Here is a 59,675-nt window from a genome sequence, read left to right as displayed (position 1 = left end):
GCGTAGTGGCCGTGAGATATCCTCCCGTCGTCGTGTCTGGGAGATGAGGCGTTGAGCTCCCCGTTTATGATTTGGGGTCACGGGGCGGAGTACTCCGGCGTCCGTTTACTGTCGTTGCTCGGGGCATTGATTTGAGTATGGGGTTGTATATCATTTATTGCATTTTATTTGCTTGTGATTCTGCACTTATATCTGCATTTGTTTGGATGCATTGATTGACATGCATACGGATTATAACTCTTCGATCTGACGACTGTTACCTTTATACTTTGATCCGGTCGATACAGTTATCTTTTGATTTCAGTTGCATTTATCCTCCTCGTATTCAGGAGACTGTCTCTTTAGTGTTATACATTATTTGTTTTATTATGCATATCGGTTGTACTGCTGAGTGTTGGACTCACCCGCCTCCATTATTGATATATTTTCAGGTTGAAATCAGTTCCAGTCGCTGGCCCCCCATCTGCATGTAGAGCTAGTTCTCTACTAGGTTGTTATTTGCTTTATTTTGGTTTTTCTTCCATCAGACTATGTTTTAGTTTTGTTTTGGATTTTATCTATGGATATTGTACGGATTGTTACCGTTTGATGGACTTTTGGATGGTTTGGTTTTTATTCTACTATATGCCTGCCTGGACGGCAGAAGAGGTGAGTTCGTTGGATTTGAGCTTTACGAGTGTAGTGGAGTAGGGTGGATTTCGAGTCAGAGTCCTATTGTTGTTGTTTACTATTATTAACTGCGTGGTTGTGACAGCCAGAGGCTGGATATCTTTATTAACTGCGTGGTGTTTGTCTTTATTTTTTTTGTTATCATTCCAGCCGCCTGTGGCTGATGTATATGTGATATGTAGAAAGTTTCATATTGTCCGCCGTACAGGGGAGATGCTGCCGAAATTTCTTCGGACAGAGACTCCTCTGGGGCGTGACAATCCGGCAATATCAACTACCCAGCATCGGAAAGGAAAAGAGCTAGAAGAAGAGGAACATGCATATTTTTCTCCAGCTGCTGTTTCTCCGACGAGACGTCCACGAGCCTTCTTTCGCACTCCTATGGAGCAGAGGGGTAGAAGGCATGTGTTCCAAGAATCCTCTGGTGAAGCACCCGATAAAGAAAAGCGTAAGATCAAAATGATAACTAGTGATAGCTCACCTGAGAAAGTTATCTCCCCATTCTCTCAAAGTGTACTAGAGGATCCACTTCCTAAGCGGTATCAAAATCTTCAGATCGGGGAATATACTGGAACAACAGATCCAGAAGATCATCTATTGAAATTCGAGAACATGGCATTATTACAACAATTTTCTGACGGGGTGAAGTGTCGGATGTTTCTCACTACCCTCGGAGGAGCAGCACAGCGCTGGTTCAAAAGATTGCCGGAGAAGTCTATTCGAAAATTTAAGGACTTCAAGAAAGTCTTTCTACACCATTTCTCTAGCAACAAGAGGTATCATAAGACCCCTTGGAGTTTGTTTTCAATCAAGCAGGTGTCTAAAGAGTCTATCCGAGCATACATCAAAGGTTGATCGGTAGCTATTGATGTACCTAATGCTACTTCTGAAATATTAGTAAGCGCTTTCTCTCGAGGTTTGAATGATAATGATTTCTTTAAAGATTTGGTAAGAAATCCCCATTAATTGATTCCTGGACTAGAATACTCAGTTTATTAATGTAGAAGAAGCTCATGCTCGTAGGAAGGAAGGTGCTACCTCTTCCCCTACCAGGTCAGGAGAAAGCTCGGCCCGTGCCTCCACCAAGAGGGCCTAGAGTAACTCATCCACCTCATCGACAACCGAGTATCGTCCACAATTTGTACAACACGTAGAAATACAACCAGAGGCATCGAGGAGATGGTGCACTTATCATAAAACTAGCAGTCATTATATTAAAATTTTGTTTTAGAAATAAGCGAGCTAATCGGGAGGCGTTATCGGGCGGAACTATTATCGACGGTACGAGGCTAAGCCCCTCGAACTTGAATATCGCGGTCGAGCCTCGGCGGGGGCAATACAGTCCGGTCGGTACCGGCCAAATGTCGGAAAGCACCTTACAGGCTGTGACTCGGCGGAAGAAAGCGAAGCAATCTTGCTCGGGGCAATATCGATATGATTACAGGCGGACCCGATGGGGACTCTAATAGAGCGAGAAAGGGACATGCAGGGAAATTCATCTGTGGGATGTAGTAGGGAGCAGTAGGTCCGAAATAAGTTCGGGCATAGAGATCTCGGGGGTAGAAATACCCGTGATGATGCATCATCAAACTGTGATAGCCAACTACGCCATTGCTCGTACCTTCATAGATACGGGCAGTTCTGTCAATATTATATTCAAGAAGGCTTTTGATCAACTGCAAATTGATCCGAGTGAACTTCAACAGGTCGTTACTCCTCTCTATGGATTCACAGGCAATGAAGTACAACCATTAGGCCAAATAAAGTTGGTCATATCTCTGGAAGAAGAGCCTCTGATGGGAACCAGGAGATCTTATTTTATGGTGGTAGACGCTCCATCCTCTTATAATGTGATACTGGGTCGGCCTGCCTTAAACGAATTTAGGGCGGTCGTTTCTACTTTTTGTCAAAAGATCAAATTTCCTGTGGATGACCAAGTCGGGGAGGTGCGAGGTGATCAGAAGATAGCCCGAAAATGTTATGTGGAAATAATTCCGAAAGATTCAAAGAATGGAAGTTAATGTCATTCGGGAGAAGCAGCCCGTCCTGGTTTATGAAGAAAAGGAAGAAGTTCAGATCCAGGCCGGTCGACCTGAAGCTACTACATATATTGCGGCTGATCTTGAGCCTGCTCTGAAAGCCGAATTAGTGCAATTCCTGAAGAAGAATAATGATGTATTTGCTTGGACTCCCAAAGAAGTCTCGGGCGTTTCTCCTACAGTCATGGAGCATTCTTTGCATGTCTTCCCAGATGCCCGCCCGGTCATGCAAAGAAAAAGGAGTTTTAGTGCGGAACAAAACCAGATTATTAAAGAAGAAATAACTAAACTCATGGAAGCCGGTTACATCAGGGAAGTACAATTTCCAAGCTTTCTAGCTAATGTGGTGTTAGTCTCCAAGTCTGGAAACAAATGGCGAGTATGCATTGATTTCCGAGATCTCAACAAAGCTTGCCCAAAAGACTATTATCCACTACCCAGGATTGATCAATTGGTAGACTCCACTGCGGGATGCGAATACATCTCTATGCTAGATGCTTACCAGGGTTATCATCATGTTCCCTTAGCTAAAGAAGATCAAGAAAAGGTTAGTTTTATAACATCTGAAGGTACTTATTGTTATAATATTATGCCTTTCGGACTAAAAAATGCAGGAGCAACCTATCAAAGGCTTATGAATAAGGTCTTCCAGAAGCAGATTGGTAGAAATATGGAAGTATATGTTGATGACATCTTAATTAAGTCTCTTCAAACTGCTGATCTATGCAGGGATGTAGAAGAGACCTGCAAGACATTAAGGCAGTATGGGCTCAAATTAAATCCGAGCAAATGCTTATTCGGAGCGAAAGGGGGGAAGTTCCTGGGATATATGGTGTCCGAACAAGGGATAGAAGCCAACCCGAGCAAGGTCAAAGAACTGCAGAACATGGAGCCACCACGCAACATGAGAGAAGCTCAGAGACTGACAGGCCGGATTACAGCCTTATCTAGATTCATTTCTAGATCGGTCGATCGTAGTTTCCATTTCTTTAAAATACTTAGAAAAGCCAATAAATTTCAGTGGAATGAAGAATGTGATAAGGCCTTCCAAGAATTGAAAGATTATTTGTCTACTCTCCCTGTATTGGCTAAACCCATAGTAGGAGAAACTCTTTGGGTATATTTGTCTGCTAATGAAAACGCCGTGGGCTCTGTATTAGTCAGACAAGAAGGAAAGGAACAACAACCTGTATATTTTTCCAGCCATTTATTAAAAGGAGCTGAGTGTAGATACACTACACTAGAAAAATTAGCTTATGCCCTAGTATTGACTGCTCGAAGGTTGCGCCCATATTTCTTAGCACATGAGATTATTGTATTAACCAACAGTACTCTTGGACGTGTGTTACTCAACCCAGAGGCATCAGGTCGACTGATCAAATGGATAACCGAACTTGGGGAATATGACATTCAATATCAACCTCGCTCGGCTATCAAAGCACAAGCTCTAGCGGACTTCATCATAGAAGTTCAAAGCCTTGAGGAAGAAGACATTTGGAAAGTTTATGTAGATAGTTCTTCAACTAGACAAGGCAGCGGAATTGGTGTTCTTCTTATATCTCCAAGGGAAGACAGACTTCAACTCTCCATCAGATTGAATTACAGAGCCACCAACAATGAAGCAGAATATGAAGCCCTGATAGTAGGATTGCAGGCCGCACGGCATATAGGGGCGGCTCGAGTCCTTATTTATTCTGATTCTCAATTAGCAGCTCAACAACTGTCAAGTAATTTTGAAATTAATAATGACAGGCTTAAGTTATATGCTGAAGCATTTGATAGGTTGAAGTCCCAGTTTCAAGAAGTAAATATACAAAAGGTTCCTAGATCTGAAAATCAAGTGGCAGATGAACTGGCTAAGTTGGCCTCTGCTATAGTGCCATGGAGTCTAGATCGGCCCGTAGAACAAACCCTGTTAATATCTTGTATTGAAAGACAGGCCGAAGCAGAAATTCGAGGTGATTGGAGAGCTCAAATCATATTGTATTTGCAGCAAGGTATTCTCCCCAGTGATATAGAACAGGCAAGGGTATTCAAGAAAATAGTTGCTCAATACACTATGGTAGGGGAGCAGTTATATAAAAGAGTTTTTTCTAGACCTTTGCTCAAGTGTATCATCGCAGAAGATATACAGTTTATTTTATGAGAAGTCCATCAAGGTTCATGTGGTAGTCATATAGGAGGGAGATCTTTGGCTCGCAAAATTCTGCTAGCAGGATATTTCTGGCCTACTCTACATGAAGATGCTAACAAGTTGGTAAGAACTTGTATTTCTTGCCAAAAACATCAAAATATCTCACATCATCCTACACAGTTATTGAGAACCTCTATAGTTGCATGTCCCTTTGATCAGTGGGGCATGGACATAGTAGGTCTGTTTCCTATGGCAGCTGCACAGAGAAGGTTCTTATTGGTGGCGGTGGATTATTTTTCTAAATAGGTGGAGGTAGAACCACTTGCTCGAATTACTGAAGATGCAGTTATTAAATTTTTATGGAAAAATATAATCTGCAGATTTGGCATTCCTCATAAATTGGTCTCTGATAATGGAAGGCAATTCCAAGGGGATAGGATTTTAGACTGGTGCAACAGTTACGACATTACTCAGGCCTTCACCTCTGTGGCTTATCCGCAAAGTAATGGTCAAGCAGAAGTAACCAATAGGGAAATCATAAGAGGTTTAAAGACCAAACTGGATCATGTCGGAGGTAGCTGGGTAGATGAATTACCCAGCGTCCTTTGGGCATATCATACTACGCCTCGAGAGGCTACGGGAATCACTCCCTTTCAATTAGTTTATGGAGGAGAAGCAATAATTCCCATCGAGGTGGGAGTAGAATCTGACAGAAGACAATTATATGACGGGGACAATGAAGGTCGGTGACTCATGGAGCTAGATTTAATAGAGGAGGTTGGAGATAAAGCTGCTACCCGTCTGGCATCATATCGACAACGGATGAGACAAAACTATAACAAAAGAGTAATCCCCAGATTTTTCCAAATAGGAGATTTGGTATGGAAGCGAATTAAACCTGTCGGAGATGTCAATAAGTTAGCACCACAATGGGGAGGACTTTACAAAGTAATAGAAAAACTCACATCAGGTTCATATTATCTCCAAGATACTGAAGGAAGGATTCTAGAGCGTCCCTGGAGTGCAAATCACTTACAGCCTTATCGAACCTAATTGCATCATACTACTCAAGAATGTGTGTGGAGAAACAACTCACAATTATTTGAGGTCCTCGGTGACTGAGGACAAACATACCTACAGCTTATGTACTCTATTTCTTTTAATAAAAGTCAAGCAAGACAAATACCGCCACGGAAATGAGTGTGATTCATACAGATTGATAAATATCAAGGGAACTTTCATTATTTATTTCAAGCAATCTACAGGGGGGAACCCTAAGGGCCTACGCAACTCCCTTCAAGAACCTAGAAGCTTTGAAAATTGTCACAAGGTTTGTAACGCCCCGCCTCCTACTGACTAGGCTGTGAGGCCGAGCGTCACATTATGCTGTGCTAAGCTATATCCATGACCATCACTAGTCTAGGTGCAGAAAGCTGTACCAATTTAAAACTTTACTAAGCTAACACAAGTTCTTGGTCCTACATGTGCTATGGGATGCAATCTAAGGTATACATGGCATATCCTACATCCCCTATGGTCAAGGAGCTGAATTACAAGGTCACTTGGTCAAAACCCAGCTTCCCAATCGATCCAGGTTGAACTCAATCGATTGCAAGCTGTTGGATCGATCCATGGATCAATTCAGACTGCTACTGAGCTCGGGGTAATATTCTGGATCGATCGGCTGATCAATCCAGACTGGCCAATCGATCCAGTGATCGATTCCAGAGCTCTCTGTTCGTGGGAGCGATTTCCCGATCGATCGAAGGATAGATCCCCGAACTCACTGTTTGCGACAGAATACGACTGGATCGATCGGCTAATCGATCCAGAAGCTTATTGTTCACGGAACCAGGCTCCCAATCGATCCGCTGATCGATTGAGGGCCCCCAATCGATCCGTTGATCGATTGGGGTTTCTGATTTCGCAGCAAAACTCTGATTTCAGCACTGCTTCGTGCTAAACTCACCTACAAGAGTTCTATAATAGCTGGAAAACAGACTAATAACACATAACTAGGATTATGAGCATGAGTACTAACAATCTAAGCAAGTCGCTCACGGTTCAAGGCATTAAAATAACTAGAAATGCGGAAAATAACACTATATAAAACTGAAGTCCTAGTTTGCTAATTTTGCCAAGATCTTTATTCCAGGTTCCTTCCACACACATCCTCCTTGCATTGACCTCCAGCCTCCGCTAGTCCAACTTTCCTTTACCTTTATCTGCAGTATAAGGAAAAGAGTATCTGTAAGTTTGAGAGCTTAGTAAGAAACCATCTACCTCATAAAAACATGCATACGATGAAATCATGCTTTTAAAACATGCTATTTGAAATATATGTATACTGAACATGTAAGAGCATAGCATGGCATACAAACAAACTAGTCATGGCAACAAGTGCTAACATAAGCTATCATATTGTATCAATAGAAAACTAAACTGATACAAAAAGCTGAGCTAAGCTAATGCTAGACTAATGCTGAAGCTATACTGAATTCACATAACTATCTTGTGAGAGTTTGAAAACTATATATATATAATAGATGAAAATACTAATCATGCTGCTGATGGGCTCGGCAACTGTACTTGCTGTGTGCGCATCCCTAACTAAACCCGGGGTTGCAAATTCCGAATCTAGTAGGGTTTACTAGGTTAGCTGAACCTAGGGACGACTATGGGAGCCCAACCCAATGGATATCTAATCCAGTACAGTGCCACTGATAAAATAAAATACTGGTTATAGCTGAATTTTGATATTCTTGCTATTTCTAGGTTATCTGAACCCAGAGCTAGGTTATCTGAACCTAGAGGCGACTATGGGAGCCCACCCATTGGACCATAGTCCCATATAAGCTGTACTAAAGCTAAACATACTGAATGAATGCTTCTATTGCATTTAGCTAAGCTAGTAAAATGCTTAAGTTGCATTTTAACCGTGCTAATAATTTAATCGAACACTTAGTATGCGCTAATTCGCATCCTTTGTGCCGAAAATCTATATACTACTAAACTGAAGCATAAAATTCATACGGAAGCTACTTATACTGCAGGTGAGGGGTTTCTTACCTCTTGCGCTAGTTTTCTTACGAATCTAGTCGCTAGTTTTCCGGTGGAGACGATCTTCTCGACGATTCTCTTGCGTCCACGCGTTCTTCTCGCGGAGAGAAACGTCTTCGTGTCGGAGTCGTCACCGGAAGGTGCCCTTGGGGCGGAACCCTAGCCCTTGGGGGCTTGGTGCGCCGAGAGGAGAAGGGAAAGGAGAAGAGGCGGCGTGTGAGGGTTTTGGGAGAGGAAAAGTTACGAATAAAAATTTAATAACTCCTCTCTTAATTTCCCTATTTATATTAAATGGTTAATTTGCCTAACTTAAGTATAAATATCATTGATTCCCTTTCCTTTCATCACGGCCCTGCTGGGTTCACTTGGTTAATAGAGCTATCTATAAGTCGTAGGACCCAATAGGTCTCGGGTTCAATTCCCGCGTAGGCTATTTTACGATTCCATTTATTTTTGCTGCTTCCGCTACTCTAAAAATTCTGGAAAAATATCCTATAATTCCAGAAAAATACTAGGATATTTCTAATAATTATTTTGAGAATTTTTCGGGCGTTACAAGGTTAGTACAAACCTCATATTTTTACATAGAATGCAGTCAATCGGGAAATCCCATGAAGTAACTCGGACGGGTCTTCATGGGAGGAACCGGAGACTCTAAACCATCACAGAACATAAGTCGATCAGGAAATCCCATGAAGTAACTCGGACGGGTCTTCATGGGAGGAACCGGAGACTCTAAACCATCACAGAACATAAGTCGATCGGGAAATCCCATGAAGTAACTCGGACGAGTCTTCATGGGAGGAACCGGAGACTCTAAACCATCACAGAACATAAGTCGATCGAGAAATCCCATGAAGTAACTTGGACGGGTCTTCATGGGAGGAACCGGAGACTTTAAACCATCACAGAACATAAGTCGATCAGGAAATCCCATGAAGTAACTCGGACGGGTCTTCATGGGAGGAACCGGAGACTCTAAACCATCACAGAACATAAGTTGATCGGGAAATCCCATGATTAACTCGGACGGGTCTTCATGGGAGGAACCGGAGACTCTAAACCATCACAGAACATAAGTCGATCGGGAAATCCCATGAAGTAACTCGGACGGGTCTTCATGGGAGGAACCGAAGACTCTAAACCATCACAGAACATCAGTCGATAGGGAAATCCCATGAAGTAACTCGGACGGGTCTTCATGGGAGGAACCGGAGACTCTAAACCATCACAGAACATAAGTCGATCGGGAAATCCCATGAAGTAACTCGGACGGGTCTTCATGGGAGGAACCGGAGACTCTAAACCATCACAGAACATAAGTCGATCGGGAAATCCCATGAAGTAACTCGGACGGGTCTTCATGGGAGGAACCGGAGACTCTAAACCATCACCGAGATATATTGGCATGATAAATCCAAAGTTAATGGATGTATTCACAAAATCGGATGACATTCTACACTGGATCAGAAGCCAGGTTCAAGGGGGACTCTATGCATATGACACATTTCGATCGGAGCCATTCACATGGAAATCTAAAAATCGCCCGGAGGATTAAACTCATCTCGAAACACAAGTCGATGGAAATCCCATGAAGTAACTCGGACGGGTCTTCGTGGGAGGAGGAGACTCTAAACTATCATGAGCACATGATCGGGAAATCCCATGAAGTAACTCGGACGGGTCTTCATGGGAGGAACCGGAGACTCTAAACCATCACAGAACATAAGTCGATCTGGAAATCCCATGAAATAACTCGGACGGGTCTTCATGGGAGCAACTGGAGACTCTAAACCATCACAAAACATCAGTCGATCAGGAAATCCCATGAAGTAACTCGGACGGGTCTTCATGGGAGGAACCGGAGACTCTAAACTATCACAAAACATCAGTCGATCGGGAAATCCCATGAAGTAACTCGGACGGGTCTTCATGGGAGGAACCGGAGACTCTAAACCATCACAGAACATCAGTCGATCGGGAAATCCCATGAAGTAACTCGGACGGGTCTTCATGGAAGGAACCGGAGACTCTAAACCATCATAGAAACATAAGTCGATCAGGAAAACCCATGAAGTAACTCGGACGGGTGTTCATGGGAAGGACCGGAGACTCTAAACAATCACAGAACATAATTAAGGGAGAAATCTTATAATTTCAAAGCCTAATCGACTGAGGTTATACGGACATAAAGCCAGGATTCAAAAAGGAATGCTATGCATATGATACATTATTCATTTGGAAGCCTATCCATCTGGAAGTCTTTATTTAAAAATCGCCTGGAGTAATATATTCAGCTCGGAACTCAGGAATTTTATACAATTCTTTATCTAGAAATCAATTGAAATTATGCATTCTTTTGGAATTATGAAGTACACCAGATGTTGTCTACAGAAGGATTCATCAGAACAAGGCTTAACTTCACGAAATGAGCAAGGAATTCTCAAATAAAATTCATACTTAATACTCAAAAGCATTTCAGAAGAGGTATTCTCAAACCAGCATAATAAAGAAGCAAGTAAGTATCAAAAATTTCTTATATACTGCAAGTTCTTAATTACCAAGCTTTAATTGCACTTCTTTTCATTATCAGTTCTTATATTACAAGTCTTTTATGAATAATCTCCTTAAACATTTGGAAAAGGACCTTTCAAATCTGCGGGCAGTTCTTCTTTAAGCCTGCGACGATTTATGAAAGAAAGGGGAGGTTCCTTGGGTAGATAACCACCTTCTCTTAATTGTTGAAGAACTCCCGATACGGAATGATTCAGAGCACCCACTATCCTACAGACAAACTCTTGGGCAAAGGCTGAAGACTTTAAATAAGCCAGTCGCCATTCCTCCCATCGACTCTTCTCTTGCTCCTTATAACTTTGGAAGTCAGCCTGCAGTTTTGTGTTTTGATCTTTCAAAGTATTCTTTTCTGATTTCAATTGTTCCAATTCTTTCTGGAGCATTGACAATTCAATATCTTGAGCTTTCCTTTGTTCTTGTTCATGTAGAATAGCGAAATCATGAGAAGCTAGGTCTTGAGCTTGGTCAGAAAGACAGGCGTTATGAAGTTTCTCTACTTTCTCTAAAATAAGGCTTTTCTGAGAAACGTCTAAAAGAGCTTTCTCTTTTAAAGCAATCTCTAGTCGAAGACCAGAATGTAGTCGGTCCACCTGTAATTCTAAAGTTCTTTTGGCCAGCTCTTTATCTTTCAATAATTGTTGGCACTCCTCCAATTCTTGTTTCAAGGTCCCTAATTGTTGATCTTGTAGGGCCATTTTCTCTTGCAACTGAGTCAAGTCGCTATTAGAAGAAGGAGAAGTAGCCCTCAACGTTTCCAGTTGAGCTTTTAATTTTTGGTTCTCCTGATCCTTAGCCGTAAGTAGCTGGTCGATGTGTAAACTTGAGGCAAGGAACTAAACAAAAGGATAATATAGTTAGAAATAAGGATACGAAGTTGATAGCATATAACTAGAGACACTTACAGCTACTACCTGACGACTATGGCAATCAGCTCGATGTGGAAGACTAAGGCCTCTTAGTTGTTCTTGACCTTGTAGCCAAGACTCGGCTAATAGGCCTTGCAGTTGTAGAGAACCATAATTAGATGGATTAGAGGCTTGTCCCACTTGAGAGGGTAGACCCACAGCCTGTTTAAATAAAGTTCGGGGAATGGAGGAAGCAGGAGGTAGAGAAGAAGAAGAAGACGCAATGGGAGGAAAAGAGATATTAGAAACAAGAGGGGCAAAAGAAGAAGTAGATGGAATAGAGGGCAAGACAAGGGAAGTTGATTCAGTCATGGGAACATTAATGGTTGAAGGAATAGCACTCGGAGAAGTTCTCCTGCAAGGCGTGCGCTATGCTCGACGCCCAGAAGCCAAAGGAGGCAGAGCTAAAGCAAAAGATGCAGAAGACACAGAAGGGATAACAGCCGTCTCAGAAGCAGAAGCAGAGGAAGCTGAAATAATAGAAGAAGAAGGGATAAGCATACCGGGTCTCATCATCCTAAGAGCAGGATTAGAGATAATATGGGTCGGAGTTATCGGCGCCTTACCTCTCTCGAGAGAAATGGGCGCCGGGACAAGAGGAGCTTGCACAAAAGTACCAAAGAAGTCAATAAAGGGAGAAGCCTCAGTAAGATTTGGCTTTTTAACTAAGGTAACAAAGGGTTCTTCTTCTTCCTCTTCCTCTTCCATGGCCGCGACAGTCTCTACCCGTCGTTCTTCTTCAGATAGTAAACCCAAGGTGGAAAAATTAGGACCCGATCGGCGGTCACGTAACCATTCTTCTCCAAGATTATTCACAAAAGACTTAGTCATGGTAGGATTCTTGTACATAAAAGCTGGAAGAAGAACATCAGCTAAAACACAGGGATTAAACATCGTTATAAAAGAAATGTATTAATTAGTAAATATGGATTGAGATGTTTTTACATACCAAAGGATCCATCCAAAGGGGTGTCAATCTTGCCTATTCAGAAAGGAAACATTAAACCCTCCACAATTAGATGCGGCAAGCTGAATTTTGCTCCCCTCAGTTTAGGTAGAGCAGAAGCAACAGAGGGATCGTCAAGAAGATCATGGGTGCTAGGAAGTGGAGGTAAGTCATGTATCCATTGAATAGGAAACTGAGGGGGAGAAGGGAGACGCATATAGAAAAATTTATGATACCATTCCCCCTGAGGAGGAATGCGGTTGAACAAAATAGCCTTGGGACGGGATTGGAATTTAAAAATACCAACATCCACGCGACGAGGAATGAAGAAGTGACGAAAAAGACGTGGAGACAAGGGGAAATCTAACAGTTTAGATACCCCAATAAAACCCATAAGAATGGAAAAGGATTGAGGGACAAACTGGTTGAGTGGGATATTAAAATAACGGCTGACATTACAGAAAAAAGGGTGAAGAGGAAAGCGAAAACCCTGTAGGACTTGGTCTCGGAAGATAGATATACACCCTAAAGGAGGAAGATGCGGACCTTCATGAGGAGCGGGACGGATTATATAAGAAGGAAAACCATAGGTTGCCTGTAAGTCCACTTCTTTTGTATCTATGAGGTCGGAAGAGCATGAGAGAAACCACGCAGGAGGAGAAGCCGCCATATGGAGAAACGATCAAAGAAAGAGGAATCAAGGAAGAGGACGAGAGATGGAGGAAAGCGGAAGAAAACTTCGTAAACCCTTGTTTCTCTTCTGGCCCTGTGCTAAAACCCCCAAACAGAAATAGCAGAAGGAAAAAGGAGAGTAAAAGGTACTTAGAATGCCTATCGTCATAAATGAGTAATAATATTAAAAAATAAAATCAAGGGGAAGAAGTAAAGTTAAGTAATCTACCTCGGAAAATGTGCGAAGTTTCCCTAGAAGTAATTCTTAAGAGAGCCTGACAAGTACAGAGAAAAATTAGTCCAGTAATTATAAGTCTAGGGTATGGGTGTAATAAAATAAAAGTTGAGCACCAGATATTAGTTAAAAGACGAGACTTGGTTCAAGGATACTGGATACGGTCTGTAAATATGAAACGGGCGGTCCTGATGGATCGACCGAGACAAAGAGCAAGCTAGTATGTCGACCAAAAGTTTATCATAATGAATCAAATAATATACACTATAATAAAACCCCATGAGACTCGATTAATACGTGAAAAGGACATATGAAAACATAGGGGTAAACCGGTCGAGTAAAATAAATAGACCAATATTAAGGACATCATGATAGAGCTGTGTCAAATCGGGCGAGACATAACTACGCTATGGAATATCGGGCGATATTTATCAATCTTGATATATATCGTCCAGTCATAAGGAAATGATCTAAGACGTCACAACCTATTGGGAAAGGTTGTATGGTGATCGACCGAGCAACATTGGACACATTTATATAAAACAGATAACTATCATAAGAAAGAGTAAAATTAACAACTAAAAAGAAAAAAATAATCAGCGTTACGTGAGATCGTCATTACAGAGTTTCTGCCCTCCTCTTTACAAGAATTTGAATTTAAGTCAAAGTCAGCTTAGGATACAGATCAGGGGGTTTGTTCTCAATAAGTCTGCGATGGTTTAGGAAATTAGGAGGAGGGACATGAGCTAAGTAGCTCTCCTCTTGTAACTGGCGGACCGCCTCTTTCGATCCTACAGTAAAGGCTGACAAGATGGACTTCACGATCGGCCTGTTGAATTCAGGAGACTCGATCATGGCAGTGGCCCGCTCCCTGTAACGAACATCTTCGTCACCCTTGTAAACCACCAAAGCCATTTGAGAAGTCTTCAATTCAGCTTCTTTTGCAGAAACCTCGGTCTTGACTGAGTTAAGGGAGGTGTTCGAGGAAGCTATTTCATCTTCCTTCAGCTGCAGGGCTTTGAGTTTTTCAGTTAATTCTGCTTCATAATTATCCTTTAGTTCGCCAAGTTTGGAAGTCAATTCTTGATTAAGGTCCGTAACCAATTTAAATTTTGTCTGAAGACTTTCAATTTATGCTTCGAGTTATTTCTTGGCGGTAGCAGAAAATGCAACAGAAGATAGCTCAGCAACCTCTTGTTTTAGCTTGTCATTTTCAGACATCAACCTCTTATTCTCAGTGTATAAGTTGTGCAGCAGTCGAGAAAAACCCATATTTTCTATCCATCGCTGGAAGTATAATAAAAAAACCATAAGATAATAGTTGAGAAATAGAAAATAGGCGTTAATAAGCACACCTGATTCTCCTTATGAGAGAAGTGATCAATTGCCTCAGGAATAGAGAGCTCTTCAAAAATGGACGAAGTTCATCCCAAGCGCCAGCAAAGGAACCTCCTAGAAGTATGGGGAGAACAGGAATAGTAGAAGAACCAGGAGAAAAGGAGGAAGTAGGAATAGATGGAGGAGCAAAGACTAAAAGAAGAAGGTGAGGAAGGTAGAGACCCAGAAGTCGGGATAGATAGGGGAAAAGTGAAAGATACATTGCCAGAAGCACTGACATTAACAAAAGGTGAGGCAGGAAAACTCAAGGAAGGATAGAGTTCCGCCAGCGTCGGTTCATCAGAAGGAAGGTCAGCTGAAGCAAAACCTTCGGAAACTAGCTCGTCGGCAGGAAGGAGGAGCCTCCTTTTTGATGGAGGAACTCTGGTAAGTTTGCGCCCTGGGTGTTTACTCTTAGAAAGTTTAGTTATCGATTTACCAGAGCTATCAGGAGACGTGAGCTCAATGAGGGGAAGAGGGGCAGATGAGGAGATAGCACCAGCCGCTGGTGAAGTAACAACGGGTAAAGGATTAGCAAGGATCTCTGCAGAAGGATCTCCAGGAGCTTCAAAAACTTCAAGAGCGCCCAAAGAACTGGGTACTTCAGCTACAGGAACTGGTTCTTCAATTGGAGGGGGAAGAACCATAGCAGCCAGAAGTTCGGCTTCTTTGGCGCGAATAACATCCTCTTCCAAACGTAATTCTTCGTCAATCAAAGCATCATAGAAGCTATCCACTACATAGAGAAGAAAAATAGTTTAGTTAGTTAAAAATAAAAAGAAAGAAATAAGGTGTTACCTAAAGGAACTCGAGTATCAGGTCTGACAGGGCTTAAGCCAAACAAGTATAGGAGATCAACCCGTAGCCACTTAAGAATAGAGAGTCGATGATTTAACAATTTCTCACAATAGATAGGGAAAGAAGGATGAAGATGAAACTCCTTGATGTCGGGCAAGGGGGGCAAGAAAGATTTCCAAGCATGAGACCAAGGAATGGGTCCTGGAAACTTTAAGAAGAAAAAGCGGGATTTCCAGGCTTTGAGAGACGAGGGCATACCCTCAAAAAGAACCATTTTAGTCCGTGAATGAAACAAGAAAACACCCGGTTCTGAACATATGGGATAAGAAAACATGAAAAATTTTGAGGAGTAGGAGGAATATCCCGCATACGAAAAAGCATGTAAGTACCACACAGATAACGGAAGGCGTTGGGGGCAAATTGTTGTAAAGGAATATCAAAATACTGGCTTGTTTCAATCAAGAAAGGAGGGATAGGAAACCTTAAGCCCCCTATCAACTGGTCCCTGAAAAAGGTTATGCAATTAACAGGAGGACGATGAGGACGATCATCCAGTGTGGGGATTATGATGTCATACTCTCAGGGAATTTCATACTGACGACGTATAGCTAGCCTCGCATTTTTATCAAAGGAAGAAGACATATGGACATACCACGGGGCAATTGCTTCCTCAGCCATGGGCAAAAGTATAGGCTAATGAAACAATAGACTACTTACTGAAGACAAGAAAGAAGATCGCCGAGAAATGGTGAGCCCGAGGTTTGGTTGAAGACTGCAACAAGAAAAGAACTCTAGAGAAGAGAACAGAAGGGACAAAGTTTAAAAGGAGACGAAGGGTTTAGGGTTTGGAAAGCACACAACCGTCGTCAGATCAAAATATTTTTTGCAACAGACGCGGAGGATCACAATAGAAAGGCAAAAGACCCACGTGACGTGGCAGTCAGAAAAAGTATGTGGCATACCATCATAAAAACATTTATATCGGATGTGATGGGTCGGATCGCGCTGGGGTTGGTAGCATCTCGAAGCACGCTTCTAACATTCTCTCACCCTAAGAAGAGCCAATCACCAGCTAAGAAGCTTCAAAAGAGGACGTGATTAACTGGACATGATAAAGTGAAAAGGACTGATTTTCTTGACTAAAGTCCAAGCTAAGGACAAAAACATTTAAGGATGGAGATTTAGGCGAATAACAGATTTTGAATTAACGTTCTTATGAAATACAAATTAATATTGATCAAAATAATTTTATATTAGCCGATATGACTTTGCTTATGCTAGGTAGGTATAATATTGATGTCAATCAGCGAAACAATGTTGGCTGGCATAATATTAGCCATGATATAGAAGTATGCCAACAGTTAGGATAGCCTCAGTCATGATAAATGACACGCAAAGAGGTAATGAATACAACATCACATTTATTTTGGTAAATTACAGAAGGACTCCATAGAATCATTTAATTCAATACAAGAGTTTGTTGTTACACTTAGAATCTGATCAAGTACATAACATTACATTTTCCCTCAGAACAGTAAGCCTCAGATAGATAACAAGGTTTACAAACACCAGTTCTTGAAACGCTTAGAAAATTTTAATCCCACTGAATTCAAACTTACCATGGAGCAAAGATAGAAACATTTTACCTCGCCCAGGCTTGTCAAGGCACATAAGTGACAATATTCTGCCTGGCACGAAGAAAGCAACAAGGTAGAAAAACTCAAGGGCCGGGGGAAGGAGAAAGGTCCATACAGACCATGATGGAAAAGTAAATGTAAAAACCACTTCCCCTCTCAAGCCCTAGAGCTCTGCAAGTGGAGCAACCAAGCATATCCCAAGGGTAGCATGTGCTGTGCCCTTCACACAACACCCATGGGTCATTTGGCTGCTCCTCTATGAGTAGCAAAAATCTCTCTGAAGTTTCTTGAGTCCTTCAGAGCATCGGCACCTTTGGATGAAAAGTATGAATTGTGAGGCTTCATCTCTTAAGACAATCCCTTGAACCTTAGAGGTAGCCGGAGCAAAAATCCCAATAAACTCATATATAGATTTCACCTTATCCAACAAAAATCGCCCCCAAAGAGGAGGATCCGAGACCATAACCTTGGTAGTGGAAGGAGACAAGGAAGGAAAAGAACTGAGATGGATGGTGAATGAAGAGAAAGTGGTAGCCCTATTTAAAGGCTCAAAAGGCTTACAAGATCACTATACTTGACTTAATGAGACAGTTGTACACAAAATCTGTGAGGTCATTTCAATATCTGGAGCAGAGTCATGGGTAGGAAAAGACAAAACCAGACTTATGTCTAGTCAGTCGTCTACACCTCCTTCGACTAGACTTGAAGGGAAGGCTAGTGATATGGGTTAGGTTTGGTGGGTCCCCGATAAGGAAAAAAAAAGGAAGTAATAAACCTAAGGAGATAGAATAATATCGGTAGGGACATACCTTAATAGGAGATAAGTATATATCGACCGAAAATATGCTTCCCAGGAGGAAGATCTATATACCTCAAAGGAGGTATGCTAATAACGGCCGGGACATACCTCAATAAGAGGTAAGTCTACATATCGACCGAAAATATGCTTCCCAGGAGGAAGATCTATATACCTCAAAGGAGGTATGCTAATATCGGCCGGGATATGCCTTCAATAGGAAGTAAGCTAATATCGGCCGGGACATACCTCAATAAGAGGTAAGTCTATATATCGACCGAAATATGCTTCCCAGGAGGAAGATCTATATACCTCAAAGGAGGTAGGCTAATATCGGTCGGGTCATACCTCAATAAGAGGTAAGTCTATATATCGACTGAAATATACTTCCCAGGAGGAAGATCTATATACCTCAAAGGAAGTAGGCTAATACGGCCGGGACATACCTCAATAAGAGGTAAGTCTATATATCGACCGAAATATACTTCCCAGGAGGAAGATCTATATACTTCAAAGGAGGTAGGCTAATATCGGTCGGGATATGCCTTCAATAGGAAGTAAGCTAATATCGGCCGGGACATACCTCAATAAGAGGTAAGTCTATATATCGACCGAAATATGCTTCCCAGGAGGAAGATCTATATACCTCAAATGAGGTAGGCTAATAACGGCCGGGACATACCTCAATAAGAGGTAAATCTACATATCGACCCAAAATATACTTCCCAGAAGGAAGGTTCATATTAATTGGCATATACCTCAAAGGGGAAATAACAGAAATACTTTAAAGAAACTCGTGAAGTAGGATAGGGGTAAATATTTCAAACAAGAGAATTAATAGATGTCTGCAATACATAACTCTATGATGGGTGCTATATATTTTTTGGCGGGAAATGTGTTGTTAGATTATCTTGCAGGTGCTAAACAACAAGGAAGGTACATCTGGGGTACAGAAAAGATTCCTTAAAAATCATCCGCCACAAGTACACAGCTGATGTCATCTCATAACAAACTCTAACAAACCGGGGTCCACTTCATGACTACGGAGGTTATATGAAGTGGTATAAAAAGAGGAATCCTCTCCGTTGGCAAGGTAAGTTCACATCATCACGCATCTTGAGAACCCTAATTTTCGACTACTGTTCATCTCCTTCTTCTTTCTTCCACACTAAGAGAGATCACTAACTTGAGCGTCGGAGGGCCTAGCCAAGGATTCCCACCCCGGTCTTAGGTCACTGACGAAAGTGTTGGCTGGTCTCTTGTGCGCAGGAAGTCTTGGAAGCTTCGGATATGGGTTTCTTCTCTTCAGAGTTGGTGTTCTTCTTCGTCATCAGGTCTTCGTACGAGGAAAACCTCCGGTGACTCTATTTTTTCCCGATCCGCTTTGGATTTCTCGAATCGGTATTCTGTGGACATCATTCTTCATCAGCACGGTGGGTTTCCTTCTTCCAGATCTCCGTCGTGTCCAGCTTCTCAGACAGGATCAGATGCAGCTGCAAATAAGCTATAAACTAGTTATTATTTCATTAAAATGATGTTTAAGTATTTGATTCTACTACAACAAAAACCCTCATAGACATCAGTGGAACAACAACGGTTTTAAACAAAAATCGATGTCTTTGAGTATTTTACACCGATTTTTCCAAAAACCGGTGTCTATGAGCGCAGATTTTAGCTCATAGACATCGGTTTTTTAGGCGATGTCTATGAGCGCCTTTTTTTTTGTTAATAGACACCGGTTTTAACAGCGGTTTTTAAAACCCGATGTTAATGAACCAAAATAAAATATTTTAATTTTTCCACCAATACTTAACCAAAATTTGCAACATTTCATTCTTCCCTTCAAACCTAAACCTATATCGCGCCGTCCGTATACCGTCACAACTCCACCACCACTTTCCTCCTCGCCGCTGGGCATCCAGCCATCTCTCTCAGCCTCATCTCCCTCTTCCCCTTCCTCATCTCTCTCAACCATCTCTTAGCCTCATTTCAACACACGGCTTTCTGCCTTTTCTAGCTTGCCCACAAATCCGGCCAAACCCTCACACGAATAACCCCCGAGTCCTCAGCTGCTGGAGCATTCACAGACGTAGGGAATGGAGATTGTTCGATCACAGGGAATCGACTCATGCTGTCGCCTCGACAACGTCGGCTAAACTCTCTTTCTACCGCTCCGCGCCTACGCTCGAGGTTCGGCTGGAAGATTTTGAACTCTACGGCATAGATCGCCTCCGAGGTACCTTGCAAAACCTCATCTTTTCCCATTTCTAAGGTTTGTGGTTCGTTGTATACTCCCTCGAGGTCTGGCTGGAAGATTTTGAACTCTACGCCATAGATTGCCTCCGAGGTACCTTGCAAAACCTCATCTTTTCCCATTTCTAGGGTTTGTAGTTCGTTGTCTACTCCCTCGAGGTCCGGATGGAAGATTTTGAACTCTATGCCATAGATCGCCTCCGAGGTACCTTGCAAAACCTCATCTTTTCCCATTTCTAGGGTTTGTGGTTCGTTGTATACCTCCCCTTCCTTGATCAACTTCCCTATCCTGCGTCTGTTTGGCTTTGCTGAGTAATCGGAGAAGAGCTCAAGAAGCTTTGAGTAGTTGAAGGATAACTTAGGGAACTTCTGCACATTTGGAGGGGAGAGTTCAGGGAGCTCTGTGTAATACCCCACTTGTTCACCACCTGTTCAGGGAGCTCTGTGTAACTTAGGGATCACATTCCTCTAATACCACCTGTTCACCACTTGCTACAACTTATTGTCTCAGACCATGTAGATATTATCTTGTGCTTTAAAAATGTAGAATTACCTCCACCACATGTCCATGTTGTGGGATCTTCATCTCTTAAGGTTGAATAACACAATCACAGTAAAAGGAACAAAATCAATTTAATATGGTTCGAAGTAAGCTCACAACATTTGAAGCCAGATTCGTTCCAAGTGTGATTGTGTTCTTGGTTATTATCATAAACTCCTTTTAGTCTATGAAAACCATTTGTTGTCGTTGTCTCTCCACATTTGCTCATTTTCTCTCAATATTAAGTCTTAGATGTTGGAATCCTGATTTATTTATTTCATTTGGCAACATCTCACAAGTTATGATTTCATCCTCAACAACAACAACAACAACCAAACCTTATCCCACTAGGGCTATTATCATTTCATCCTCACAAATTTCAAAATCCACAATTCATTAAATTTGAAGGGAAGTAAAAGGAAGAAGATCGCCATAAACCTCAACCAATCATCAATGCAAGGTTGTTGTGCTAGTTTTGGCATTTTCATTTTCATTGTTATCATGTCTCAGTTCATTTTATCTTTTTCTTCTGTGAGATCTTGTTTAATTTACATAATAAGCTGGATATAGATACAATTTATATTATAGCTTGAGGAGGAGGACTGTGTGACATAATATAATTTTTCATTCCTCTCAATAGTTGGTTAATCCTACTTGGACAAGTTCACACTCAGGCCTTAAAGCATCTAGACCAATTGATCATGACTTAATTACATGTGGTTTTTCATTGGAATCTATTAACCACCTACTCATCAACTCTTATTGCTTCTCAAGGATTGAACACACTTAAGGATGTCAGAATGATCTATCAAATGCATCTAATTTTAGTGTAAGATTATGATTTATCATGCTACACATTTTCTTTTGAACCTTTGACTTATCATTTCTAGATTTTTAAAGGCACGAGGGTTCAATATTGAAAAAGCTACTCATATGTGGTCTGAGATGCTCCAGTGGAGGATCAACTTTGGTGATGATACTATCATTCATGTGAGATTAGCTAATGTACATTTTCCTTTCCTACTTTCTTGTAGCAAAAGTAATGAGCACAATCAAGAGCTTCCACTAATGATTTACAGGTTAATAGCTTGGCATGGTTTTGAACTTTTTTTCCCTTAAGGATCTAAAGTTCTCTAGGCTTTTGACTGGAAGTCCCACATTGGGCTTTAGATATTATCAGTGAAGTAATGTGCCAAGCTACATGGTATAAATTCTGGATTTAACCTGGAAACGTGCTATGTAGAATTTTGAGTTTTAGACTTATTACAAAGTCTTGCATACCTATATCTATGTTATGAGTACTTGTGGTTCAAATGCTAAACCACTCATGGGGAAATCTGAATGAAATAGAACAAACCTTGCCCTTAATTAAAATGTGTTCCACTTGTTATTTGATTGATAATTCTGTCTTAAAGATGACATTTGACAACCACAAAGCACATTAAAATAAATTCATAGTTGGAAATAATTCCAACAGAAACTTGGTTTGGAATATAAATCTCATAAACCTCGTATATACTTGTTTTTTTTTTTATCTTTCACTACGAGATGTCACCACACTGCATTGGATATGAGAACGACAAGGTTAAAAACTAACATATACATTGTTTGATATTTGAAGAGTGATAATTTGAGTTTAGAGTTTACCAATGTTTCAAAAGGTTATTATGCCTTCCATTTTCTAACAGATTAAGTTTACTTAGGATTTTGTATTTGATGAACTCGACGAAGTCCTCCATTATTAAGATTTTGAACTCTACGCCATAGATCGCCTCCGAGGTACCTTGCAAAACTTCATCTTTCCCCATTTCTAGGGTTTGTGGTTCGTTGTATACCTCCCCTTCCTTGATCAACTTCCCTATCCTGCATCTCTTTGGCTTTGTTGGTAACTTATATTCGATTGTTTTCATGAAGTCCTACAGGGTATTTCAGATGGTTTGCCTCGAGGAAAAAGGCCCGAAGAAATGGAGAGATTGGTATTGCGTGTGATTTTGTTTGGATCGTTCATTTTACTTTTAAATATATGTTTTATTTTGGGAAAATTAGGTAACTGAACTATGGAGGGCACATATGAGGCATCAAGATCCATCAGAGGTCATGAACAAAGATATCATTTCACACTTCGTTCTTCGTCTTGCATATTGTAGAATGTAGGTTTTGATTTTTATGGTCATGTTTTATTTTGATATCACTCTATCTTTCCTGAGTGTTATCTCCTTCACCTCCTAGGGATGAATTAAGGAAATGGTTTCTTTCCATGGAGACTTCTCTTTTCCGCTATCGATTCCGACTAGAAAGCCCTGAGTCATAGGTATATTCTGGATACCTTGTATGAGGTTTGGAGCTCTTATCTCATTTCATTTACCAAAATTATGTTCTATTGCTCGTAGAGGTCACTCATGTCTGAATTTCAGCTACCCTATAAGGCTATTAGTCATGCAGAATTCGAGGTATGACTGCAAATTTATGCACCATATTTCTGGTCATATTACAATACTACAAATTTTTAGATATCTCTTTCTATCGAGATGCATTTTTCTCATGTTCTTTGGCCATGGTTTTATCTAGGATGTCTTTTAGTACTTATAGGAAAATATTTTTTATTGCATTGCAAACTGTAAAGGAAAAATTGAACCAAGTTGCGCATTCTACTGGTCAACCGTTGAATGGTATGTCATTACCTACCAGATTTACATTTGTGATGCTACTAGTAACTAGTAATGGGCAAGATTGAACTTCAATAAGTCATCTTAAAACTCTTGTGATGCAATATATCTTTGTCAATTTATCTTATTATCAAATTACAGGGAACTGATTATAAATTGTTTTGTTCTGTTTGAAAGTAACACAGATACCAGTTGCTCAATCATTTATAGCTTTTACTGTTATGTCTAGTAATTTGACAAATTTTTATTGTTTTTTGCAACTGATACACTCTTTTTTAAGGTACCATTTATCTACTTATTTTAGTCTAAACTCTCTTTTTTACTACAACAATGTTTCCTTAGTTTCTACTGACCTGTGTCTACTTGCAGGCACCCTTTGAAGAAGTGCCAGAATTATTTGTTGGCTGCAGGGTTTTCCTAAAAAAGGTTTTGCTTATGTTGCGATGCATCAGGTCCATGTTAAATTTATCTTTATACTTTCAAACTCCACAAGATGTGATTATAACTTTTTTGATGTTGAGTCACACTTTGTTATCTTTTTCATGGTATTGTAGATGTGCAGTAACATTTGATAAATGATCTAATATCCCGCCTTGTGAGGGAGCAAGCAGTTCGTCTGATCAAGCAAATAGGTACTGATTTTATTTTAATTGAACTATTAAATCATGCTCACACTGACTTGTTAGTGTATGATTAATTCCTTGCATTTGTTCATCAGGAGACAACATTGTATCTTTGATGTTGATCAGATTTTTGTCCAAGAAGTTTCAGAGTTTTGATCCCAAATGACTCACTAACATCTATTAACCAGTTTTTTTATGTTACTCAAAATACCATGCATTCTCACAAGCAGCTAATCGGTTTATAGTTCTCACTTCAATAAATGTGTTCCTGAAATAAAAGACAATAGTACCAACACTGCAAAGAGAGGGGGGCTTCCGGCTCCATCGACAAGATGCAGAGTGGATGTCTTTTTTTCACCCTGATTGTTTCTGTTTAAATTTTGTATATGTTTCTCGCATAGATTTCATTTCTAGGTAAAGTTAGCCAGTAGCTTGACGTTACCATAATGCTCTCATTTTCATCATGATGATATGTTAATCTTATTTTTGCATTGAATTCTATTCAAGACTATTGTCACTTCTAATGCTACATAATAAAACAGAACGCCAATCAAGTGATATAATATCGATAGGCATTTGGTTAATCTTTTTTGGTTGACTAATGTACCATGATTGATTATTTTCTAGGCAGTAGATTCTAGTGGAATTGCAGCAAAGGCAGGACTTAGGGTTGGAGACCAAGTATTGTACACAAGCAGCTTCTTTGGGGATGAGTTGTGGCTTGTTGATAAGCTGGGTTTTACCAAAACAGTTATCCAAGCAAAGCCAGACTCTGTTTATTTTATAGTAAACAGGTATGATCTACCGGGGTCGTGTTGTGAAGTCTGGCAGAAATACCTAAATATGAAATGGTGAAAATATTTGTTAGGGCTTTCCATCCAGTAATATATCCATGTACTTTTCTTCTTGAAGAGAGGAACATTTAAATGTTCAGAATATTAGGGAGTTTGTAGACACAATGTTTGCACTTTTCCTAATACATTCTTTATCTTTTATCTGATTCTTATTCTCCTTGTTGCATTTCTTTACACTCTAACAGGGGAGCAGAGGTAGATGTAAAAAGACTAACTAAGAGGCCTGCTCCTCCTCGATTTGGTCGCACCTTGATTGAAGCACAAAAGGCAAGCTAATCATTTTGCCTCAATCTCGATGTTGTCCTGTGACTGATTTCTTTAATTTTTTTTGATTGATTGACATTTCTTTGAATTGTTTCTGATGTGTTCAAATCATACGTTGTCCAAGTTATCTAGTTTAACTTTATTGCTATTACTTAAATTCAAAATGCATCCTGTCATCCTGTCATTAAACATTAAATGTGTGGGAATTTACTAGAATCTACTCCTACATGAAGCAAATGAATAAAAACTACAAGTAAAGTTTACCTACCCTATTATGACTTCAGAAGAACATGCTGAATTTTCCATGTATGCTGGCCTTTAATATAGAGGGCTACAAGAGGATTATATCTTAGGTCAAGACACTCCAAATCCATCATAAACCAAAGGGAAAATAGTTTCTACTTACTAGAGGATTGAATGGATCCAAAAGGAAGCTCTAACTTGCTGTTTTGGGTGCTGAACTAAGGAGCCAGCTGCCTTCTTGCTGCATTCCTTACTGCTGTGGTTGGTAGCAGAAATCACAGAAAATAGGGGGCTTAGTGCAGGATATTCAGGATACCAAGATGACATCAAAGGTAATACAATAAATAGTATATCTCTTCATCAGAGGTAGCTTTGTTCTTCTATGCTTCCTTCACTGGATTTGTTGTGTAGTCATATTTCTTTGTTCAACCATTATCATGCCTAGTAAGTTGTTGTATGATGCTGTCGGTTCTTATCAATCTGTACACTTGAATTAGAAGGAGCAAATTATCTATGTTATATTCTAAGCAGCATATACTAAGTGTCATATATGAAAGTTTTAGATTCTATGTTATATTCGTTATCTTCCACAGTAGCTTTTAAAAACTCAGTATTCTATTTTATTTGATACATGTACACATTTGTTTTAGTTATTTGACATATGGTGGATTTATGTGTTTTTACAGTTTACAAATCTCAAGTACTTCAGAGTTGAAATTGATGAAGTGCGGTTCGAGTGGACTGAATGCATGCTAGATTACATTTGAAGTGCGGTTCTACCTTGATGTGTTAAAACAATGTTCTACCTTGATTTTGATATCTATTAGCTAGCTTTTGATGTAAAAAAAAATGTTTGGGTATTTTATGGATATTGTTGTAAGAAGATTATTTATATAATTTGTGAATATTTGTGTATTTTATGGATATTATTGAATGAAGAATATTTGTATAATTTGTGAATATTTGTGTATTTCTTTTTGTTATTATCGGTTTTTCATTGTTTTGGAAATCAAATTTGTGCTGTTAAAAAATATACATATTACATCGGTTTTCCACCGCTGCAAAACCGGTGTTATTAACTAATATTACATCGGTCATTTACCGCTGCCAAAACTGGTGTTATTAACATACAATATTACATCGGTTTTACACCGTTGATGAAACGGTGTCGTTAAGTGATACTGCACCGGTTAATAACCGATTCGAAGACCGGTGTCGTTAAGTGATACTACACCGGTTTTTACCCGATGTCTAAAATGGCAGACTTTTAACATCGGCTTCATAGACATCGGTCGAAAATGAAATAGACACCGGTGGAAAACCGATGTCTATGAAGGTTTTTGTTGTAGTGTTCGTCATTTGTTAGTAAATATATAACACTTAGTTTATTTGTGGGTAGCCTGACTAATATGTTTTTTTTACACTTCCGCAGGAAAAAGAGATTGCTAAAAGGGGAATCAAGTATGGTCTTACATACTATAAGGCCTACACCGAGTAGTAGCATTGGTGATTTACGCATTGTATGATGGTTCAATTTTTGAAAACCTTGTCCAAGACTTGGTTTGTTTGTTTATGTAGTATATTATGATCTATTATGGTTTTATATGTAAACATGTATGAGTTGTGTTTATGATTTATGTTGACTTTGTATCATGTAATAATTACTACTGTATTTGTCGACGATGTTAGGAACATGAATAATATGTGTTTGTGTTTTGATGTTTGATATGTGCTATTTTGTATACTTTGGTTCAAGTGATGGGATTATGAATGATCATGTCCAATTTCGATAGAAACTTGAGTACAAACATTGATAAATTGGGTATATGATGTGCAAGGATGAGTACAAATATTGAGAAATTAGATATATGATGATGATGACCAATTAACTGAAATATGATATTATAGGTATATTTGGTATTAACAATCACAATCCCTTGATCAACTTGAATTTGGATATATTATACCGAATCAAGTAGTATTTTTAGTGGGGTGCCACAAGAGTGTCTAACTTTCGTCCAAATATACCCAATAGTTAACAAATTGTACTGACATCATGTAAATATATACCTAAATTGGAGTCAATTATGCTAATTTTTTTTATAATGAATTTTAAATGAGCTTATTAAATATGACAAAATCTCCAAAAGTAAATGAGATGATTATATTTAGCTCCCACAAGCAAGAAAGGAACAAGAAAAAAGTTACGAGTACATTCATCCAACTTTTTTTTTATAAGAGATACATTCATCCAACTTAAACAAGTCTATTAATTAATTACTAACATACAGAGAATCCAATTTATTTATTAACTCTTCATACATGTCAGCGATTTTAGATGCATTTTGATGATATTCATCAGCTAACTCTAGCTGAATATTGATTAACTTTGATAGTTCTTCAGTTTGCTTCTTTTTTTACAAGAACTTTAAGAGGTAGTTTAAGTTGACGCCAAAGCTAAGCTCGAACCTTTTTTTGAATTAGGGGTGAAGGAAGCATGTTGTCTCTCCTTGTATGAATTAAAAGTTGTCAATGCTTCCTCTTTACTCAGATACGATTTGCGCAACGCGCTGCTATATTTGTTAACTTAAGCATGACTTTCTTCCCAATTCTCATAAACACCAGGGTTCCTTCCATAAAAAAAAGCATACATTTTTCCCTATATTAATTTGAAATAAACAAACATTTCAACCATAAATCCCTTCTAAATCAATATGTTGAAATAAAATCTTAGGGCTCACCATTTTAGCACTCAAATCTCTCTTGTCGTCGCCGCCTATCTTGTTGTCGCCACCTCTATTTGTGTCGTCGCTGATTTTAGTATACAGATCGAAGTTTGCAAGAGGGAGTTGGGAGGGACATGATCGATTTTAGGGAGTTGGGTGGGAGATGAGAGATTATTAGAGTTTGGTAGGGTTTTACCGCCTTTGCTTCGACTTTTAAGATTTTTTACCCGCACACCTAAGGATCACATGCACAACATATGTTAAGTATTTTATTTTAACAGTGTGGTAGAAACATATTTCAGATGACGGGGCTTTGTACCTGGATATTCAAATCTTGTATAATTATACTCAATTAAACTATATTTATATGCAATTAAACTATATTTATACTTTATTTAGGATAATTTGTACCTAATTAACTGTACCTAATTTGTACATATTGATGATTAATCAATCTATTGTAGATAGTTATCAATTGGATAGAAAATGTACTTGATTTTGTTTAAATTGTACTAAATTAATTAAGGTGGAATTATACTTTCTTTTAGACTTTTTATACCTAATTAAACTATATTTATATGACCAATGACATATAAATTTGGACATTTAATTATACCAAATTAACATACAATTATACTTAATTTTGAAAATTTTGTACCTAATAAAATGGAGCAATGGTATCATTGACTCTAATCCACATTATATGATCAAGTATGTATACAACGTGATATGACTAAAACAACTCACAAACATTAACCTCTTCTAGAATTTAGTTATGGGTGTATATCACATCATGGGAATATCACATACATTTTTCTTTTCAACTTATGAAGTATTGACTCTCATATTAGTTTATCCTTATTTATGTTAATACTACATTTATACATGAATTTGGATATTTTGTGGATTTATACATACCTTATACTAATAAAGTGGATTTATACATGAATTTCTACCAAAAACAAGTAGTATATAGTGCTCATTTTGATAGAAATTGGCTCTAACAAGTTATGATAATCCTATTGTAAATAGTGCTTATTTTGATAGAAATTATACTAGATTTAGTAAACATTATATTGTATTAAAGAAAAGTATACCGAAGTTTAGACTTTTTGTACCTATATTTTATCACATAGTTTTAACAAGTTTTGATAGTTCTATTGTAGAAAGTGCTCATTTTGATAAAAATTATAATAGATTTAGTAAAGATTATGCTCGATTTAGAGGGAACTATATCTAATTTTGGATTTTTTTTTTTTACCTATATTTTGTCACATGGCTCTAACAAATTTTGATAGTCCTATTATAGATAGTGCTCATTTTTATAGGAATTATACTAGATTTAGTAAACATTGTGTTGGATTTAAAGAGAAGTATATCTAATTTGGGACTTTTTGTACTTATATTTTTTCACATAACTCTAACAAGTTTTGAGTCATATTATAGATAGTGCTCATTTTGATAGGAATTATACTATATTTAGTAAACATTGTGTTGGATTTAGAGGGAAGTATACTTGATTTTGGATTTTTTTTTTCTACCTATATTTTGTCACATGACTCTAACAAGTTTTGATAGTTCTATTATAGATAGTGCTCATTTTAATATAAATTATACTAAATTTAGTAAACATTGTGTTGGATTTAGAGGAAAATATACCTAATTTTGAACTTTTTGTACCTATATTTTGTCACAAGGCTCTAACAAGTTTTGATAATCCTATTATAAATAGTGCTCATTTTGATAGGAATTCTACTAGATTTAGTAAATATTGTGCTGAATTTAGAGGAAAGTATACCTGATTTTGGACCTTTTGTACGTATATTTTGTCACATGATTCTAACAAGTTTTGATAGTCCTATTGTAGATAGTGCTCATTTTAATAGAAATTATACTAGATTTAGTTATAATTATACTAAATTTAGAAGAAAATATACCTTGGGCTTTTTTACTGATATTTCGTATCTAATTAATAGTGTCATCAGTGACCATTATGTGTCATTATGATCAATGATGTCTTTTAAAAATATTTCGAGCAATAGTGCCCAGGTTATTGATTGACCTATTGTAGATAGTGCTAAATTGGCTACAAAAAATACTAGGTTTTAGTATAAATTATCCTAAATTTTGGAGGAGGTATACCTAAATTTTGACCTTTTGTACCTACAAATTGTGTGCTCGGGTTGTCATCACTCAACATAATTTCTATAGAATAAAAATCATATGTCTGCCATCATTATAGCATAAAAACCAATAGTACGAGAAAAATTAGCCATCAGCAGATCTATTTTTCCAAAAACAACCCAGAGGACAAGAAAAATTAGCCAAATATTATTTTTCAACAATCCATTATCATCTGATAATATCGTTGATGCAACACGTGTCCGATAATTATTCCTCTTCACGTCATTGGCAAACATCTAGAAATCATCAGTGTCACGGGATAGACACTCGACCTACATGCAGGCATATATACCATAATCAAGAGTAACACCTTGATGACGACAATCTGCTTTGATCACCTCCTGATTGCCTATGGCAAAACCTAAAAGATGAGCAATGCAACCAGCTAAAAATCGTGCCTACGAAATAGGGAATGCTTTAATACTCGATCTTAAGGCTTATTAGAGTAGAATATTGTCAAATTCACATATACTCTGGCTATCCCAGCTGAAAAGAATCTTGGTTTGAATTCTATAATTTAAATTTCTTCAGATACTTCAAAAACTAACAGATACCAATGTCACCTATCATTAATCAGAAAAATTATATATCTGCATCTTGTAAATATATCTTTATTTAGATCCTACAGTCTTCCCCAGATGGTCGATGTCAACCTGGCAACAAAAGGTTCATATTCTGTGTTCTGTAACTGCCAATATTTGTCATATACCTCCAAATGTAACAACACTTCTTGCTAGATATTTAAAACAAGAGTACAAATGTTATCTTAATCCATCTTAATCTAATAAGAAGTACAATCAAATATTAATTGTGTAGTATCCATACAATATATCTCAAATTCATAAGCCGGACTTTGTTTTTTTTAATAAACCTCATGTAAACGTTTATGATTTGACTATCGATAGGCTTACCAAACAAAAAAGGATAGAATATAGGTCTAGTTAAGCTCAGAAAGTCATCTTGCCAAATGACAACACTAGATGGAGAGAAAATTATTTCCATTACAGATATTGAGAAAGAAGTGTTAAGACAAAATTTAACATATTCAAATTAAACTTACTCCAATTCATCACTAGATAGAAATTCTGTCAACACCTTTCTCTCTTCTTCTGATCCTTATTCATGGCCACAAAAATCACCTCTCTCTTTATATATCTCCATTTTATTCTTGGTAGGACTCTTGCCATCTTTTTCAACATCTATGATGGATTTTATCTATGTGGCAACATATTTAGAAATATAAGTTAAAATCCATACATGTTTAGCAACAATATATAATAACATACAAAAACTATTAAACTTCAAAATAACTATTTTAGATTATGCTCCATCTACCTATTTTATTCTCTTCCTCCTGCGCTTTGGTGTTGAGCTAGGGGGAGTCACAAACATTGACGTCTTTTTTTGCCACACGATCAACCCTATTCCTAACAGTATCCACAATAGAAGTTTGAAAAAAAAAATTGATCTTCACTGTTTTTGAAGTAGCAATGTCATTACCAAAGCATGCTCTTCACTTGAACCACTATTTTTTTCTACTTCCAATCCATCACCATCAGATCCTACCAATCAGTGTTTTCTTTATTCAATTGAGAAATAACATCTTTTACCATCAAATCAACATTATCATCCAAGTTAAGAGTTAGATCTTCATTCACTTCTACATTCAACTCAAATAACCCGGCAAGTTCAGTCTCACCACTAACTTCGACTTCAACATTCTTGCTCTCTTCAAAATTAAAATCTTCTTTCTCACTACCTATTTTTTCACTAACTGGTTCTGCCTTCATATCATCATTACTCTTTTCTTCACTACTTAGTTTAGTCATCATCTTCTTATTATCTAATCCATGATATCTCACACAATATTTTTACCATTAAAATAAGAGTAATGTAGTCAAAAAAATATCTTATCATTATTATTTAACATAAATAATTTTATTATTTCTATATTTACCAAATAACTTCTTTGTTTGCCGCTTAACATAATCTCCTCATCCAGAAATGGTACTATATCTAACACCTTTTCATAATTATAAACAAAATATCACTTCTACAATCATATTTAGAAAAAATATACTAAAAACATAGCAACTTACCCTGCTGAAATCAATGTCGGTAAATAATCTCTCAACTATATCACATTGGATGGAAATCTTACTCTATTCCCAACGAAACAACTAGGAAAAACATCATAAAGACCATGCATACCCAAATGAAGGTATTCTTTCATATAACCAGGTATGAATACACAAAGATATTATTACAATAATATGAAATATATCACAAGCACACTTCAAAAATTTAAAACTCACCATTAGACCAATAGTACAACCATCTACATACTTTTTACTTCCTTTCAGCCTATTGTCATTACCGACGGTATGTAAAATAAGTTGATGACACAAAAATATGTATGCTACATCTCTCCACAAGTAATCAAAGAACCTTGTTAGGTTATCAATGTAGGACATAATAAATCGAGGAGTGGAATAATTGTTGGATCGAAGAGTTTCGCTAGGGGGGGGGGGGGGGGGGGGGGGGAATAGCGATTAAAAAAATCGTAGAGCGCACAACGGAAAAGTAAAGACAAAGGCGTAAAGCAATGCTAACAAAGGTCATTTTTTACTTGGTTCGGAGCCTTTATCGACTCCTACTCCAAGACTCACACACAAGGGTGCTTTTGATGGTCAATCACTAATTATTCGAAAGGTAATTACAGAATTGAAGTACAAGAATTAATTAGAAACGGAAAACCAACAATAATTAAAAAGAAACAGAAAAGTAGAACTTGTCGGAGGGCCTTCGCAGCATCATAGGAGCACAAAGGAGTATATCTTTCGTTGTTATGTTGAGCTTCAGCCTTTACCCTCCTTATATAGGAGGTTTGGGGCGCCTGGAACCTTCAGGGCGCCCTAAATATGACGTAGCTGACCAACCAGGATGCTCCACGTGACGAGGCTCGTTGGGGAATAAACTTTGCATTCTGGGCGCCCGGACCACTCTTCTCTAGAAAGTCCTTCTCCTGCATGAAAGAGTTAGTCCGAGGCAAAATGCAAATAACATTATCCTGCAAAGAAAGTGTTAGCACAGTTTAAAGTTAACAAGCAGAGCATTAGCTAGATTCCGTCTCCTCGAGACTGGAATCTAGTCACAATCTCGACTTAGATATCCGAAATGCGTCAAAGTCAGATCAACGCCTAATGTTCCCTTCCCGGGAACGCGTCCTCACAGTCACTCCCCTCCAGTGACTTACCTTCACTTACCTGCCAGACGTCCGGTCATCCCTTCGACCCGTATGGACTTCGTGCCAGCTATCCGGTCAGCCCGTCGACCTAACTGGACTTCGTGCCAAACGTCCGATCAGCCCGTCGACCTGTCTGGGCTTCTCCTGCACACACTCGGTCAGAGTATTAGATAACAACAAAACTAACTTAACATATTTTGTCATTTATCAAAACTTGAGTTAGACCATTAGTGCTAACCGCGCCAACAATAGTTACCAATAAGAAAAATAACACAGTTAAATAGAAGACAAATAAACAACTTAACAAAATCATCCACTTCAGAATCCTTCTATAATCCAGGTAATACAAGTATTTTATCATGAATTGTAGTCTTATTTATGTTGTCGACTTTTTCTTCAAATAATTGAGCCATAAATTTGGACTCCATGCTGACATCCAAATCAATTGGTTGCCCCACATGGGCCACACTAAAGATGATGCAAAACTCGGTCGATGTGAATGGAACTATAATGTTGCCACCAAACAAGAAAGAATGCGAAGACTTATGGAGTCTATTTAATACTAAATCTATTCTTATACTACTAATTGGTATCTCAGGAATCTTAAGACATGGAGCAAGTGAAGTGCTTTTGATCCTCTCTTTTTGCTTATTACCCAAATTAGGTAACACTTCATCAAACACAGCTTTGAAATATGTTGGTGAACAATATGAACATAATTGTTTGTTGCTTTTGTTCTTGCTCTTCTCCACATATTTCCCCTTAACCTTCTTTAATTTTACAGCACTAGTTTTCTTTTCCATTTCTGCATAAAAATAAATTACTTAACAATTCATATCATAAACTATAATACATGGAAAATATTGACATCAAAGCGCTTCAATTGAGTATATTATTCAGTTTATTGATAATCACTACACAACAACCACATATCTCATTCAATCATTCAATTGAAGAAGATAAAATACAAACGCATTCATTAAATAGGTTACAATTAGAACAATCCAGAACCCATTTGTATTCAAACTGCCAAAATCAATCCCACTCAAATAACAAGAACAATTTATAATTCATAACATAAAGTACAAATCATGAAAAATACGAGTATCAAAGAGATTAAATTAAATATATTATTTGGTTTTTATTAATAAATACACAAAAGTAATATATATGTTTCAATTCTTTAATTGAAAAAGATAAAACACAAACGCAGTCATAAAATTACAATTAGAACATCAAAATTAATTTTATTCTAGCTAGTAGATTGAACAACAATAAAAATTTAAACTATTTTCCATTCATGCCTTAAAGTATAAACCCTAGACATTTTGGGCATGAAAGCGCATAAATGAAGTATATTATTCAGTTTATTGATAATCAATACCCAAAACTAACATATTATAAAATGCAATTCAAAAATCAAAACTAATTTTATTCAAGCTAGTAGAATGGACAACATCAATTATTATAATAATTTACTCATTCATATCCTAAAGTACAACCCTATATATTTTGAGTATCAAAGTACTTAAATTGAGTACATTACTCAGTTTATTGATAATCACTACAAAATTTACACATATCTCACATTCCTTGAATTGAAGAAGATGCAATACAAACTCATTCATAAAATTGCAATGCAGACATCTAAACCTAATTTCATTGAACCTCAACCTCACAAAATCGAAAACACCCATAAACTAAAGCTTCAATTTTTCACAAAGGAATAATAAATTAGTCAAAATCTAGGGCACATAAATTTTACTTACCGATGATTCAAGGGTTTAAGATGGTTTAGTCGGGTTCTGCCTCCTCTCTGATTTTTGCCTTCAACGTCGATGAAAATGGTTTAGGGACGAAGTCGAGGAGTTTGTCGTCGAGTTTTAGAGTCACGGAAGAGGAGTGCATTGTCAAGATTTGGAGTTGCAAGGTGATGCATCAAACATAAGAAGAGAAAGGAGCAGTTGTACATTTTAAATGCAAACAAAGGCAATATGATAATTTCGCCAAGGTTAGGTAGCTGAAATAAATAAACTGGTTTACTCAGATATCGAAAACAAATTTATATTGACATGGGGACTAAATGCAAACATTTAAGTTTGCATAGAGAAGACAATTTCCTACTAAATCAAACTCAAATATTGAATTGAATTAATTAAAAAATAAATAAAAACTTAATTATTTTGTAACAAAATTTCATATAAAAAAGTCATTGATAATTTTTTTTTAATTATGTCATTATATATATATAATCAAAAATTTATAAAATACCAAAGAAGATTAATAAAAAAAAATTTAAAATTTTTTATTATTTAATATCTGATTATAAGAAAACAATAAAAAGTAAAATAAAATTAATAAAAATAAAATACAAACTTAATAATTTTCTCAAAGAGTCCTACTATCTTAAAAAATAATTTATACCAAATTAATATTGCTTACTCCAAATAATCTCCTTAATTTATTTATATAATTTTTAAAATAATTTTTCTAAATCGATATAAATAGATGATGCTCATGAATCAATTTTTTTCGCACGGTGAGAAGGAGAATGAAAGAAATCTATTATATCAAATCTCTTGATATTCTATTTTTACAACACAAATGTGGTGATGTTTTAATAAAAAATAATACCAAGGTGAGATAATATTTTGACCAAAACAACACCAAAGCAATGATGATTGATCTTTCCTGAGAACACCGATAGTCAACTCGTCGATGATTGAACATTGAGGTTCCTTATCTGGGTAATCACCTAGCCACATGATTTCGTGAAGCTTTTCCAAGAAGCCTGAGATGAGAAATACGTCCAAAAGAGAAGGTTAAAATGATCGTCAAAGGGTTATTCAGCGTAGCCACTCCGACGCTCAAGTCTTCGAAGAAGGAGAAGTTGAAGATGCATAGGGGAATTAGGATTTGAGGTACGTGTTATGTGCACGTACATTTTCTCATGAGGACAGACTAACTTTTATAGGATTGTGTCCCTTCTTCACATTCTCCCCCTATTCCTAATTTCTCACGATTGTGCCCACGTCTCTTGGCATAAATGATTATTTATGCGCTTTTTATTTCGGGGTGAATGTCTGCGTTTTCTATTTTCTCACAATGACAACTATGTTGTCCATGTCTTTAATGAATAACAGTTCCTCGCTTTAATTTCTAACAACTGGGGTCATTTTAGGTCAGTCGAGGGTGGAAGTCGAGTCTGGATTGGATCCGAGCATCCGTGGAGGAAGTCTGGAATCAGGAGTAGTAGGAGTCGGGCCTCGAGTTGGCAATGATCATAGCACAATTGCTTGACTTTTGACCATCATTTTGACTAGACTATTGACCCCTCAGGCCAAGTGGCACCTCTTGATTCCCTCTCATATCACTAATCTCTCCTTTAAGTCTAATCAAAAGAGACGAAAGTCTGACTGACTATACCAATATCATGTGGCCAGACATCCTTCTTTATCATGATTAGTTGGACACGTAACTAAGGGTAAATCCTAGCACGACTTTTAACAAGATTGATGTGTGCCTTGATTGTTCTCATGTCTCTTAAATGTGGGGCGTGCTTTTATTAGCTTTGGTTTCTAAACCCAGAAGGCCCAATTATCTCTGAAGTTATATCATATTAATGTGAGGTCTCATAAGGAAGACTAACCGTCACCTCAATGTAATGATATTTGGAGTTGTTGTGACCCATGTGCTTAATCAAGCAGCCAATGATCCTCTCTACTTTCTAGATGGTCCAGATCCAATTGTCCTGACTAGATGCATGTAAATATAAATTAGGCTGTGAGTGTTAGTTAGAGCCCTAGAACCAATCATTTGATTATTGTATTATGGACTTGTTGTATCATATTCTTATATAAATAAAGACATTTGTTTTTGGTTATTATACTTATTTGTATTGGTGCCAAATAAACTAAGTATAATAGCGTCCTTGAGTAGAAGGTTCTTACCTATATCAATCGATTGGTTGAATCGATAGTGAGATGATATAGGGAACATTACTCTTAATCATTCCTAGTCGAGTATTAACATTCAGGGACAATGTTAATGCGACGAGACTAGCATGTAGATCAACTCGATGACTTGATCTCACAAGTCATGGATATAGAGATATCAAGTTGACACATGGGTATGCATTGGAGAATGTATACTGAATGACCCGCCATGAGAAAGTATCGGGGATCGTTATATGAGTGTCATATACTTTCTCATGTGGCTATTAGTATGACTACTAGTCCTTGGACCTGAAGTCACCATGGTTCCCTACATAAGGAGTTATGTACTTTAAATTCGTCAAACGTCACTCGTAACTGGGTGGACTATAAAGGCGATTACTGGGTATGTAACGAATTATGCAGAGGGATATGAGTGATGTAGATGGGATCTATCCCTCCCATATGACGGGAGTGACATCGATATTCTTGATAGAGTGAGACCACGAAGTGCATGACCATGCCCAAATGAGTCAATATGAGATATTGAGCTCATTTGATTTAGTGAGTCTACTTGGAGTTCAAGATTTAGATTGATTAGAGGATGACACGGTCTATGTCTCACATTGATCAATCTAGATGTCTAGAATAGAAGGACGCTTGTCATATTTTGTGAGGAGTCACAATTAGTAGTCACAAGGTGATGTTGGATCTCAACATTCTTGTAACTTGGTAGTAATGATGTGTTTCTAGATACCGCTCATTACTTATGCTCCTAAATGGGTTTAGGGGCATTGCCAACGTTACAAGAACCTATAGGGTCACACACTGAGAACAATTAGATGGAGATTAGGTTCATATGATGAACCAAGAGGATTAGATTAATGTGATGAATCAAATTGGATTAAGAGTAATCCTAATTGGGCTAATTGAGTTGGACTCAAGTTGATTCATGTGTTCAATGAGTCTAATTTAGATTATGATTCATTGAATCAATTTAATTAAATGTATTAGATTCATTATATTAAATTGGTTTGAATCAAATGGTTAGATTAGATCAACCATGAGAGAAATTTGGTCAAGTTTGACTTGACTTGAGAAGGAAGATGAAAGGTCAAGTTTGACTTGACCATTTGCCACCTCATTTGTGAGTTGGCATTAAGTGGCCAATGATGATGTGCCACATCATCATAGTTAGCACATGTGTGTGCCACCTAATGGAGGTTACAAATCCCCTCTTTAATGGTCACATTAAATATGAATGGAGGTTACAATTCCATTATATGGCCGGCCACTTTTGTGATGAATGAAAATTTGATTTTTATTCAAGGCATTCATTCCATCATCTTCTTCCTCAAGCTCTCAACCTTTCTCCCTCTCCTCTCTTGGCCGAACCTTACCAAGGTGCTAGCACACCTTTGTGTTAGGTTTCTCCACCTATCTGTTCGTGTGGATACTTCTAGAGGGTTGTACACTTGACAACCTCGAGATCCGGCATCACTTGGACGAGCGGGATACGCGAAGGGCTTCGCATTAAGGGTAAAGATCTTCTCCTAATGTAGATCTAGATGTAAGAAACTCGTACTCGTAAATTTTGTTTTATTTTACTTCGCACGGATCCGGTGGCATGGGGGTTTCGGAGTTTCCGTGACACGAAAAAGTGATTTTCGCGGCCCGAAAAAACCCAATAATGGTATCAGAGCCACGTGTGAAGTCTTGTACGAGTTTATTTTATATTTTTATGAAAAATAGCAGTTCTGTAATATTCTGTAAATTTCATATTTTTATAGTTTTTATGGGTATTTTTCTCGTAGAAGCGAAGCACAAGTGTTTCGACACTTGTAGGCTTCGACTACCGAGAAGATTTTTTCGAAACGGCAAGGTTTCACCCCAAATCTTTTTGGGACAGCGGGCTAAGGCATTGTAGGATCGTTAAGGAACACTCGCGATGGTTAGATCGCGGGTAGGGGCGCTGCCCCTGGCCCCGCAAGTGGATTCGTTCCGCGATTGCGCCCGAAAACCCGCTAAACGGAACCGCCGGGAATTTTACTCATAAAAATTGTAAAAATTACAGAAAATTATAGAAAATACATAATTTAGAATTATGTATCATTTTGTGATAGTCATGGCCCAAAAAGACCCAATTTGATTGGAAATGTGTTGTAATTCATAATACGGCCTACGTGCCGTCATGTGATGTGCATGTTGTATATTTGATTCGCGACCTGCGCGTCGTGTCTTTCTTTATTTTATATTCTTGTTGTAAATTAGTTTAGACTCGAATGTAACTCGAGTTTTAAAAATTGTAATGTACAAAATTAGAGCGGTGGAAGATCCACTCGAGACGGAGTTACGAGGAGGGCGCGAGCAACACAAGTGTTGGTTAGTCCTAAGAAAATCGTACCGGTTCCACTATACAAAAAAAATTTGTACAAGTGTCGAACCTTTCCTTAAATAACCTATTGTGTTCTTTAGAAGTTAAATTAGGAATCGCAGACGGAACTTAACATCATTGATTCCAAATTTAACTTATCTGTTCTTAATGGTTTAGATTTGAATCGCAAGCGGAACTTAACACTATTGATTCAAATCTACCTAAGTTATTAATTCCATAAATATTAATTTTCAAAATTGGCTTCCAGGACTGCATGGTGAGGCACATGGCCTTCTTGGATATGGGAGCAACCACCACCGCCTAGGCAAAGCCTTTTAAGGAAAGATAATATTTATTTCCTTAAATAACTCTAGGTTAACCAAAAAGAACAATCGAATCACAAATTCAAAAAAGAAGAAAACACAAACTCAAAACAAAAACTATTTCGAAAACTCTAGAATCATATGTCTCTTGTGTTTGGTATTTCCATAAATAACTATACAAAGAAAACTAGTATGAAGCGGAAAACAATTACTAGTTATACCTTTCTTTGTAAGCAAAATAACCTCTTAATCTTCTACCGTATTCCTCTTCTTATCTCGGACGTTGTGTAGGCAACGATCTTCCGAGACGAGAACCACCAAGCTCCTTCTTCTCCAAGCTAGATTCGACCACCAAGAATTCTCCATGAGAAGTAGAGGTCCGGCCACCACCACCAAGCTCCAAGGGATGCAAGAAACAAAACATCCTTTCTCTCCTTCTTCTCCTAGCTTGAACCGGCCACCATCAAGAGCTCCAAGAGGGGATAAAACCGGCCACTAGAGAAGAAGAGAAGAGAAGAGGGAGAACCTCTAAGGGTCGGCCACACCAAAGAGAAAAAGAGAGGAAAAAAAGAATAGAGTTGTTCACCATGAAGGCACCTCTACCCCCTCTTTTATATTTCTTGGTCTTGGCAAATAAGGAAATTTTAATAAAAACTTCCTTAATTCCTTTGCCATGAAAAAGAAAAAATTATTTAATTAAAAATAATTTTCTTTTCTTAATATCAATGGTCGGCCACTTATTTCCCCAAAACAAGGAGAGTTTTAATTAAAACAAAAATTAAAACTTCCTATTTTGTTTCTGAAAAAATAAAAATAAAAATTTCTCTAATAATTTTAATCCCTACATGATTGGTTAGTAAAAAGGAAATTTTATAAATTAAAATTTTTCTTTTAAACATGTGGATAATTTTCAAAAAAGAAAGTTATCTCTAAAAATTAAAATCTCTTTTCAATCTACAAATAAGGAAAGATATCAAATATTTTCTTAATCTTTTGTAGAAACTAATAAAAAGGAATATTTAATTTTTAAATTCTCTTTTAAATTATGAACATGGTTAAAAAAAGGAAAGTTTTCTCAAAATTAAAATCTCCTTTCAATCTACAAATAAGGAAAGATTTCAAATCTTTTCTTAATCTTTTGTAGAAAGCTATACTACAAAGATTTAAATTTTAAACTCTCTTTTAAAACCATGATATCCACATAAGAAATAATTTTAATAAAAATTCCTTTTAATTTTCTAGTGGCCGACCACCTAAGCTTGGGACCCAAGCTTTGGCCGGCCACCAACTTGGCTCATCCACTTGGTCTTTGCCGACCCTAGCTTGGGTTCCAAGCTAGCTTGGCCGACCCCATTAGGATGGGTAAGAAGGTGGGTATGTGGTGGGTATAAATCTCTATATACAAGAGGCTACGATAGGGACCGAGAGGAGGAATTGGTTTTGATCTCCCGATGAAATTAAGCATCCCGTGTTCGCCCCGAACACATAATTTAATTTCATCAATAATAATTCATTCCACTAAAGAACTATTATTGAACTACCACACCAATCTCAAATTACATTTTGGGCTCCTTATTATGAGTGTGTTAGTCTCCCTGTGCTTTAGATGTCGAATGTCCACTAATTAAATGAGTTACTGACAACTCACTTAATTAATATCTTAGTCCAAGAGTAGTACCACTCAACTTTATCGTCATGTCGGACTAAGTCCACCTGCAGGGTTTAACATGACAATCCTTATGAGCTCCTCTTGGGGGCATTATCAACCTATATCACTAGGACACAGTTTCCTTCTATAATCAACAACACACACTATAAGTGATATCATTTCCCAACTTATCGGGCTTATTGATTTATCGAACTAAATCTCACACATTGATAAATTAAAGAAATAAATATCAAATATATATGCTTGTTATTATATTATGATTAAGAGCACACACTTCCATAATAACTGAGGTCTTTGTTCCATTATAAAGTCAGTATAAAAGAAACGACCTCTAATGGTCCTACTCAATACACTCTAAGTGTACTAGTGTAATTATATAGTTAAGATAAACTAATACCTAATTACACTACGACCTTCCAATGGTTTGTTCCTTTCCATCTTGGTCGTGAGCTACTGTTTATAATTTATAAGGTACTGATAACATGATCCTCTGTGTGTGACACCACACACCATGTTATCTACAATATAAATTAATTGAACATCTAGATTTGGTATATATAAATGTAGACATTTGACCAATGTGATTCTTATAAATGTATATACAAAAGTTAGACTTTTAGTATACACTCCAACAACAAGGTGGTCAAAGGGAGGAGCTTGAGAAGCTGTTGACCTTAGGTTGACCATCCGATCTTCTCATTGGCTTGAGAAGATCGTAGTAGGGTCATGACTAATCACAAATAATTTAATTAATTGCTTGAGTGTATGTGATGCATAATTAGTAATTAATTAGTGCCTAGCGATTAGATTAGATCTAAATAGTGTACAAGATGCACCCTCTCGATTAGATTAGATCTCAATCGCGTCAACTCAAATGTCTACCGTACCATGATACCTATCGCTACGTCGATCATATGTGTTGTTGAATCTGCCAAAGCATAGCAACACATATTATCTTAGTAGGGTACGGAAGGACAATCTTGGTCCCGCTTATCAACGCATCGGTGAGTACAACTTAATTGAATCGAGTTTAACTATAGGCATTTCCCAATGGTTGGTAGATAGGTCAAAATCACATTTATATTAATTCTTGGGCGTATTAGCCAAAGCTAACTCGAGTTTTAATATAAATGCGGATCTTGATCCTATAAACAAGAGTTGCATAGAGATGTAATTGGTAAATTGTTACCTACCGATCATACTAAGTCTTGAGCGATTTAGCCAAAGCTAACTCAAGGCATAGTATGATGTGGATCTTGTCCCACATGAATTATAGAATTCAATGGGAGCATCATTTAGTTAAAGACCTAATTAAATGATTTAAAAGAATATGATATTTATTTTCTGCATTTTTCTGTTGTAGATAATCATGACGTCGAATACGAACTCTTTCTCCCTACATTCTGTCCTTGAGAAGGACAAGCTCAACGGAGCAAATTTCCTGGACTAATATAGGAACTTAAGAATAGTTCTCACCCAGGAACGTAAACTGTACGTTCTGAAGCAGCCCATTCCGGAGGCTCCTCTTGCCAATGCCACGTGAGCGGACAAAGATGCTTACAAGAAGCATCAAGATAACGCATTAGATGTGTCCTGTCTAATGCTCGCGACCATGAACTCTTAGCTTCAGAAGCAACACAAGTTGATGGGCGCTTACGATATGGTTGAACATCTTTGTCAACTGTATCAAGGACAAGCGAGGCATGAGAGATTTGAGATTTCAAGGGCACTATTTCAGTGCAAGATGTCAGATGGGGCTCCCGTAAGCCCATATGTACTCAAAATGATTTGGTACATAGAAAACCTACAGAGGTTGGGGTTCCCGCTTGGCCAAGAGCTGGCCACTGACCTGATCTTGCAATCCTTGCCGGATAGCTATAGTCAATTCGTTCTAAACTACAACATGAACGAAATTGACAAGTCACTGCCCGAGCTGCTTAGCATGTTAAGAACTGTTGAGCTCAACCTTAAGAAGGTTAAGCCCAACTCTGTTCTGATGGTTCAGAAACTTAAGGGCAAGGGAAAGTCCCAAGCCAAGGGAAAAGGCAAGGCACTGAAGCCTAAAGGAGGGGTCGCTAAGGATGCTACCTGCTTCCACTGCGGTCAGACCGAGCATTGGAAGAGGAACTGCAAGGTGTACTTGGAAGATCTTAAGAAGAAGCGAAGTGACACTTCCACTTCAGGTATATATGTTATAGAAGTCAATCTATCTATTTCTTCATTATGGGTATTAGATACCGGATGTGCTTCTCACATTTATACTAATGTGCAGGCGTTGAGAAATAGCAGGGCATTGGCAAAGGGCGAGGTGGACCTACGCGTAAGCAATGGAGCACGGGTTGCTGCTGTTGCTGTAGGAACTTATTTTCTATCTCTGCCCTCTGGGCTTGTACTAAAGTTGGATGATTGTTGTTATGTGTCTGCTTTAACTAAGAACATAATTCCAGTTTCTTGTTTAGACGAGAAAGGTTTCTCTTTTATAATAAAGGACAAATGTTGTTCTGTTTATTTAAAAGATATGTTCTATTGTAGTGCACCTCTGATGAACAGACTCTACATTCTAGACCTTGAAAGCCCTATCTATAACATAAATACCAAGAGGTTCAAGTCAAATGACATGAACCAAACCTATCTCTGACACTGTCGCTTAGGTCATATAAATGACAAGCGCTTATCCCAGCTCCATAAGGATGGTTTGCTGGACTCATTTGATTTTAAATCTTATGAGACGTGCGAGTCATGCCTACTAGGCAAGATGACCAAGACTCCCTTTAGTGGGCACAACGAAAGAGCGACTGATTTGTTAGGACTTATACATAGTGATGTATGCGGCCCTTTCAATGTCGCTGCTAGAGGCGATTATAGGTACTTCATTACATTTACTGATGACTTTAGTAGATATGATTATATGTACTTGATGACACATAAGTCAAAATCCTTTGAAAAGTTCAAAGAATTCAAGAATGAAGTACAGAACCAGTTTGGCAAGAGTATTAAGATACTTCGATCAGATCGAGGTGGAGAATACCTTAGCCATGAGTTTCGTGACTATCTAGCTGAATGTGGGATTCTATCCCAACTCACTCCTCCTGGAACACCACAGTGGAATGGTGTATCCGAAAGGAGGAATCGTACCCTATTAAATATGGTACGATCTATGATGAATCACACAGATCTTCCGACATTCCTTTGGGGCTATGCTCTAGATACGACAGCTTTTATAGTCAACTGAGTTCCATCCAAGGCCGTGATAAAGACATCATATAGGATATAGACTGGGAAAGATGCCCAAGTGTCTTTTATGAGGATTTGGGGTTGTGAGGCTTACGTTAGACGTCAAGTCTCAGACAAATTAGGACCCAAATCCGATAAGTGCTACTTTATTGGATATCCCAAGAAAACTAAGGGATATTACTTCTACATTCCCAGTTAGCACAAGGTAGTTGTGGCAAAGACTGGGGTCTTTCTAGAAATGGACTTTGTTTCTAGAAAGACTAGTGGGAGTACGTTCGATCTTGAAAAAGTTCAAGATGCGGACTATAGCACTGAAGCCTCGATGGAAGTTGAACTGGAACCACAAAGTGTTGTGGATGATATTGTTCCACAAAGAGTTGAGGAACAACAACCAGTTCAAGTAGACATACCTCTTCGCAGGTCTGATAGGGTACGTCGTCAGCCTGAGAGATACTCATTTCTCTTGTCTGACCATGATGACGTTGTGCTTATAGAGGATGAACCTACCACCTATCAGGAAGCTGTGATGAGACCAGATTCTGAGAAATGGCTAGAGGCCATGAGATCCGAGATGGAATCCATGTACACCAACCAAGTATGGACTTTGGTTGATCCACCTGAAGGGGTAAAACCCATTGGCTGTAAGTGGGTCTTTAAGAGAAAGACTGACATGGATGGACTTATCTATAAGGGTCGCTTGGTAACTAAAGGTTTCAAGCAAATTCATGGTATTAACTATGATGAAACCTTTTCTCCAGTAGCGATGTTTAAGTCCATTTAGATCATGCTTGCTATTGCAGCATACCATGACTATGAGATATGGCAGATGGATGTCAAAACCGTGTTTCTGAATGGAAACCTGCTCGAGGATGTGTACATGACACAACCTGAGGGTTTTGTAGATCCACAGCATACTAGCAGAGTATGCAAGCTGCATAGGTCCATTTATGGACTAAAGCAAGCTTCTCGGAACTGGAATCTTCGATTCGATGATGCAATTAAACAGTTTGGTTTCATCAAAAATGAAGATAAACCTTGTGTCTATAAGAAGGTTGTAGGGGATATAGTTGTCTTCCTCATATTGTATGTGGATGACATACTACTCATTGGGAAAGACATCCCTTTGCTATAGTCTGTCAAGACTTGGCTAGGGACTAGTTTCTCAATGAAGGACTTAGGTGAGGCATCCCGCATTCTAGGCATACAGATCGATAGAGATAGATCTAAGAGATTGCTTGGCCTAAGTCAGAGTACATACATTGACAAGGTACTCCTTCGGTTTGCCATGTAAAACTCCAAGAAGGGATTTCTGTCGATGTCACATGGCATGAGTCTTTCGAAGACTCAAGGTCCCTCTTCTAGAGAGGAGAGAGATCGCATGGATCAGATCCCTTATGCCTCAGCCATAGGATCTATCATGTACGTCATGCTATGTACTTGTCCTGACGTCTCGTATGCTTTGAGCATGATGAGCAGATACCAGTCAGATCCAGGTGAAAGTCATTGGATAGCGGTCAAGAATATTCTTAAGTACTTAAGAAGAACTAAAGAATATTTCTTGATATATGAAGGTGATGACAAGCTAGCTGTAAAGGACTACAGTGATGCTAGCTTCCAGACTAACCAGGACGATTATCGATCGCAGTCAGGGTTCGTGTTTTGCATAAATGGTGGTGCTGTGAGCTGGAAGAGTTCAAAGCAGGACACAGTAGCTGATTCTACGACAGAGGCCGAGTACATTGCTGCATCAGAGGCAGCAAAGGAGGTAGTTTGGATCCGCAAGTTCATCACTGAACTTAGGGTGGTTCCTAGTATCGCTGACCCTATTGAGCTCTATTGTGACAACAATGGAGCTATAGCACAGGCTAAGGAACCTCGCTCACACCAGCGGACCAAACACATACTACGGCGCTTCCATCTCATTCGAGAGATTATCAAGAGAGGAGATGTGAAGATTTGCAGAGTACCTACAGAGGCTAACATCGCAGATCCCTTGACCAAGACTTTGGCACAGAGGAAGCATGATGGTCACACTAGGTCATTAGGGCTTAGAGCCTACACTGATTGGCACTAGTGCTAATGGGAGATTGTTAATTAGAGCCCTAGAGTCAATCATTTGATGATTGTATTATGGACTTGTTGTATCATATTCTTATATAAATAAAGACATTTGTTTTTTGTTATTATACTTATTTATATTGGTGCCAAATAAACTAAGTATAATTACGTCCTTGAGTAGAATGTTCTTACCTATATCAATCGATTGGTTGAATCGATAGTGAGATGATATAGGGAACACTACTCTTAATCATTCCTAGTTGAGTATTAACATTCAGGGGCAATGTTAATGCGACGAGACTAGCATGTAGGTCAACTCGATGACTTGATCTCACAAGTCATGGATATAGAGATATCAAGTTGACACATGGGTATGCATTGGAGAATGTATACTGAATGACCCGCCATGAGAAAGTATCGGGGATCGTTATATGAGTGTCATATACTTTCTCATGTGGCTATTAGTATGACTACTAGTCCTTGGACCTGAAGTCACCATGGTTCCCTACATAAGGAGTTATGTACTTTAAATTCGTCAAACGTCACTGGGTGGACTATAAAGGCGATTACTGGGTATGTAACGAATTATGCAGAGGGATGTGAGTGATGTAGATGGGATCTATCCCTCCCATATGACGGGAGTGACATCGATATTCTTGATAGAGTGAGACCACGAAGTGCATGGTCATGCCCAAATGAGTCAATATGAGATATTGAGCTCATTTGATTTAGTGAGTCTACTTGGAGTTCAAGATTTAGATTGATTAGAGTATGACACAGTCTATGCCTCACATTGATCAATCTAAATGTCTAGGATAGAAGGACACTTGTCGTATTTGTGAGGAGTCACAATTAGTAGTCACAAGGTGATGTTGGATCTCAACATTCTTGTAACTTGGGTAGTAATAATGTGTTGCTAGATACCGCTCATTACTTATGCTCCTAAATGGGTTTAGGGGCATTGCCAACGTTACAAGAACCTATAGGGTCACACACTAAGGACAATTAGATGAAGATTAGGTTTATATGATGAACCAAGAGAATTAGATTCATGTGATGAATCAAATTGGATTAAGAGTAATCCTAATTGGGCTAATTGAGTTGGACTCAAGTTGATTTATGTGTTCAATGAGTCTAATTTAGATTATGACTCATTGAATCAATTTTATTAAATGAATTAGATTCATTATATTAAATTGGTTTGAATCAAATGGTTAGATTAGATCAACCATGAGGGAGATTTGGTCAAGTTTGACTTGACTTGAGAAGGAAGATGAAAGGTCAAGTTTGACTTGACCATTTTCCACCTCATTTGTGAGTTGACATTAAGTGACCAATGATGATGTGCTACATCATCATAGTTAGCACATGTGTGTGCCACCTAATGGAGGTTGCAAATCCCCTCTTTAATGGCCACATCAAATATGAATGGAGGTTACAATTCCATTATGTGGCCGGTCACTTTTGTGATGAATGAAAATTTGATTTTCATTCAAGGCATTCATTTCATCATCTTCTTCCTCAAGCTCTCAACCTTTCTCCCTCTCCTCTCTTGGCCGAACCTTACTAGGTGCTAGCACACCTTTGTTTTAGGTTTCTCCACCTATTTGTTCATGTGGATACTTCTAGAGGGTTGTACACTTGACAACCTCGAGATCCGGCATCACTTGGAAGAGCGGGATACGTGAAGGACTTCGCATCAAGGGTAAAGATCTTCTCCTAATGTAGATCTAGATGTAAGAAACTCGTACTCGTAAATTTTGTTTAATTTTACTTCGCACGAATCCGGTGGCATGGGGGTTTCGGGGTTTCCACGACGTGAAAAAGTTATTTTCGCGACCCGAAAAAACCCAACAGTGAGAGCCATTGTCTTATTGTGGAACCCTAGTTCGTGTATACGTCGTCTTCGCCGTGTCCACTTCAAGCTTTTCTATGTTTCCATCCCTTAGTAAGTTGCTTCCTTTCTTGATGTTTGTTGTTCACCAATCTACCTTTGGCCCTCCCCTTTCTCTACTAGTGTCGATCTAAGTATTGGTTTAGTGATGGCTACAAGATCTTTGTCTACTCCCTGATATAGGTCCATGGAGTCAAGGTTTAGCAGTGGTGTGTTAGATCTACTAAGTACCACCTAGGGGATTCCGACTGATCATGACTGATTAACCCCAATTTCGTCATGAAATGGGCACAAATAAAATACCAACCCCCCCCCCCCTAACTAAACTAATGTAGTATAGGGTATGGCCCAAGTCATCTCTCACAAGGAATGTAGTCAATATTGAAATCTTAGGATCGAGTTTATTCAGAACTGGGGTTGGGGTTTTCGAATGCTAAAGCTAAGAGTAAAGAATGAACATAAATGCAATGGACAGAAATGGAAATTCACTAAATTACAAACATGAAAGAGATGATGGCAAACATGAAGTAATGTAGTTAATGAAATAGAAACTTGCTAAACTACATTGCAAAACAACTCACAAAAGTATAAAGCAAGGAAACTAAAGATCATACAATTGATAAAAGATCCAAACAAACTATTCTAAGAATTCAAATCAACTCATGAAGTTTAAGAACAAGTAAACTAAACTAGCCTAATCCACTATTCAACAAGAATCAAATAAGAACAGCAACATAACCAACTATCAAATGCAATTTAACTAAACTAAGGATGAATTCAAATTCAAATGGGAGTGTATAAGGGAATTGAACTAAGCATTCTACCAACAAATTGAATACATGGAACCAAACAACAATAGGGAATTCTAAAGATCATAATGATGCTCACAGATCAATCTAGGGTTTCCCTTAAGCTTGACTCAATCAGATCTGGATCGGAGCAAACACGGCAATGAATATGGACAGAGGAGGTTGATCGGAGGTGACGGCTGGACTTCGATTGGCGCTTTGGAAGTGAAATCCGAGAAGTAAGGAAAATCCCTAGAACCTCTTGGTGATAGCTCGCGGTGTGGATCGTGGAGTCGAGGGGTGGCCGACGATCGGAGGATGAAACTGGCGGAGAATGGAGATGATGGTCGGAGCTTTAATGGATGCGGAGATGGAGATGAATGAGGTAGGAAAAACCCCTAGACCTCGGTGGATGAGAAGGATCAAGCTCTGGTAGCCGGCGGTGGTGGTGGAAATTGTGATCACTGCTGTAGCTTCTCAATTCCCTTTTAAATCTCATCATATCTAAATCAACGACTCTAATCAACTCAGATCTCAACTAGCGGCGGGATCATATCAGATTTAGATCAAAAACTCTAGATCTTGATAATGGCTCTGATCTACCCTCTCTTTAACTTGTATGGATCGGATCATGATGAATGACTCAAATTGTTGGTGCAATATTCCCTAGGTCAAGGTTGACCTGGTTGACTGAGCTTGAATTGGGTCAAGCTCAAGTCTTGATGTTTGGGTTTCGATGTTTGACAATACATGGAGACAAGACATGGAGATTATAGGTGCAATTGTTCATGTGGTGAGATTGTGAAGGAGAGTCAAGTAGGTCAAGGTTGACTGGATACTTGACTGGAAAATCCTAGTGAATGAAGCTAGGTGAAAAGACCTGGTGAGTGAAGCCAGGCAGAAGGAAAATCCTAGTGAGTGAAGCTAGGTGAAAGTCCCGGTGAGTGAAGTCGGGCGGCTAGGAAATTCCTGGTGAGTGAAGACATGCAGAAGGAAAATCCTAGTGAGTGAAGCCAGGTGAAAGACCTAGTGAGTGAAGCTAGGCAGTATGAAAAGTCCTGGTGAGTGAAGCCAGGCAAATGAGAAATCCTGGTGAGTGAAGTCAGGTGAAAGACCTAGTGAGTGAAGCTAAGCAATATGGAAAGTCCTGGTGAGTGAAGCCAGGCAAATGAGAAGTCCTGGTGAGTGAAGTCAGGCACAGGAAATCCAGATGGATCAAGTTTGATCAGACATCTGATATTGGGAAGTCCAAGTAGGTCAAAGGGATTGACCGGATACTTGGCACAGGAAATTCAGGTGGATCAAGGTTGATCAGACACCTGGTGGAAATAAGTCCAAGTGGGTCAAGGATGATCGGACACTTGGCACGAGGAGAAAAGTCCAAGTGGGTCAAAGGGATTGACCGGACACTTGATGAGGGAGTTCTAGCAAGTCAAGGGTGACCGGATGCTAGACATGATGTACCAACAGGTTATGGTTGACCGGATGTTGGTTTAGGGGACTTTGGACTTGTTTTTGGGCAAAAACAAGGGTTGGATCGATCAGCCGATCGATTGGCTCGTGCCCAATCTATCGGTCGATCGATTGGGAGAGTCCCCACGACAAGCCTCCTCCCAATCGATCAGTGGATCGATTGGGGAGAAGTGTCGCGGGAACAGAAAGTCTCCCAATCGATCAGCCAATCGATTGGGAGCCTCCGATCGATCAGCCGATCGATTGGGAGGTGCGATTCGCACGATAAGCCCTGGATTGATCAGCCGATCGATCCAAGCAATTCCCGAGAGCACAGAGGCACTCTGGATCGATCGACCGATCGATCCAAAGCCTCCCCGATCGATTGGGAGCAATCCAATCGATCGGGATTTGACCGTTGGCGCAGGATATAGCTATTGGCGAGCGTCTCTCTCGGCAGAACTCACGACTTCCATTTCTGATCTTCACCGCATCTCCACAGCATCTCTCTCAGGTTCAGATCGCCAGTTCTTGAAGGTTCTTGGAGGCTTGTGCTGGTGCACATCCAAGTCAAGAGGCGAGGAAGAAGTTAGGGTTAGGGTTTCATGTACAAACTTGTAAGCTTTTGCTTGTATTTTGTTTTCCCTTTCCTTCTTCTTGTACTGAGAGCTTGTAAGGCTTCTCTGCCTTCGGTAGTTATCGTAAAGGAGGGTTTTTATTAGTGGAGGGTGCGTGAGTATGTGGATCCTTGGATTAGTCACCTCTTCTTGAGGTGGATACCAAGTAAATCCCTTGTGTTAGTGTTGTGTGTGTGTTTCTTCGTATTTTTCGCTGCATATCTTTGAAGAAACAAGCAACGACGAGCACGAGATCGCGCCGAGCCATTCACCCTCTAACTACCTAATTGGTCCCAACACAAATCTCCTCAGATCTTGATTGGATGGTCTCGATTGCTCTTGAATTTGATCTCCTCATTTAAACTCAGATTTGATTTCCAATTAGTCAGATCTGATTTGGATCCATGATCCTTTGATGCCTACAAAGAATATATTGAAACATTAGCATCAAATATCGTAAATATAATATAATTTGCACTTAAATCCACAAATGAATACAACTCATGAAATATGATATTAATATAAAATTAACACATGAGAAGATTAAAAAGTATGATTATATGAATCGAAATATCGTGATAAAATGATGATTATCAAATTTTCCCATACTTATTCTTGCACGTCTCGAGCAAGCAAACAAAACTAGGAGATAAACTAAAGATCATCCCCCTAATTTTCCTAACAATACTTAGAAGATAGTAAAAGGAATTTAACTAAGACCATCTAAAGATCAAAACAATAAATACAATCCCTACAATAATCAATAAGCTTGGTAATTTCAATCCAATTAAAGAATTAAACAAGATGCAATTTCACAAGGTATTCACCTATTCTAACTCTCACATTCAAACATGTATAAGTGGAACTCACTCAATATAATTCACAACACTTCGCTACCATAAGCTTGCTTGATTTCTATTTTTCCACCACTACAAAATATAGCATGTTTGAATTAAAAGGATTTATTAAGAATTGAAATGGAGTAAAAAACATTAAGTGAAGTGAACAAAATGGCAAAGGGAAAAGAACAAAGAAGAATTGAGAGTATTGCAGGAATAGACTTGATGAGTTATCCAATTCAATGTGCATTCAAAAACCAATTCAAAATTCATGCTCAAGAACCCCAGAATTTGAATGAATTCTAAACTCCAGAAATCAATTTAGCAAGGATTTAATGGATTGCAGTCACCAAAAGTTTCAGGGATTCAGATTTGATGCCTAAGGAATTCTTAAGGGTTAAAAGAGATTTGGTACACAATGTATACATCACTTTCAGTTCATTCTCTATGGATTTTACAAATTCCAGAATTGAATATGATTTCTTGGTTTCCTAAACTTCAGTTTCGGACTCAGGGTTCAAGCAAACAGGCCTTCATTTCAAATTCAGCAGAAGCTTACAGATTTTCAGCTGCTAAAAGAGTTTCAGAGCCACTGCTGAAAAATCAGAATTTCCTTAGTCCACCATTCCTTGAGCTTCTCCTTTTGTAATCAGCTCAGATATTCTAACTTGAAACCAATCTCTGTAATGCATAAAACTATAGTTCAAATTGGCAATCAGGCTAGAGAAATCCAGAAATGAAAAAGCATTCTGGATTCTGAACAGATTTATTCACTTCATTCTTTCTCTAAATTCAAATTCAGATTCAAGCTTGAGGACTCCTTTTGTTTCTTCAAATTTTCAGTTCAGAAAACAATTCAGGCTTGAAGAAGCTGATTTGGTACTGAATATAATTTCCATTTCAGAATCTCAAAATTCTGAATCAAAAATTTAGTTGTGTCATACAAGTTCTACAACTCCTGCAATTTCAGTGTCACACCATCATCAGAGAATCCCTACACTAGCTTTGTAAGCATACTCTCAATCTAGCACCCATATGAATTAACCACACTTGTTTCAAATAAGTCTCACAAATTCAGAAATTCAGAATTCAAAAATCCCATTCAGAATTTCCAGATTTGAGAACCCTTCCAGAATTGAGGCTCAAGTTTCAAAAATTTGATTCAAGGGAATTCCAGCTTAAGTCAATGAAAAATTTGGTTCAGAAAGAGGACTCATTTAGCATTGTAATGATAGGAGTTTGAAATTGAACCATCGCCGATCACAATCACTATTTAATGTTGGCACAATGCAAGTGCTTTGAAGTAGAAACTGCTGCATTTCAATTCCAGAATTAAGATTCAACAGTTGGAATTCATGATGACTTCAGCTTAAGTAATGAAGAGTTGCGCTTGGAAAAGTTATCATTTGGCTCTGGAATGTTAGGAGTTCAAATTCAGATTGCTGCTGATTAGGAACAACATGAACATTTGGCACCAACTTCTTCTTCCAGCAGCTCCAAATTCAGAACATGGAATTAAGGACAATTCTCTTGTTCTCTTTCTAAATTCAGTAGATCATTTCCAGAGAATCATATTCAGCAAGAACTTGAGGAACTTCAACAGTCAAAAGATTCCGGGTTTCGGAAATTTGGATAAGGCAATCAAATTCAAAGGAGTTCAGGAAGCTTGTTCAGAATTTGATATTCAAGGAGTTTCAGTTTTTTTTTCCTTTTCCTGGAAGGCCTGAAAAGGGAAACATACTACTTGTCGATGAGTAAATAAGAACTTCACTTCAGTTCTTTTAATGATCAGAAACTTGCAACAAAAATTTGCCACATGACATATTGAACTGATACATCCATTTCAGTTTTGTGTTGTTTTTTTTTCCTTTTCTTTCTTTGAATTTCAATTCCAGCCACTTAGCAAAAGAATGAAAAAAAAATGAAAGTGACTCAGTTTCTCAACAATTTCTGAAACTCAGATTCAACATTTTTTTTCCAGTCCCAGTAAAAGGATTTAAGCAGCAACTCAGCAGCAGAGTGAATTCTGCATTCATAATTCAGATTTTGATAATTGACACTCCTTTCTGATTTGCTTGAGAATTTCATTCCTATTTCATTGATAAAACATCCTGTAGCAATTTGGAATTGAGGTTCAGTTTCTGAAAATTTCAGAAACTGTGGACTCAGTTTTCAACTTCTTGGAAATTGATTATTTATGTACTCTCCTCAATTGCAGCTATTCTTATTCATTTGTAACTGGGGAAATGAACTCATCTTTGTTTGGCTGAAGAAGCAAACAAAATTTGTATCACAACACAGCTGCAAACTCAGCTCCTGACTCTCTTCTCAATTTCTAATCCAAGAATCCATAGAGATTATGCCAAAAATAAAGAAGATGAACCCAATCCTTATGAAACCTTTGCAAAATCTTCAATATTTCCAAAATTTTATCATCTCATCATCTCTCCCCCACACTTAAAATCTTGGGCATCCTTACTCATCAAACAATTTATCCAAAGTCTCAATGAAAGAATGACAAGTAAATATGGTGGAAGATAAAAATGTTGAATGAGATTTTCAACAAGAATTTTGGAAGGGAAATAAATCAAAGAATAGGAAAGAGATATCCTTCATCATGTTCATGCATACAAATATTATTGTGATTTCGAAAAGAAGCGAAACAAGTTCTAGAATTCAATTGTCATGAGTGCATATTACACAGAAAGATAATAGAGTATAAGCTTTAGGTAGTCCTCTCTAGTTAATATTGGCAATCAAACTCAATTAATTAAAATAGAATCTATCACCACACTAACCAAAAGCATGCAAGTAAAGTATTCAATCATATCCATTGACCTAAAATGTGATGGTCAAACCTAAAAATCTTTTACGATATTAAAAGTATTACTAGAATAATTTCATGGATAATTTTATTCAAAATGAAATGCTATGTAGACCAAACAAAGTGCAAAGTATTAAGCAAAATGCAAATGTAAAGTATGAAAGTAGAAGAAAGTGTAAAGCAAAAAAAAAAGTAAGGAACGAACTCCCCTTTATTCCTGATGGTTACAAACAATTTAGAATTAATATCCATGCCGGTAGTGGAATGGTCCTTTTCGGAGGTTGAAGGCAGTTCAGTTGGAGTAACCACTCCGAAAGATTAATTTTTGCCAGACCTGCAAGGTCAAGAAAAGAGAGCAACTCCCACACACATGCGGGGTAAGAAAGAGATGAAATATGATCAGGCTCTGTACAAAATGAATCAAGAAATATATCACATCCAAATAAATCAACCTTAGGTACCTCTATGAGTTTTTTAGAAAAAATCAGGAAAAATACTGACCTTGTCAAGTTGAAAGGTACCTGGGGATATGAATGTGACATCCTCCTGATCAGGTAAAGGCTCTGGTGTCGGTGATAAATGTACAATCAAAGGAAGTGATTCTTGGATCCTTGCCTCCATAGCACAAGCTCCTACACTCTCATCATCAACATCTGGTTCTGGTGATGGTACAACTAAAAGAGATGATTCTTGGGGCATTTCTTCCAACATGCAAGTCCCTAAACTTTCCTCAACAGCAGATGTATAATCAGGCTTAGTTGGCTCCTCAACATCACCAAAACCTACATCAACAATATTTGCAACAATAATATCATCAAAATTAGGATCGACTACAACTACATCATCACAACACAACAAAATTAGAGGAGTCCTGTAGAGCTTTAGAATTAGGATCAGGTTTGTCACAAACTCTACAATCCATCTCCTCACTAGATAATTGTTCTTGTCGCTTCATAAACTCCTTAAATTCTGGCTTTGAGTTGTCTGATTGGATGGGGGTAGGAACTGGATTAGGTCGTTGGAGCTGTTGTGGATAGTTTGGAATTATCTTGTCTTGAAATCTTAGTGACCTCTAAAATACTTGTGGTGGCTGATGTGTCTGATGTGATGCATTCCCATATCCAAAATTTGGATAATCACTCCACCCAAGATTATAGGTCATCGACATAAGATCAAACATATTCTGTTGATGATAGTACTGGGGTCTGGTAGGAAGCACATTAACTGTTGCCATTTGATCTGCAACAGGGAATCCTTCTTCGTGTTGCAATGTAGGGCATGTATCTGTAGGATGTAATGGACTAGCATAGACTCCACAAGCCCTCAATGCCTGATCTGACTGTGTAGTAGGCTGTTGAGATTGATTAAATGTCATCTTCCTGTGGAGAGACTCAATCTCATCCAATCTACTCTCCATCCTAGGTTCCTCATAACTTGATGCTTGAATCTCATGGATACCCTTCGAAGCCACCGGTTTGGTCCCAAACTGTTGGTAATTTGTAGCCATAATCTCAATAAGTTCTTTAGCCTAAACAGATGTCTTGTTAACTAGGGCCCCTCCACTAGCGGCATCAACCATACTCCTATCCATGGGAAGTAATCCCTCATAGAAATATTGAATCAGTTGCTGATCACCAATCTGGTGCTGAGGGCAACTAGCACAAAGCCTCCTGAAGCACTCCTAGTAATCATATAAAGACTCACAAGTTAATTGTTGCACTCCAAAAATACTTTTTCGGGTCATTGTAATCCTAGATGCATGGAAGAATTTGTTCAAGAAAGTTCTTCTCATTTCATTCCAATGATTGATAGTGCCATGTGTCAAATAATAAAACCAATCTTTCGCCTCGTTTGCTAATGAAAATGGAAATGTTCTAAGCTTAATGTCCTCTTCAGATACACCTTGCACACTCATTGTCGAGCAAACTAGATGAAACTCTTGCAAGTGCCTATATGGATCCTCGCTTGGAAAACCATGGAACTTTTGTAGCAAACGAATGATCCCAGGTCTTAGCTCAAAATTCACCTCTAGCTCAGAATATTTAATGCAAATAGGTGGATCAATCAAATCTTGTGCTCAAAGTTCTCTGAGAGTTTTGTTGTCATTTGCCATGTTGCACTAAAAAAAAAAGGTCCTAGTCTTACCTGATAATACTAGCAAACCAAATCAAAAGACACAAGAAATAGACATGACAAAACACATGAGTATATAAGACATGTAAGAATCACGGCACTCAAGCAATTTTTTTTTTTTGTGAATAAGTAAGATAACGATCCTAAGATCATCAAACACCGCTATATTCCCTGGCAACAGTGCCAAATTTGATTAACCTGAATTCCATCGTGAAATGGGTACAAATAAAATACCAAATCCCCTAACTACACTAATGCAATATAGGATATGGCCCCGCTCATCTCTCACAAGGAATGTGGTCAATGTTGGAATCTTAGGATCGAGTTTATTCAGAACTGGGGTTGGGGTTTTCGAATGCTAAAACTAAGAGCAAAGAATGAACATAAATGCAATGGACAGAAATGGAAATTCACTAAACTACAAACATGAAAGAGATGATGGCAAACATGAAGTAATGTAGTTAATGAAATAGAAACTTGCTAAACTACATTGCAAAACAACTCACAAAAGTATAAAGCAAGGAAACTAAAGATCATACAATTGATAAAAGATCCAAACAAACTATTCTAAGAATTCAAATCAACTCATGGAGTTTAAGAACAAGTAAACTAAACTAGCCTAATCCACTATTTAACAAGAATCAAATAAGAACAGCAACATAACCAACTATCAAATGCAATTTAACTAAACTAAGGATGAATTCGAATTGAAATGGGAGTGTATAAGGGAATTGAACTAAGCATTCTACCAACAAATTGAATGCATGGAACCAAACAGCAATAGGAATTCTAAAGATCAGAATGATGCTCACAGATCAATCTAGGGTTTCCCCTAAGCTTGACTCAATCAGATCTGGATCGGAGCAAACACGGCAATGAAGATGGACAGAGGAGGTTGATCGGAGGTGACGGCTGGACTTCGATTGGCGCTTTGGAAGTGAAATCCGAGAAGTAAGGAAAATCCCTAGAACCTCTTGGTGATAGCTCGCGGTGTGGATCGTGGAGTCGAGGGGTGGTTGACGATCGGAGGATGAAACTGGCGGAGAATGGAGATGATGGCCGGAGCTTCGATGGATGCGGAGATGGAGATGAATGAGGTAGGAAAACCCCCTAGACCTCGGTGGATGAGAAGGATCGAGCTCCGGTAGCCGGCGGTGGTGGTGGAAATCGTGATCTTCCTCCCTCCGCTTCACTCGATCGCGTGCTACCTGTTCAAATTGAGGGGAAATACATTATTAAGTTTCTATTGTTTCTAAGTTTTCCCACTTATGTCCCTAAAATATTTTCATTCTCATTTATATCCCTCATAAATCGTTTTCATTCCCACTTATGTTCCTGCCGCTAATTGGTTCGTGAATATGAGACGGAATCGACACGTGATCTGCACGTGCTTGTAAAAATCCCCTAAAAATCCCGATTCCTCATTCATTCGACGCAAACCCTAATGCTCCTCTCCAAATCTATTCTTCCCCTTTGTTAAACCCTAGCTCTCCTCTCCAAATCGATTTTTCCCCTTCGTTAAACCCTAGCTCTCCTCTCCAAATCGATTCTTCCCCTTCGCTCCAATTCCACTAGCGGTCAGCCGATGAATCGAAGAAGACAACCTCGTTTGGCCTCTGTCTATAAGTGTTGATGAAAATATTTCCCAGATCAATTTTGTTGTTTTAATTGACGCTTTTGGAGAATATTTATCATTATGTTGTTTAATTTTTACTTGTTTGAATTAAAATTTTCTTTACTTTAATCAGTACATGTATGTTTTCTCAAAAATTTTCAAGAGATCTACTCCATTCTTGATGTGCTTTTTTTGTATGGAAGATAACACTCATTGAACTTTCGTGAGTATATTTACAATTGAATCGTTTCTTAAGAAAAAAAGTATATATTTATAATTTCTCAAAAATTTTGAGTTTGTTTTTAAATTAAGAAGAATGCAGCTATATTAATCCTCATCACATTATGTTAATGATCTCTAATGTTGAATAATTAACTTTTATATCGATTGAAACAGGTTGGTAATGTTGCTTGAGTTTAGTAGTAAAATGGTGAGTAGTTTGATTTAATTTCAGTTTAAAAGTAGAATTTTGTAATCCAT

The 59,675-nt window shown here is 38.2% G+C and overlaps 2 long non-coding RNA genes across 4 annotated transcripts; one reads left to right on the top strand and one right to left on the bottom strand.

Annotated features, from left to right (window-relative positions):
- Window positions 1-19,623: 19,623 nt before the first annotated feature.
- LOC121981755 lies at window positions 19,624-25,046 on the top strand. Of its 3 annotated transcripts, none has more exons than XR_006111923.1 (10): window positions 19,624-21,626; window positions 22,340-22,415; window positions 22,551-22,612; window positions 22,683-22,786; window positions 22,866-22,947; window positions 23,027-23,086; window positions 23,672-23,754; window positions 23,857-23,934; window positions 24,553-24,719; window positions 24,965-25,046. It is a non-coding gene; the product is annotated as an uncharacterized LOC121981755 (long non-coding RNA). The 3 variants fall into 3 exon arrangements; XR_006111921.1 differs by having other exon boundaries at window positions 24,021-24,719; XR_006111922.1 differs by lacking the exon at window positions 23,027-23,086 and having other exon boundaries at window positions 24,021-24,719.
- A 29,429-nt stretch (window positions 25,047-54,475) lies between these two features.
- On the bottom strand, window positions 54,476-58,788 carry LOC121981754. The gene is made up of 2 exons (XR_006111920.1): window positions 58,393-58,788; window positions 54,476-56,229 (listed from the first exon to the last, which is right to left on the bottom strand). It is a non-coding gene; the product is annotated as an uncharacterized LOC121981754 (long non-coding RNA).
- Window positions 58,789-59,675: the final 887 nt, after the last annotated feature.

This window comes from Zingiber officinale, chromosome 5A, assembly GCF_018446385.1.
Source record: "Zingiber officinale cultivar Zhangliang chromosome 5A, Zo_v1.1, whole genome shotgun sequence".
NCBI classification, from domain to species: domain Eukaryota; kingdom Viridiplantae; phylum Streptophyta; class Magnoliopsida; order Zingiberales; family Zingiberaceae; genus Zingiber; species Zingiber officinale.
The sequence above is the reverse complement of the archived record's forward strand: the minus strand, read 5'-3'. Positions and strand labels throughout refer to the sequence as shown.